The sequence below is a fragment of the Cnephaeus nilssonii genome, assembly GCF_951640355.1.
Source record: "Cnephaeus nilssonii genome assembly, chromosome: 9".
Taxonomy (NCBI): domain Eukaryota; kingdom Metazoa; phylum Chordata; class Mammalia; order Chiroptera; family Vespertilionidae; genus Cnephaeus; species Cnephaeus nilssonii.
Window position 1 is genome coordinate 90,592,059 of NC_137080.1, and position 71,056 is coordinate 90,663,114.

General features: G+C 48.4%; 3 protein-coding genes across 5 annotated transcripts in view; 1 reads left to right on the top strand and 2 right to left on the bottom strand.

Moving 5' to 3' along the window:
- Positions 1-4,928, bottom strand: part of PI16 (peptidase inhibitor 16) — a gene marked incomplete at its 5' end in the record, with an annotated part of 12,276 nt that extends 7,348 nt beyond the window's left edge. For both annotated transcript variants that reach the window (XM_079781209.1, XM_079781208.1), the window contains one exon: positions 4,758-4,928. In XM_079781209.1, coding sequence (XP_079637335.1) covers positions 4,758-4,928 — 171 coding nt within the window. The remainder of the gene's footprint in view (positions 1-4,757) is intronic.
- A 22,199-nt stretch (positions 4,929-27,127) lies between these two features.
- On the bottom strand, positions 27,128-60,663 carry LOC307105465 (bombesin receptor-activated protein C6orf89 homolog). 2 transcript variants are annotated; one of them, XM_079781222.1, is made up of 9 exons: positions 60,518-60,663; positions 47,707-47,914; positions 47,084-47,297; positions 35,263-35,417; positions 34,999-35,138; positions 33,686-33,815; positions 33,464-33,591; positions 30,863-30,986; positions 27,128-28,298 (listed from the first exon to the last, which is right to left on the bottom strand). In XM_079781222.1, coding segments are annotated over exons 1-9 (1,140 nt in total). In that variant the 5' UTR covers positions 60,520-60,663; the 3' UTR covers positions 27,128-28,259. The 2 variants fall into 2 exon arrangements, with proteins under 2 accessions (XP_079637348.1, XP_079637349.1); XM_079781223.1 differs by lacking the exon at positions 33,464-33,591.
- A 7,548-nt stretch (positions 60,664-68,211) lies between these two features.
- Positions 68,212-71,056, top strand: part of PPIL1 (peptidylprolyl isomerase like 1) — a 21,884-nt gene continuing 19,039 nt past the window's right edge. Inside the window, exon 1 of the mRNA XM_079781525.1 lies at positions 68,212-68,506. Coding sequence (XP_079637651.1) covers positions 68,451-68,506 — 56 coding nt within the window. The 5' untranslated portion in view covers positions 68,212-68,450. The remainder of the gene's footprint in view (positions 68,507-71,056) is intronic.

The window sequence follows — 71,056 nt, forward strand, 5'->3', positions numbered from 1 at the left end:
GGCAGAGGCAGGGAGGTGAGGGCAGAGGCAGGGAGGTGAGGGCAGAGGCAGGGAGGTGAGGGGCAGAGGCAGGGAGGTGAGGGGCAGAGGCAGGGTGGTGAGGGCAGAGGCAGGGAGGTGAGGGCAGAGGCAGGGAGGTGAGGGGCAGAGGCAGGGAGGTGAGGGCAGAGGCAGGGAGGTGAGGGCAGAGGCAGGGAGGTGAGGGCAGAGGCAGGGAGGTGAGGGGCAGAGGCAGGGTGGTGAGGGCAGAGGCAGGGAGGTGAGGGCAGAGGCAGGGAGGTGAGGGGCAGAGGCAGGGAGGTGAGGGCAGAGGCAGGGAGGTGAGGGCAGAGGCAGGGAGGTGAGGGCAGAGGCAGGGAGGTGAGGGGCAGAGGCAGGGAGGTGAGGGCAGAGGCAGGGAGGTGAGGGGCAGAGGCAGGGAGGTGAGGGCAGAGGCAGGGAGGTGAGGGCAGAGGCAGGGAGGTGAGGGGCGGAGGCAGGGAGGTGAGGGGCAGAGGCAGGGAGGGGCAGAGGCAGGGAGGTGAGGGGCAGAGGCAGGGAGGTGAGGGGCAGAGGCAGGGAGGTGAGGGCAGAGGCAGGGAGGTGAGGGGCGGAGGCAGGGAGGTGAGGGGCAGAGGCAGGGAGGTGAGGGCAGAGGCAGGGAGGGGCAGAGGCAGGGAGGTGAGGGGCAGAGGCAGGGAGGTGAGGGGCAGAGGCAGGGAGGTGAGGGCAGAGGCAGGGAGGTGAGGGGCGGAGGCAGGGAGGTGAGGGGCAGAGGCAGGGAGGTGAGGGCAGAGGCAGGGAGGGGCAGAGGCAGGGAGGTGAGGGCAGAGGCAGGGAGGTGAGGGGCAGAGGCAGGGAGGGGCAGAGGCAGGGAGGTGAGGGGCAGAGGCAGGGAGGTGAGGGGCAGAGGCAGGGAGGTGAGGGCAGAGGCAGGGAGGTGAGGGGCGGAGGCAGGGAGGTGAGGGGCAGAGGCAGGGAGGTGAGGGCAGAGGCAGGGAGGGGCAGAGGCAGGGAGGTGAGGGGCAGAGGCAGGGAGGTGAGGGCAGAGGCAGGGAGGTGAGGGGCAGAGGCAGGGAGGGGCAGAGGCAGGGAGGGGCAGAGGCAGGGAGGGGCGGAGGCAGGGAGGGGCAGAGGCAGGGAGGTGAGGGCAGAGGCAGGGAGGTGAGAGCAGAGGCAGGGAGGTGAGGGGCAGAGGCAGGGAGGTGAGGGGCGGAGGCAGGGAGGTGAGGGCAGAGGCAGGGAGGTGAGGGGCAGAGGCAGGGAGGTGAGGGCAGAGGCAGGGAGGTGAGGGCAGAGGCAGGGAGGTGAGGGGCGGAGGCAGGGAGGTGAGGGCAGAGGCAGGGAGGTGAGAGCAGAGGCAGGGAGGTGAGGGGCAGAGGCAGGGAGGTGAGGGGCGGAGGCAGGGAGGTGAGGGGCAGAGGCAGGGAGGTGAGGGCAGAGGCAGGGAGGTGAGGGGCAGAGGCAGGGAGGTGAGGGCAGAGGCAGGGAGGGGCAGAGGCAGGGAGGTGAGGGGCAGAGGCAGGGAGGTGAGGGCAGAGGCAGGGAGGGGCAGAGGCAGGGAGGTGAGGGGCGGAGGCAGGGAGGTGAGGGCAGAGGCAGGGAGGTGAGGGGCAGAGGCAGGGAGGTGAGGGCAGAGGCAGGGAGGTGAGGGGCGGAGGCAGGGAGGTGAGGGGCGGAGGCAGGGAGGTGAGGGCAGAGGCAGGGAGGTGAGAGCAGAGGCAGGGAGGTGAGGGGCGGAGGCAGGGAGGGGCAGAGGCAGGGAGGTGAGGACAGAGGCAGGGAGGTGAGAGCAGAGGCAGGGAGGTGAGGGGCGGAGGCAGGGAGGTGAGGGCAGAGGCAGGGAGGTGAGGGCAGAGGCAGGGAGGTGAGGGGCGGAGGCAGGGAGGTGAGGGGCGGAGGCAGGGAGGTGAGGGCAGAGGCAGGGAGGTGAGGGCAGAGGCAGGGAGGTGAGGGGCAGAGGTAAGGAGGTGAGGGGCAGAGGCAGGGAGGTGAGGGGCAGAGGCAGGGAGGTGAGGGGCAGAGGCAGGGAGGGGCAGAGGCAGGGAGGGGCAGAGGCAGGGAGGTGAGGGCAGAGGCAGGGAGGTGAGGGGCAGAGGCAGGGAGGTGAGGGCAGAGGCAGGGAGGTGAGGGGCAGAGGCAGGGAGGGGCAGAGGCAGGGAGGTGAGGGGCAGAGGCAGGGAGGTGAGGGGCAGAGGTAAGGAGGTGAGGGGCAGAGGCAGGGAGGCTGGGGAGAGACAAGCAGTGCGGTTCCGGAAGGAGAACGTGGGCAGGAGCGGAGGCTAGTGGGCAGACAGGGGCAGACACAGAGAGCCTCCTCAGGGCTGGAGCTCTGTCCTGGGCACTAGGAGCCAGTGGGGCTTGGAGCAGCTCAGGCCTGTGTGGGGCCGTTCAGGCTGGCAGTGCAGCCAGGGCCTGGGGGAGCAGGAGCGGCTGTCTAGGAGTCCTGGGAGAAGAAATGGAAGACTGAATCAGGTTGTGCCAAAGAGACTGGGGGAGGAGGTAGGATTCAAGGAAAACGGAACCTTCTGGGTGGTAAAGATGGTGGTGATTAGATGTGGAGGCTGAGGGAGAGAGGAGTCCACAATAACCCCCACCTGCCTCACCCACGGCCATTCCCTTTTGTTCATCAAACACTTACTGAGAACTTACTAATTGTGCTTTCCACATGCTTACTCATTTAGTCCTTACAACCACTCTACAAGGGAATGGTTATATTCTCATCCCCAATTTACAGATGAGGAGGTTTGAGGCACAGAGAGGCTAAGTAACTTGGCTGAGGTCACACAGCTAATAAATGACAAAGTTAAAATTTGAGCCTGGCTGGCGTGGCTCAGTGGCTGAGCATCGACCTGTGAACCAGGAGGACATCATTCAATTCCTGGTCGGGGCTCATGCCTGGGTAGCAGGCTCCATCTTTCATTGTGGGGCATTCAGGAGGCAGCCGATCAATAATTCTCTCTAATCATTGATGTTTCTCTCTCCCTTTCCCTCTCTCTCTCTCTCTCTCTCTCTCTCTCTCTCCTCCCTTCTTCTCTAAAATCAATAAAAATATATTTTAAAAAAAAGATTTGAACGCAGGCCTTCTGGCTCCAGAGTCTGCATTTACTGCTGCAGAGGCTGCGCCTGAGCCTTGTGCCCCGGCAATGCCCAAACTGCTTGCAGGAATGTTGCCCCCCCCCCCCCAGGCCCATCTCTGTAGGCAAAGCAGCTCTCAGCCGGCATAGCCCCAGCCTCAGCCAGCAAGGCTATGGGGCACTAAGGCTCTACAGATGGGGAAACTGAGGCCCAGCGATGGATTCCGGGGCTCAGTCAGAGCTGTTGGCAGAGCGGTACCGGCCCTGGTTTGTGTCTCAGTCCCTGGCTGCCCAGCCGACAGGGCTGGAACGGCGGTGCTGGGTGTGTCTGTAGAGCCCCTCCAGATCCTTCTCCTGTGCCACCCTGTCGGGCCCTCTGGGCAGGGTTGCCAGCCCCTCGTGACCGATCAGGAAACAGGCCTTTGACGGTAAAGGGGCCACCGGAGTCACTTCGCCAGGTTGGACTCGACCGTTAACACTCCGGTCGCGGACCTCCAGGCTGCTGCTGTGGTCCCCGGTGTGACCTTGCTCTCAGGCACCAGTTGTGGCTCCCGGGACACTGCTCATCAGCCCTCCAGGCCGCCTGAGGGTGGCGGGACGGAATGGCCAGGCTAGTCCTCAGGGAGAGCAGGAGGGGGTGAAATTCTCACTTCATCTCTTCTAATCCTGTCGGTGAACACCCGGCCCTAACTCTGCCATCAGATAACCCGCCCGCTGGGACAGTGCAACCACCACCCTGAGTGGCTCTGTCGCCCGCAGGCTGTCCGTGTATGTTTACCAAATCAGCACGTGTTGCCACCTGTGTATAACAGTATTTTTTACATCTTTAAACTTCATGTAAATATATCCTACTATATATGTATTTGAGATTTCTTTCTTTTTTTTGTTAATCCTCACCGGAGGATATTTTTCCATTGATTTTTAAAGAGAGTGGAAGGGAGGGGGAGAGCCAGGGAGAGAGAAACATCGATGTGAGAGAGACATACCAACTGGTTGCCTCCCGCACGTGTCCCGACTGGGGCCGGGGATCAAGCCTGCAACTCAGGTAGGTGCCCTGGACCGGAATCAACCCGAGACCCTTCAGCCTGTGGGCCCACACTCTAACCACTGAGCCAAACTGGCTAGGGCTGAGGTTTCATTTTTACCCCAACTCAAAATTACATCTCCGAGACTCAGCCCATGTTGATACACGTGTGACTCCGGTTATGACCTCGCTTTACAGACGAGAAACTGCGGGTCCTTCCGGGGTTAAGGGACTCACCCAGAGTCACGGGTCTCGCAGGTGCCGGACAGAATGCTCCCTGCCTGCTTCCCCTCCTGCTCAGGCGCCCGGCCCGTCCTGCTGCCGTTTCCTCTCCTCCCCTCCTTGGAAGGCATCTAAAGACCGTTGTCACCAAGGTGTCCCCCTCCCAGCGGCACATGCATTTCAGGAAGTGCTGGGAAAGGGCCACGGGAGGGGAGCTGGGGCACCCAGGCCTGGCCCTGTCAGCCCCTGGAGGCCCCCGTCCCCCTAAGCCTGCTTCCTCGTCGTATAGTGGGGCTGCTATGGGGACCTGGGAGTCACATAATTTCAGAGACTCTGTCCTTGGCTGGAGAGGTGAGCCCCTGAGACAGCGTTGGCTAAGGGATGGGAGGGTTGGTGGGGGGCCCGGCCCAGCACCCCTTCAGTCCTAGCAGGTGAGCGCCTCCGCCCACACTCACCATTCGCAGCATGTTGGCGGCGGCTGGGGACGCCTGGGCCCGGTAGAGGTTGTGCAGGTCCACCATCACACGTCTCTCCTCATCACTGAGGGCTCTGGCGGGACCCGGGGCGGCCCCCAGCAGGAGCAGTGGCGGGAGCAGAAGCGCCAGGAGGCTGCGGGAGCTGTGCATGGTGGCCAGCCCTCTCTGCCTCTGCCGTCCAGGGGTCTGGCAGCTGGATTTAAAGTCCCTCCCACACAAGCACCACCCTGGCTGGGGCGGCGGGAGGGGCTGTCTGGAGGCCCAGCCGGCTCACACAATGTCTCCGGGAGGGCTGGGTGCTTGGGTCCCGACCAGGGCTGGGTTCACTCCCAGTATTGAGCTCCCCTCAGAGTCCTTGGCAAAAGCCTCCTTTCTCTCAGTAACGGGGGCTCAGGCCAAGAGCCCTGTGAGCGAGCGCCCCAGTCCGGTCCCTCCTGGTGGACAGGTCCTCCAGGGCCCAGAGCACAGCGACCTCTGCCGAGGTCACACCCACTGGGCGCTGAGGACAGAGCAGAGGCAGGGAACCGCACAGACCCACCCCCAGGGGACTGGACGAGAAGAGGGAGGTACAGATAGCTTGGGAAGGACGGAGGAAGACGAGGTGCATTTGGTAAAGGTTGAGCCAAACTAAGTCTGAATCTTGGTTCTGCAACTTTGCTGGCTGTGTTTTTGGCCATTTCCTGAACTGAATCAGTGACAGTAACCATACCTGCCTCACAGGGCTGGCAGGAGGGTTAAATGAGACCGAATACACGTAAAGCACCCAGCACAGTACCTGGCACATAGTAGGCCCTCAGTAACAGTAGACAACAACCACCCACACGGCATGAGCTTGGCCGGCGCCCAGCCCCGTGGGGAGGCAGATGCTTGCTTACTGGAGGAGGGACTGGCCGTTTCCCTCGCCAGCTGTGTCCTGTCGCAGGGCTTTCCATGGGTAAAATGTCGGTTCCCACGTGCTCTCTGTGAACACAGGTGCTTGAGGTGCGCATTGGGAAGTGGGGTGCTGGGATCACTCCTGCTCGGAATACGTAGAAAATAGAATATATTCATTTTTCAAATCAAGAGAGCAGAAACGCAGAGGGGTGATGAGCTGATGAGCAGGGGCTCCGAGGGGAGGGGATTGGAGGGAAGAAGGCCCAGGGGGCAAGCACTTGGACTGGAGCGGCCATGCAGGGCGGGACTGAGGTCTTGGCCTTCGTGAGGCCGGCAGCTGGAACCAGGCCTGTCGAGTTCGGCTGGGATCCTCGAAGCCTGCACTCTCAGTGAATGGGGACCTGGAAGAATCTGCTTACTGGCTTTGGAAGATGCAATAAAACCTGTCACTGCTCAGGTCTCTGAGTAAATACAAAAGCAAAAACAAAATAATATGATTCAACCACAAAAAAACTATTAGCACTCATTTAAACATTCAGCAAAGTCTCACAATACAAAACCAACCCACAAAGGAAGCTGTGTTTCTACACACAACAATGAACAATCCAAAAAGAAAACTAAGGAAACAGTCCCAGCCCTGGCCGGACAGCTCAGTGGGTTAGAACGTCGTCCTGATACACCAAGTTTGTGGGTTTGATCCCCGGTCAGGGCACAACTAACGAACGCATAAATAAGTGAAACAACAAATCAATGTTTCTCTCTCTTTTTCCCTCTCTCTAAAAATCAATTAAAAAAGCAATTGGAAGTTTGAAGAAATATATTATTTTTTTAAAAGAAAATAATTCCATTTACAATGGCAATAAAAAGAATAAAATACTTAGGCATAAACTTAACTAAGGAGGCAAAAGACTTATACATTAAAAACTACAAAAACGTGACCGACTGGTGTGGCTCAGCAGTTGAGCATCAGCCCATGAACCAAGAGGTCACTGGTTCGGTTCCCGGTCAGGCACATGCCTGGGTTGCAGCTTTATCCACAGTAGGGGGCGTGTAGGAGGCAGCCGACTGGTGATGGTTCTCTCTCGTTGATGTTTCTATCTCTATCCCTCTCCCTTTCTCTCTCTCTAAAATCAATAAAAACATATATATATATTTTTTTAAAAAAATATATTTTATTGATTTTTTACAGAGAGGAAGGGAGAGAGATAGAGAGTTAGAAACATAGATGAGAGAGACATATCGATCAGCTTCCTCCTGCACACCCCCTACTGGGGATGTGCCCGCAACCAATGTACATGCCCTTGACCGGAATCAAACCTGGGACCTTTCAGTCCGCAGACTGACGCTCTATCCACTGAGCCAAACTAGTTTCGGCTAAATCCCCAGCTTTAGCTCACAATCAGAAATTGTAAAACACATGAGGAACTGAGCTAGCATGAGCAATGGCATACAACACAAACAGGAGGATTTCTGTCTCCAAAACTTGAGATAATATAACAATCTAGAAGATTTTCAAATAACTATATTTAAAACTAGAGGCCTAGTGCACGGATTCATGCACCGGTGGGGTCCCTCGGCCTGGTCTGCACCCTCTCACAATCTGAAACCCCATGGGGGATGTTGGACTGCCGGTTTCGGCCCGATCCCGCAGGCCAGGCTGAGGGACCCCACCGGTGCACGAATTCGTGCACCAGACCTCTAGTATGCATGTAAGATCTTTGGTTAATTTCTTTCCACCCTCCCCTTCCCCACTTCCCTCTGAGATTCATCAGTCTGTTCCATGTTTCCATGCCTGTGCATTGAGCATCTGCCCCCTGGTGGTCAGTGTGCATCATAGCTACCAGTCGAATGGTCGAACGGTCGGCCGGTCGCTTAGGCTTTTATGTATATAGATGATTAAGGAAATACATGGGTAGCTGAAAAAGGGAGAAGAAAGATTTAGGAGGCAGAGTGGAGCACAGTGTGGGGGAGAATTAGAAGAGTGCAGGAAAATGGGCTGGTCTGTGGGGAGAAGAAGATACTGGGGAACATCAGAGTGGAGGAGAGAAGACTAAGAGAAAGCAGGTTAGACCTACAGCCAGCCTGCTGGGCAGCTTCCCAGGGCATTCGGCTGCTGAAGCTGTGAGATGGAGATCTTCCTCCTGTGGACAAGAGAACTTGGTGAGTCCCTGAAGCTTGGTCTCCAGGTTGAAATAGGAAGACTTAGAAGGAAACGTGGATCTCCCAGGGAGTTAAGGTGCTGAAGGCCCGGCCTGGCAGGTGCTGGACTCAGCGGTGGGAGGGACACGGTGCTGAAGCCACCTGGGCAGAGCAGACACTGGCGCTACAGGCTGCCCTGGTGTCACCCCCATGCGTCTGCCTGGCTTCTCTGCAGCAGAGGAAAGTAGCTTTGTAAGCTGAGCACAATGGGCAGCATGCGTTCATTTACTCATTCACTCATTCCTCACTCAGCACAGGGTTACAGAGCCAGGTGCTGAGCCGCTGGATACGACAGACCCAGTTCTTGCTGCCATGAAGCAGGAGTCCCGCACGGTACATAGTGTTGTGGATAAGAGTTTGGGGCTTGCCAGCTGGGTGGCCTTGGGCAAATTATTTCCCTGCTTGCTAGCCTCAGTTTCCTCACCTATAAATTAGGCTTAGAACAGAACCTATCTCATAGGAGGACTGAAAGCATTAAATGAGTTAGTACATGGGTGGGGCGTGGGATAGGGCTCATGGAGTAGCCAATGGGATGTGCTCGCTGTTACTATGATGGAGAAGAGCATACAGGGCCCCAAGTTGTAGCAGAGGCTGAAGCTGGAGGGGAGGACACACCCCTGGGGGGCAGGATGCTGGTGTGGGGGCACATGCTGTGGACTGGGGAGGCAGGGGAGGAGGAGCCTGGTTTGCCTGACAGGGAAGGTGAGTTGGGAACAAAGACTAGTTAAGACCAGGGCCTGCGAAAGTGTTTGGGGGCCACAGGTGTGCAGCCAGAGAGCCCCGCTCGGCCCGGACACCTTCCCTCGCCCCGTGGGCTACGCCTCATGACAGCCTGAGGCGGGCCTTACAATCACCACCCACGAGCGAGGGTGAGGGGAGCAGTGACCGTGGTGGGACCAGAGCCTGGGCCTGCCCCTGCAGAGAGGGTGGTGGAAGGCAAGCCGACAGCGGAGAGAGGAATGGAGGAAAGGCAGTTAGGGGAGGGGAGAGGGAGCAAGACACGACAAAGTCGGGCACATGGGGGCCTGGCTGTGGTTGACATCAGCTGATACGCACATTTTCTGGCTCAAAGGAACGTGTATTTTCTTTTGAATATTGTCTATGCATTTTAGACCAAGTTCCATCTGAGCAGCGGGACTCCACACAAACACTGAAGGCAAAGAGGGGGAGTTCCACCTCTGCTGTTGGCTTCCAGGCTTTGAGCGGGTGCTTCTCTCTTCTGCCAGATGTTCATCACTGCTCTCAGCACACGGGTGCGGGAAATAGCAGGGAGAAACCCCTCAGCAACCTGACATGGTTGTCTGATGTCCGCTGAATCTGTGATTTAAAGGCTGGGCCTTTTTGCCCTAGCCCAGTGGTCGGCAAACTCATTAGTCAGCAGAGCCAAATATCAACAGCACAGCGATTGACATTTCTTTTGAGAGCCAAATTTTTTAAACTTAAACTTCTTCTAACGCCACTTCTTCAAAATAGACTCGCCCAGGCCGTGGTATTTTGTGGAAGAGCCACACTCAAGGGGCCAAAGAGCCGCATGCGGCTCGCGAGCTGCAGTTTGCCGACCACGGCCCTAGCCGGTTTTGCTCAGTGGATAGAGCATCGGCCTGCGACTGAAGGGTCCTGGGTTCGATTCCGGTCAAGGGCACATGCCTGGGTTGCGGGCTTGGTCCCCAGTAGGGGGCGTGCAGGAGACAGCCGGTCAATGATTCTCTCTCATCATTGATGTTTCTATCTCTCTCTCCCTCTCCCTTCCTCTCTGAAATCAATAAAAATACATTTTTTTAAAAACTGGGCCTTTTAAAATCTGCTTTCTATTTCATTTTTCTAAGAATCAATTTATTTTGAAATAACTAGACTCTCGAAAAGTCACAAAAATAATACATAGAGTCCAAGGAACCCTTTACCCAGCTTCCCCGCAGTGGTGACACCTAATGTAACTCTGGCACAATATCAAACAGGAAAACTGACGTTGTTTTCTGTTCACGGATATCAGACCTCATTCAGATTCCACTCACCTGTGTGCACATACACGTACGTGTGTGCATGTATGTGTATGTGTGTGTGTAGTTCTGAGCAACTTGATCTCAGACTTGTGTTGTCATCATGACAACTAAGATCCAGAACTTAGAGAAACTCCCTCCTGCTACCCCTTTATTGTCAGACCCCACCCCTAACCCTGTCCCCACAACCACTGCTCTGTCCTGCGTAGCTGTAGCTTTATCATTTCAGAGACAGTGGGTAAATGACCCCGCCAGGCGGCTCAGCCGGTGGAGTATTGTCCCGTTCACCAAAGGGCACATTCCTAGGTTGTAGGTTTGACCCCCGGCCGGGGAGCATACAGAGGCAACCGATCAATATTTCTCTCTCACACTGATGTCTCTCTCTCTCTCTCTCCCCCCTTCCTCTCTCTCTAAAAGCAATGAAAACGTATTCTCAGGTGAAGATTTACAAGAAAGAAAAGATTGTTACAGTAGATGAATGGAAGCACAGAGCATGCCCCCTTTGGAGACTGGCTTCCTCACTAAGCATGAACGCCCTTGGATCCACCCAGGTCACTGCGTGTATCAATACCTCACTCGCTTATGTGGCCGAATAGCACTCCATGGTATAGACGTGTACCACAGCTTGTTTAACACTCACCTGTTGAAAGACATTTGGTTGTTTCCAGTTTGTGTTGTGATGATAGAGCTGCTGTGAACGTTGTGTATGGATTTTTGTGTGAACACGAGTTTTTCTTCCTCTGAGACAAACGCTGAGAATTTGATGCGGGGCCCCCTGGTAAACTGCAGACAGCTTCCCAGCTGCCATAGAGGAGGATCTAGCTCCTTCACACCCTTGTCAGCACTTGTGCTTAGCCCTAGTTTTTATTTTAGCCATCGCTGTGGGTTGAATTATGTCCCCCGTAAAGATATGTTTAATTCTAACCCTCAGGACCCATGAATGTGATCCTACTTGGAAAAAGGGTCTTTACAGATACGATCAAGTTAAGTCACACAGGGTTTAAGGCGGGCCTTAAATCCAATGACTGGTGTCCGTATAAGAAGGCCCTGTGCATGCATATGAGCCTAACCAATGATTAAGTTCAACAGGGGGTTGGGGCATCCGTGGGGAGGGGTGTGGGATGGGAATGGGGGGATGAGGACAAATATGTGATACCTTAATAAATAAAAAAAAAAAAAAAGAAGGCCCTGTGATGCCCTAACCGGTTTGGCTCAGTGGATAGAGCGTCGGCCTGCGGACTGAAAGGTCCCAGGTTCGATTCCGGTCAAGGGCATGTACCTTGGTTGCGGGCACATCCCCAGTAGGAGGTGTGTAGGAGGCAGCTGATCGATGTTTCTCTCTATTCCTGTCTTTTCCTCTCGGTAAAAAAATCAATAAAATATATTAAAAGAAGAAGAAGAAGAAGAAGAAGAAGAAGAAGAAGAAGAAGAAGAAGAAGAAGAAGAAGAAGAAGAAGAAGGCCCAGACACAGGAAGAAGGCGGGGGACAGCGGAGCAGCTACAAGCCGAGATTCACCGGATCGCAAGCAGCTCCAGGAGCTGGAAGAGGCAGGAAGGATTCTCCCCTGGAGCCTCAGGGGGCGTGGCCTGCCAACACCCGGATTTCAGACTTCGGGCCCAGAACTGGGGAGAATGATGTTGAAGCCACTCAGTTTGTGGGGAGCTGGGAGGCGCCCTCGGAAACTGGCACAGCCATTGCCATAGGTGTGCGTGAGCGCTCCCTGTGGCCTAAGTCACATTCCCCAGGGAATAGGACAAGGAACATCTTTTCATCCGCTTACTTGCCATCCTCTGTGGTGAAGTGTCTGCTCATGACTCATCCATTTCTCACTGGATTGCTTTGTTGTTTTTTAAAAATATGTTGTTATTGATTTTTTTATTTTAGAGACAGAGAGAGGAAGGGAGAGGGATAGAGAGATAGAACCATCAATGGGAGAGGAACATCATCGATTGGCTGCCTCCTGCACGCCCCCCACTGGGGATCGAGCCCACAACCCGGGCATGTGCCCTGACTGGGAATCGAACCCGCGACCTCTTCGTTCCTGGGTCGATGTGCAGACCGAGCTGTTGTGGGTTGTTTTTTTTTTTTTTACTATTGAGTTTTGAGTTTTTAAGATATTTTGCATAATAGTCCTTTGTTGGATATATGCTTGTCTTTTATTTTTACGGTATTTTACAAAACTATTGGTTTGTAATGGACGACTTACAGAAACAAACCGCTCCTTACAAAAATAAAACTGTCCTCGTCTCCTCTCTTTCTGTCCTGAATGGAACAGTAGTGCCTGGAGATGTTGGTTCTGGCTTTTTTCTCTGACCATTTGTCATAAGTAATTTCTCCAACTCGCTCTGTATCTTTATAGCCACCACTTTCCATGGTTCCCGAGTGTTCCCGGGCGTCCCGTGCTGTCATTCTCGCAGCCGGCCCCGGTCAGACAGCGGGTCACGCTTGGTCAGAGACGCGGCGTTGTCCGAGATGAGGCTGTTCTCCTTCGCCCGCGCCCTCCGGGGGCTCAGCTTGTCCTCTGTTAGGACGCGTGTGGGCAGGCCGGTCGCTGGTGGCCACATTCCGTTCTCGTGGGAACCAGAGTCCAAACCCCTGGAAGCTTGGCTTTCGCAGTCCCAGCCCCGGAGGGTGTGACAATGGCGGGGTCTTCAGTTCCACCACAGTGAGCCCCAAACCTGGGCGGCGGCAGTAAGGACCTGCCAGATCCTTTCCCAGGCCGGACCCGGGCCTCCGCGGGCACCGGAACCAGGCCCGGTGCTGAGGACGGCGGTTCTGCCGGGCGATGGAGAAGAACGCGCCAGGCCTCCTGCCCGCGCCCCGCGGCCCATGCCCTGCCGGAGCCCCTTCCGGCCCGGCGCGCCCTCACCGCCCTCACCGGCAGGCGCCCTCCTGGTTTTCAGACCCGGGTTTCGGGCAGGTTCCTCCTGGAGCGCAGGCCTGCCCCTCCCCGGCCGCTACTCCCCCGCTGTTGGGGAGAATGAGAGGGGCGCCACCTGGGACCGGCCCCCTCGGCCAGGCATTGCTGTCAGCAGGCGGCGTGTGCGTGTGCGAGGGGCCGCGGGCACTGGAGGCATCGCTCCTTCCCCACGTGCCTCACACCGTCCTGCGTGGGGAGGTGTCCCCTGCCTTTGCCTCCCTTTACCCTGTCGCCCTACCACCCGGCCCTGCTTCCTCGCTCCTGCCTGGAACTAAAGTGACACCTAGTCCTGGAAAGTCTGGGAGCCCTTCCGAGTTCTTTCTCCCTGGAGCGGTTTCTAGGACGCTCTTCACACAGTCTCCCCGAGGGTGGTGGGGGGGAAGGGAGCCGCTGGACGGGGCACGGGCTCCTGAGCTCGGGCAGCCTGCCTTTCTGGGGGCACAGAACTCACTCAGCCGGAAGCCACAGAGCTGCACCCCAAGCCCACCTTTGTGCTTCTGGGGGTGGGGGGAGAGGGAGCAAGGGGAGAGAACAGAGGTGGGGGCACCCAGATGGAGGTGCAGGGAGAGGCTGGAGGATGAGACAGAGGACAGAGGCCGGAGGAGAGCCAGAGGAAGGGAGAGGAGGCAGGTCAGAGCTCCGAGGAGGCGGCAGGTGCGCCCCAGGCAGACTCTAATCCTGTCACTCGCTCGCTGAACAGAGCCTCGCCCCTCAACCCTCACTGTGTTCATATGTAAAATGGGGTAATACCCTCTGCCTCAGAGAATGGCTGGGCGAGTCTGTAAAACGAACGAAAGCCATTAATGGGTAAAGCGCCGGACACGGGCGGCAGCTGCTCCGCCCAGGAGGAGAGGGGCAGGGTCCGGGCCTCGGCGGCTGACGGGACCCCTCAGCTCCTGGTCTGGGGTCATGGCTCCGCGATTGGCTGAGGGGCTCTGTGGAGAGGGCATCCGCCCCACGGGCAGGGGGACCACAATGCATTGCCCCAGAGAGAAGGGCCTGGCCACTCTGCAAGCCCCAAATTATAACCAGGGCTCCCTCTGCCTCTGAGTGCCAAACTCAGCCACAGCCCAGAGCTGCGGCCAGGAGCCTTGGCCTCGGCGGGCTGGGCGCCAGGCCCAGACCTCCCCGGCCGCTGGCTCCCTGGTGCAGACAGATTCCTGCAGAGCACGGCGGCCCGGTCCGGGCTGGGGTGCCCAGAGACACAGGCCCTCGTCAGGAGTGTGGGGCCAGGCTTGGTTAGGGAGCTGCTGTCGGGGGGCCTGTGGGAAGGGCCGTGGGGGCAGAATGTGGGGGCCGTGGCGGGGCAAGCGAGAGGGACACCCAAGAGGTGTGTGTGCCAGCGGAGACCAGCCTGTGCAGGTTTGGGCCGGCCCCTCCCTAGCTGGTGACGGCCAGGTCGCCATGGCAGTGAGGCCAGCGAAGAGTGTCCGTGAGGATGTAGGATGGTGACGGCGACAAGGGAGCAGCTGAGTGGCGCACGTGGGCTGCGTGGGCACAAGGACGGACGCGTGTCTCCCAGCAGGAGAGCCAAGCCGTCTGGTCTCCTGTCCCCACCTCAGGGTCCCTCATCCCAGCCCGTCTTCTCTGCGCGGGTCCTGACCGACTCTTCCCGCGGAGAACGGCAGCGCCGGTAACAGGACGAGCAGCACGCGGGCGCCATCGGGGATAGAGCATGGCAGCCCCGGGCCCCTCTCTGATCCCGGACTCCTGCGTCCCCGACACACCGCCGTCTGTCTGTCTGTCTGTCTGTCTGTCTGTCTGTCTGTCTGTCTGACATCTGCATGGTGTCCATCTACTCTCGCTACCCTGTATCCATCTGTCATCTCCCGTCTGTCTCAAAACCCCAGCGGCCGGAGGCCCCGGCGATGGTGGCGGTGCTCCTCGGTGCCGCCCAGCGGGCAGCCGCCAGCCGCACCCGTTATCCAGCCTTGAATGTGGCGAGTGCGACTGAGGCATCGCGCTTTCTATTTTAATTAGCGTTTAAATCGCCGCGTGCGGCTAGAGGTTACTGCACTGGACAGCACGAGCTTGATGCCTCTAACACTGGCTTTTCCTTCCCGCCTCCCTCCCTGCGTGCCTTCTTTCTAGGATTTCTTACACGGAGGCCCCTGGATCCCCACCGCTCATTGCCCTGCTGAGCAATATTCGACTGCACAAATACACCGCACAGCCTCCTACTTACTCATCTCCCGCTCAGGACATTTGCTAATGCAAGTGACGCGGGACCGTCCTTTCTGTGCACGTCTCTGCCTGTCTTTCCTAACTTCTCATGCCCAGCGGCCCTGAGCCCGGGTTATCGCACCCTCCCACTGCCCGCCCGGCCCTGGGCGGGAAGGGAAGGAGCCTCAGCTGAGGGAGGCCTCAGGTGTGAGAGAGCAATGGCCTCGGTGGAAGGACGCAGGCCTTTCATCCCGCTGAGCTTCACCAACGCAAGGCAAGACCCTCCACCAACAAAAACATTGCCATTCGCTTTATTGTGTGCGACACTCGCTTCACTTATTTATTTTTTAAATATGTTTTTATTGATTTCAGAGAGGAAGGGAGAGATAAGAGTCATCAATGATGAGAGAGAATCATTGATCGGCCGTCTCCTGCATGCCCCACATTGGGGATCAAGCCGGCAACCTGGGCATGTGCCCTGACCAGGAATTGAACTGTGACCTCCTGGTTCATAGGTCAATGTTCAACCACTGAGCCACGTCGGCCCGGCCAACACTCACTTTATTTCAGAGGTCTGGAACCAGACCCGCAATATCTCCGAGGCATGCCTGTACTAAATGGGTTTCATAAATCAATACTTTGTTAATTTGGAAAAATGTTAACATTTGTTAAATCCTAGTGGTGGGTACAGATACTGTTAGAATTGAGAATATACCCACATTATTCAGAAGCAAACAAAAGGTCTGACCAGAGATGTCACATTAAGCCCGAGACATTGAAATGAAGTGGTGTGAGAGCTACACGAACGTGAGAAAGACAATAAAGAAAGGAGCATGCGTGTGATTAATGAAAACCCAGGTATAAAAGAAAATCTAATCCAAGGAACAGAAAAATTCCCTGTAGCATTTTGAACTACAGAAAAATTTAACGACATGAATTCAAAAAAGTAAGCAAAGATGAAATGACAGAGAGATAAAAAGGGAACAAACTGAGGGATCCTTACACAGCTAACACATCAGAAACAAGAAACAAGAAATATGGCTGAAAAGTAAATGAACAGAGGAAACCTTTCAGATAATCATGGTAAATGAAATAAAAGGCAAGTATTAAAGAGAAGGCAAAAGTCATAAAAGATCAAAACAATAAAAGAAATAAAAAATCTGAAACAGAACTCAACAAAAGGAGAAAAAAGAAAGTATTCAAAAAGCAACACAAGCCCTAACTGGTTTGTCTCAGTGGAAGAGCGTCCGCCTGCAGACTGAAAGGTCCCAGGTTCGATTCCCAGTCAAGGGCACATAGCTGGGTTGCAGGTTCCATTTACGGCCCCAGTTGGGGCCATGCAGGAGGTGAGCAATCAATGTTTTTCTCACATAAATGTTTCTTTCTCTCTCTTCCCCTCTGTCCCTTCCTTCCACTCTCTCTAAATATATATATACATACATATATATATATATATATATATATATATATATATACACATATATATATATATATATATATATATATATATATATCCTTGAGTGAGGATTAAAAAAATAGAAAAAGAATGGAATTGCAACTCAAAAGGGCATAACTTGTGCCCTGGCCAGATGGCTGGGTTGGAGTGTCATCCTGTGCACCAAAAGGTTGTGGGTTTGAATCCCAGTCAGGGCACATACCTAGGTTGCAAGTTCTATCCCTGGTCAGGGCGTGTACAGGAGGCAACCGATGTATGTTTCTCCCTCTTTCTCTCTCCCTTCCTCTCTCTCTTAAAAAACAAACCAACAGCCCTAACTGGTTTTGCTCAGTGGATAGAGCGTCAGCCTGCAGACTGAAGGGTCCCGGGTTCGATTCTGGTCAAGGACACACGCCTGGGTTGCAGGCTCAATCCCCAGGAGAGGGCGTGCAGGAGGCAACTGACATTTCTATCTCCTCCCTTCCTCTCTGAAATCAATAAAAATATATTTAAAACAAACAAACAAACAAACAAACAAACATACTCTTGGTTGAGGGTTTTTTTGTTTTTTGTTTTTTTTTTAAGCCACATCTTGTTCCAGGAGAAACTGATAAAGAACAAGAAAGAAAATTCTTCAGGCATATAGATTATTTTTTTTAAGAAGAAAGAAAAAAAGAGAGCACAAATCACCTTCATTTTAAAGGGGATGTCAGGCTGGCCTGTCTTGTCCCCACCAACAGTCAATGTTGCCAAATGACAATGGAGAAATGTCTCTAAAGTCCCGAGCCAAACCGAGTGTGATGCAAGCAGCGTGTTCTACTCAGCCAAGCTGCACGCACAGGACATCCGCACACGGAGAAGGCAGCATTCACGACCCATCCTGGAAAAACTCAGTGATGCAACTCAGCCACCAAGAGTTCAAAAACAACTCAGGAATGAAGAAGGGATGGTAACATTAGGGGTGGTGAGTCACAAGTCAGTTTAAATATAAAATGAAGGCTAAATAACCATGAGAATTATGGTTTCAGAGAAGAAAAGGCACAGACATTAACAAAATCAATATAGGCATAATTAATACAAATTGGGAAGTAGAGGAAGAGATAAGGTGGGAGAAAGAGCACACGATTTCCTCATCTTCAGAGCCTTGAACCATGGCATCTAAAAAGGAAACCTAGCTCTGGCCAGGGAGCTCAGTTGGTTAGAGCATTGTCCCGATACACCAAGGTTGTGGGTTCTATCCCTGGTCAGAGCACATACAAGAATCAACCAATAAATGCATCGATAAGTGGAACAACAAATCAATGTTTCTCTCTCTCTCCCTTCCCCCCCTCTCAAAACAATCAGTCAATAAATTAAAAAATGAAAAGGAAACCTTATTAAGAAGAAGTCTAGCCAAAACTGGTTTGGCTCAGTGGATAGAGCGTTGGCCTACGAACTGAAAGGTCCCAGGTTCGATTCCGGTCAAGGGCATGTACCTTGGTTGCGGGCACATCCCCAGTAGGAGGTGTGCAGGAGGCAGCTGATCGGTGTTTCTCTCTCATCGATGTTTCTAACTCTCTATCCCTCTCCCTTTCTCTCTGTAAAAAATCAATAAAATATATTTAAAAAAAAAAAAGAAGAAGAAGTCTAGTTTCAATGTTTCTCAAAATCTTAACTTCAGAGAGATCTTTTAGGAACTAATACTATTATTTTTCTTCTGTTAGATTCATGTAAAATTAATTTAGTACTTTTATTCTTTAAAACAGCATGACTAGTCCCATTTTAATAAAATCAGTTCTATCTAGCCTTCTAGTTAGAAAGATCCTAGAGATGCCTAAAATGCTGTTCACCTAATGTTAGTAGTTATTTCTTAGTGGAGGTTTTCATAAGATCACCCAAACTATCCTCAATTCTTATAAGAAGAATGTATCATTTTTACAAAATAAGTCATTATTCTGAAAAAAGAAAGATTAGTGAAGCATCTGTCTTCAACGTGTTATCTAGGGCCTTGTCAGTTTGATTTATTAAGAAAGAGTAGCCCTGGCCCGTGTGGCTCAGTTGGTTGGGTGTCGTCCCATGCACCAAACGTTGCTGGTTCAATTCCCTGTTAAGGGCACATGCCTGAGTGGTGGGCTTGATCCCAGCAGGGGACCGTATAGGAGGCAGCCAATCAATGTTGTGCTCTCACATCAGTGTTTCTCTCCTTCTCTCCCTCTCCTTTCCTTTCTCTCTAAAAACCAGTAAACTATTTCTATATATAACAGGCTAATATGCAAAGTGTCCCCTTGGGAGTTCGACCAGGAGACCGGGAGTTCAATCGCTCACTATGACATGTGCTGACCACCAGGGGACTGTGCAGAACGAAGGAAGGCCCTGGCCAGCAGCTGGCAGCTGGGGAAGGGAAGCCCTGGCTGGCAACCGGAAGGCCCCAATCGGCCCTGATTGCCAGCCAGGCCTACGGACCCTACCCATGCACGAATTTCATGCACTGGGCCTCTAGTTAAAAAAGAAAAAAGAAAGAGTAAAGGACACATGCCATGTGGAGGAATGTGCACTAGTCAACTGGAAATCAAACTGAGCAAAAAGGACATATTAAAGTCCCCAAATATTATCATGGGATAGGAATTATAATTTCTAATTAAAAACAACCTGAATGCAACTTGATCTATAGATTTAGCCAATCCCAATAAAAATCCAGCAAGTTATTTTGTGAATAGAGACAAACATTCTAAAGTTTATATGGAGAGGCAAAGGACCTCGAATAACCAGCAGTTGGTAAAAGTTTAAACTTCTGTATGTACTACAAAGACAAGCCACCAACTGGGAGAAACATTTACCATATACATCCGAGAAAGGACTGGTATCCAAAATATACAAAGAACTCTTAAAACTCAACAATAAGAAAACAAACAACCTAATTACAAAATGGGCCAGAGATCTGACACCTCACTGAGGATACACAGGTGGCAAGTAGGCATAGGAAAGGATGTTCAACATCATATGTCATAGGGAACCCACTGCAGGTGAAAACAACGGGATACACACCTATCAGAGTGGCCCAAACCAAGAACACGGACCATACCAAATGCTGGGGCGGGCATGGAGCGACAGGAGCTCACATTCATTCCTGATGAAATGCCAAGTGGGGCAGCCATTGGGAGGGTTTGATGATTTCTTACGAAACTAAACATATTCTTGCCATACACTCCAGTAATCACACGTATTTGGGTACTTACCCAAAGGAGTGGAAAACAATATCCACACAAGAAACTTCACATGGATGTTTGCAGAAGCTTTATTCATAATTGCCAAAAATTAGAAACACCAAGATGCCTTCAGTAGGTGAATGGATAAACAAACTGTGGTACATCCAGACAATGGACTACCATTCAGTGCTAAAAAGAAATGCGCTATCAAGCCATGAAAAGACACGAAGGAACCTTAAATATGTGCCACTAAGTGAAAAAGCTAACCTGAAAAGCCTACCTAGCAACCATATGACCTTCTGGAAAAGACAAAATCATGGAGAAACTAGGAAAAAAAAAATCAGCGGTGGCCAGGGGTTGGCGGGAGGGAGGGTGGATAGGCAGAGCCCAGAGGACTCTCAGGGCAGTGAAGTTCCCATCTGTTACTCTAGAGGCGGACGCATGCCCATCTACGTTTGTCTGGACCCACAGAATGGGCACCGAGAGTGGACCTAATGCACACTGTGGACTCGGAGGTATCGATCTAGGTTCATCAGTGGTAGCAAGGGTGCCCCTCGGTGCAGGCAGCAATAGGGGGGAGTTGTGTGCATCGGGGAATATGGGAACTTGGTGCTTTCTGCTTAATTTTGTTGTGAACCTAATACTGCTTTAAAAAGTAAGGTTTTCTTTTTAAATATATTTTATTGATTTTTTACAGAGAGGAAGGGAGAGGAATAGAGAGTTAGAAACATCGATGAGAGAGAAACACCGATCAGCTGCCTCCTGCACACCTCCCACTGGGGATGTGCCCGCAACCAAGGTACATGCCCTTGACCGGAATGGAACCTGGGACCCTTCAGTCCACAGGCTGACGCTCTATCCACTGAGCCAAACCAGTCAAGGAAGGTTTTCTTAAAAAGAAAACAAAGGAAGACCAGCCGGGCTGTCCCCAGGAATTCCAGCAGAGGTGGGGCACAGCAGGTGAGGGAGGAAGCAAAGGAAGGGAGTGGAGTGAGGCTGGAGGGCCGCCAGGCTTCTCCTCCTGCGAGCAGGGGCGGGGTGGCTGCTGTAGGAAGGTCACTGGCAGCTACGGGGGCGTGAAGTGGGCTGGTGGGAGGTGCAGCCACTGGCCGTCCAGGAGTGAAGCAGCGAGGTTCCAACTGGGACGGCAGTGGTGGGACTGGAGCGGCAACAGGGATTCTCCAGAGCTCGGTCCAGATCAGAAGCAGAGGCCGAGCCGAGACAGGAGCCCCGAGGCTGTTGGACCGTGAGTTAGAGGTGCTTTAGGAGAGGACGGGGGACACGGGCTCCTGGCACCTGCAGCTGCAGGACGAGGTTTCAGGCGAGGAGTGTGGGCCAGGCACGCAGGCTGGGTGGCTTGCCATGGGTGGGAGGTAAAGCTCAGAGGGAAGACTCCCAGAGAGAGAAGAGGAGGCCCGAGGGCGACCAGGGGTCCTACAAGGGAGGCAGAAGCGGAAAAGGGAGGCTCAGGAAGGAGCAGTGAGTCTCAGAAGCCACGAGAGGAGAGGTTTTCCACAGTCAATGTCAAGTGCTATAGGGGCTGAGGAAGGTGGGGGCTGAAGCAGGTGACTTGGCCGCTTTTACATGGACAAGTATTTTTAAAATTAAGTCCAGATTTCTTGACTTATAATCCAAACAATCATTTAACAGGGTGTGATTTATCAATAACAGTTGAATAAATAATGGTATAGCCACACCATGTAATATCAGTCATTAAGATGAACGGATAAGAGCTATGCCCCCTGGCTTGAAGAGAACTCTGTAAGAAAAGCAGTAAGCGCCCTAGCCGGTTTGCTCAGTGGATTGAGTGTCGGCCCCAGACTGAAGGGGCCCTGGTTTGATTCAGGTCAACCGGCCCAATTGGGGTGCATGGGGGAGGCAACCAATCAATGTGTCTTTCTCACATCCATGTTTCTGTCTCTCCCCCTCCCTTCCACTCTCTCGAAAAATCAATGGAAAAATATCCTCGGGTGAGGATTAACCAAAAAAAAAAAAAAAAAAAAAAAAAGCACGAAACATCAAGTGCCTGTAATATGATCCCATTTTGGTAAAGCCATGACAAATGCCTGATGATGTATGATTACGAGGGCCTGGAAGATACAGGCAGAGCATGGCAGTGCAGACATGACATTTACTGACCAGGGGAGGGGGAGACTTGGGGGAGAAAGGTCCAGCAAGTAAGGGAAGAACATAAAGCAGGACACTAAACACTATATAAGAAGTGGTTATATTCATGCATTTATGTAAAACTATGTAGAAAACTACTAAAGAGCATGCACACACAAAGATGACTTAATCAATCTTCCCTGAGTGTTGAGAGTGGCCCTAATCTGCTGGGAGCTGGGTGAACCATCCAGGGGCCTGGCTGTCCTCCTGCGAGGGCCCAGCACGTCCAGGGAGGCAACACGTGAGGGACCTGGGATGCGTGCAGCCAGCAGGTGAGAAGGAAAAAGGCACCCGGGGCTCCTGTGAGTTCTGGGCAAAGTGCAGGGAGGGACATGGGAAGGTATTGCAGGCCTGAGGATTCCTGGGAACAGCAGATCGCCAGGCCTGGTGGACAAAGGCCTGGAATAGGGATAAAAAAGGGGCCTGTGAATACGAGTGAGTACAAGCTGGGTGAGAACATCAGGGGACCCAGGCCAGGTGGGCCGGGGGCCGGGGCCCACAGAGCAGCCCCGAGGCCTGCCTCAGGAGTAGGCTACGGCTGGAAGTCTCCTGAGTTATGGGAAAAGAGCAAACTGAAAGTTAAAGAATGACAACAAGCACAGGAAAATTATCAACCCACATACACACTTTTAATTGCAAGAAGTGAACACTTTTGTTACATACATTCTCCACATGGTGGAAGTCTTCCGAGCTCGCAGTACATTAAGTTACAGTCGACATTCTGTACTGAGCAGAGGAACAGCTTAGACCGCTCTGAGCACGAGTGGTTGGGGCAGGTGCCCGCGCTCGTCTGCTCCCAGGCCTGCCGTCCTGGCTCTGCCGGCTTCTGTCGGTGATGACGTGTGACATGGTGAGGTGATGGTGTGAGGACGGCAGGAGGAGGCTGAGCGGAGCTCAGGCTTACCTCTGCCCCCCAGTCTCCCCGCCCCAGGCCTGTTACTGGCCTTCCTGCAGGAGGGAGCGTTTTCTGAGGGCGGAACCACAGAAAGAAGTTGGGAGGGAAAGTTGCCTGAGGTGAGACTGGGGGTCCCCCCTGGGAATGCCCTGTGTCAGATCCTGTCCTCCATTCTCATAGCCAAATGGATGGATTGGTTCTGAAGAGGTCGCTGGAGTTTGAGGGCTGGGACACTGCTGAGTGTGAGTTACGGTGGCTTCACAGGGTGGCCTCATCTACCCCGAGTGGTGAGGGGGGATGAGGTAAAATAAGTAGATGATCCCCACTCCCCAATTTCTGTTTGAAATGGAAAACTAAACCGCTTTCCCTCTTCTCGCCGGGCATGCAGTGGGCTCCTCCCGGATGGACGCCTGCAGCACGGGCGCGGGGAGCAGTCCCCGCCAGCCCCACCGTGTCCGGCAGGCCAGGCCTCGGCCCGGACTTGTGTAACGTTTCTTCTCTCCACCCTCCTAAAGGTCTGGACTCCCCGCGTCTCCAGAGAAAGGACGATGACAGATGCATTGAGCTCTAATGCTTAAATTATGCGGCAGGGAAACCAGAGGCTGGGGGCCTGGCAGCGGACAGCGGCTGGAGGCTTCCCACCAAGGCCAGCACTTAAAGTCACGCTGTGCCGGGGGTGGGGTGGGGTGGGGTTGCATATGGGGCGAGGGGGGAGCACCTGTCTTGTCTGAGATGCTTTTGTGGGAGACGCTGCTGATAGGGGGCGGGGGGTGCAGGGGGTGAGGCGGCCAGGAATTCGCATGCCTACGGTGACACAGCACATTCCCAGAGCCTCCCATTTTCCAAGTGCTACGGGGCACCCTCCCTAGCATGTGGCCTTCCCAGCCGCCTGGGCCTGACGCACGTCCACTCTGTACACAGATGCGCTGGGCCCACGCGGAAAGGACCTCACCTCTCACTTCGGCAGAGCCCATCTCCGCCCGCCCTCCGTCATGGATTAGTGGGTGACGGGGCGCCACGAAACTCAGGAGAATTCCTCCTCCGTGGTCAGAACTCAAACGCCCGAAGACCCCTCTGTTCCCTGACGGGTTCACAGAGGTAGACAAGATGGCCTCTGTCCATGCAACCAGGCACGCCGCTTCCCCTCCCCGACGCTTGGCTCTCCTGCTGGCAAGGAACAGAGGAGAGCGAACCTCCGCTCTGGGTGTTCAGCGCTCACCGTGGAAGCCCCCGGTGAGTGAGCCAAGTCATCCAGGCGACAGTGAAAGGACAGGCCAGCACCTGCAGCTAAGGACCGAGGTTTTGTTAAGACAGCTGCTCCTACACTGGCCGATGCTGGATTTGGGGAGAAAGGAATGGGAAACAGAACTGAAAAACAAGTGATGTAAGCTCCAAGGGGACCCACAACTGGAATTGGGCAGAGTCCCTCTTCTGGTCACACATCTGGAAGTGAGGAGTGACGGAAAACGGCTGGACACTCTGAGTTTTTAAATGGGGAGGGAAAGTTAAAGACTTTTTTATAAAAGTCATCTGGTTAGATTCTCTCCTCCATTTCGGTCCGAACAGTTTTAAAAACAAATGCCGAAGAGTCCCCCTCCGGCTGGTGGACCCCGACCCGAGCCCTCCTCCCCCGTGGGGGTTCACAGGGGTCCAGCCTGGCTTCCTCCCGGCACCGCGCTGCGCTGAGGAGGGAGAAGATGCTGTGGAGCCCACTGCCCACCCAGCAGCATGTAACTAAGCCCCGGGTTCTTTACCTGTAAAATGAGGATCTAATACGTACTTTACCGGACTGAGACAAGATTAAGAGAGACCATGGACTACACCAATGTTACTGGCTCCTTTCTTAAAAATGAGCCCAAGTCTGCCTATTTAATAGGCTGTTTGGACAGGTAGATACTGTTTTCATAAACCGTTGTTCGCTGACTCTCTCCCTTCCCCAAGAGGAAAAGGGAGTAGGGGAAGGAGAGGTGCAGTCTGTTCAGTACTTGACCTCAGGCCATCTGGTGTCGGAGCGCCTTCCTCCCGAGTCTGCGCTCCGGGACCTATAAAAAGTGAACCTAACCCATGTGTGGAGGTCACGTCACCTCTGAGTAAGCACCCAACACACTTAACGAGCAAGTCCCTCTTCTGGGAGCCTGTGGCTGCTCTCATTTGGTGGAGGTGGAGCTGGTGAGGTGGCTCCCCTGACCCTGCTTCCTCATTAGATGACCCTTTCCCACACCGGGTCACCTGGGGGGCCTTTGGATGCTTCCTGGGAGGAGCTGAGAGCAAGGTGGAAGGCCCGCAGCACCTCACACAAGCCTCGGAGAACCAGGAAGGGCAGGCTGGCACCCCCGCCCTCCCAGCCATTCCTGTAGGACTGGTCAGTGGTAGGTCTGGCTTAGCAGAGCTACCTTCTCAATTTACCTTGAGAAGAAGGCAAATTATCCTATATAATAAAAGGCTAATATGCAAATAGACTGAACCGTGGAACAGCCTGTTGCTATGATGCACACTGACCACCAGGGGGCAATTGCTCAATGCAGGAGCTGCCCTCTGGTGGTCAGTGCGCTCCCACAGGGGGAGCACCACTCAGCCAGAAGCTGGGCTCACAGCTGGAGAGCACAGCGGTGGTGTCAGGAGCCTCACCCACCTCTGTGACAGCACTAAGGATGTCTGACTGACGGCTTAGGCCCACTCCTGCAGGAAGCGGGCCTAAGCCGTCAGTCGGACACCCCCCAAGGGCTCCTAAACTGCGAGAGGGCGCACGCCGGGCTGAGGGACCGCCCCCGAGTGCACCAGGCCTCTAGTCTATATAATAAAAGCGTAATATGCTAATTAGACCGGACATCCTTCCGTACGTCCTTCCTTCCAGACAAAGCTGCAGTGGTCGGGGGCTGTGGCAGAGGCAGCAGAGGCCCCTGGCCACAGTGGCGGTGGGTGGGGGCCACAGCAGAGGTGGCAGAGGGCCCTGGCGGTGGTGGGTGGGGGCCTGGGCCAAGGCCCTTACACGGATTTCATGCATTAGGCCTCTAGTCTACACTGAGTGGCCAGATTATTATGATCTCTGAACGCATAATAATCTGGCCACTCAGTGTGTGTGTGTGTGTGTATTAGATGCCCGGTGCATGAATTTGTACATGGGTGGGGTCCAGCCAGCCTGGCCAGGGGGAGGGGACATGGGTGGTTGGCCGGCCTGCCTGCTGGTCAAACTCCTGGTCGAGGGGACAATTTGCATATTAGTCTATTATCTCGGATATACACTGAGTGGCCAGATTATTATGCATTCAGAGATCATAATAATCTGGCCACTCAGTGTGTGTGTGTATGTATGTGTATATATATGTATATGTATATGGCTAATATGCAAAGTGTCCCCTTAGGAGTTCGACCAGGAGTTTGATCACTCGCTATGATGTGCTGACCACCAGGGGGCAGCACGGAACACGGTGGGCGACTGGCGGTGGAGCGCTGAGGGAGCGAGGGAAGGAGGAGGTGGGGAGGTGGGGAACCTGATCGCCAGCCAGGCCTAGGGACCCTACCCGTGTACGAATTTTGTGCACTGGGCATCTAGTTTGCATGTATTCAGCAATTAAGAGCAGAAACCGTCTTGAGAATTTCTCCTCTAACTGAAATTTACATTCAATTCTGAACGGGACCGATTTTAATAAAATGAGTAGCATATGCACCCATCCTCACTTAGCAGAGCCATACACTAGGTTGAGCTGTAGCCAGCTCAGGGCTGAGAGACTTCCCAGGGGTGCCGCGGAGCACCGTCACGGGCAAGGGTTTCTTAGCTTTCAGAGTTCTGAGCTGAAGTGAGAATTTTCTGCACATTTAAGGTATGAAGAGCATGAGTAAAATGGGAAGGAACACAGGGTAATTCATAAAAATGAAACAAATCTCAACCATTAAAACAGCTGCTTTGCACTTAGGAAGCCTCCCTCTCCTTAGCCCGAAGGGCCTCATTTAAGGAAACTGAGCAGCTTCTTAAGAGCTTGTTTACGCCAATGCTTCCTTCCCATGTGGGCAGATAAGGACGTGCAAAGGCTCGAAAGGCTGCACAAAGCTGGCTCTAGTGCCCCTCTGATTGCAAACCTCTTCAAACCACTGCTTAGCAAGCGTGACTTTCACATGGACGGAAAGTTTTGTTTTTCCTGCATTAATCAACACAAGGCGCCGACTCCTTCACAGAAAACTCCCTCAGGTACAGCTCATCCCAGTTTCGCTGAAGCCCAAGGAGGAGGCGGTGTCTCCACCCTGAGCTCCGCGAACCCAGCTTGTCCTTGACAAGCCCGCAGACACGTGGTTCTGAGACACAGAGAGAGGGCCTGGGGCGGGTGCGGCGGCACAGGATGCAGAGGACCCGCACCCCGCACCGCTGTCCGCCGGGCCCGTAACTGACAGACACTCCTGTGTCCATTCGCTTCCTGCCTTTCAGGACGAGGGGCCACAGTATGTTTTGTTTTTCTTCGCGGTGGTGTTGACGTGACCAGATACCCAGAGGTGTCAAAGGAAACAAGAAAAGAGCCATCCTAATTTACATCATTTGATTAATACAGCACTTAAGGGAAACAATGAGCATAGTGAATTATCCAATCAAAAGGATACAGCTTTATATTGTTACAAAAAATAAAAACCTCACCTTGTTTCCAGTACAGAGAGACAGATCATTGTAACACAGGACCACAGAGTTGCACACCCAGCTGGCAAACACTGTGGGTCTGGAATTCCTTCCCCAACCACATTACATCAGCTTGACACATCTGTAAAACATCTTCCCTGTAGTCAGACCCTCAAGATCAGGCCCGGGAGGCGCCCTCCACCCGGCCAGCATCTAGCTCACCCCCCTCTGAAGACACTGGTAAGAGCAGCACAGCCCACAGCGATGGTGCTGCCTCAGCAGGAAGGGCTCTGGCCTGTCAAGGGAGGGGGACCAGGAGCCTAAGTGCTGAGAACTCAGCCAGGCAGCCGCGGGAGAGGGAAGGAGCGGGGGGGGGGGGGGGGGGGGGGGGAGCCAAAAGATAAAATGGAGAAAGTATGACTTTAGGAGTAACCGTTTCAATTATAGTCAACTCCAGCCTGGCATCGCCAAGACACCGAGAGCCACGGACGCTGGGAAAGTTCACTTCTTGAGTGCGATTTGAGGTTATTTGATCTTTTCTCAGTGGTTCTCGAGTCGTTCTGCTTGGGAAACGGCAATGACTTCTTTCATCAGCCATGTTTTCCTAAGACAGCACAGGGTGGTGTGGCCGGGAAGACGGACACGCGGGCCCAGCCGCAGAAGGATGGCTCTGAGGTTGGGCCAGCAGAGGGGATCGCTGTGCACGTGGGGGAGGCACCATCCGTTCCTCGCTGGGAGCGTGGCCTTGAGGCTGCGGGGCCAAAAGACCTGGCGGAGCCCAGTCTCTCCCAGACAGGTACCGGCAGAGTGCTGGCCCAGCAGCTGGAGCGCCGGGCGCTGGCCCTCAGCTGGCTCACACAGGCATGCACAGGGCAGGGAACCAAGTAACCAACCCCTGGAAAGTGGTTTCAGTGGTTTTTTTAAAAAAATTATTTCCTCCTTTCAATCTGGTCTTCACCTCAAAACCGTTCCTCCGCACAGCCGTTTCCTATGGTTCTGCGAGGGTGGTTGCATCGCAGAGGACCAACGGCTGGACCCCTCTGGCTACAATGTAGACCTTCCAGTGGGCGGCACCAGCGTAGCCTGCAAGGGAAACAGCAACGGAAGCGTGTGAACGTCAGGGCCTGGGCATGCCTGCAAAGCCAGGCGCATCTCGCTCTGAAGGTCTTTCAGGCCCCCCTGGCATAAATATGCCCGGGTATCACCAGTCTTCTCTGTAACCTGACACCCAGCAGGAGCCACTCTGAACCAGCTCCACTGCTGCCCTCACCTGCGGACTGAACGCCAATCCCACAGGTTCACATCGGCAGGTGCTCTGATGGGCTGGTGCTGGGCACCAATTCCGGCGTACTGACCTCATCATTTTCAGCGAGAAGACAGGATGGGCTGAGGGGGAGGGGTCCCCTACTTGGTTTTCCTGAGATATCTACAACATGGCCTCATTACAGAACATCCAGATTGACCCAACCCAGCATTTCCTAAAGTGTGTCCTCCTGTAAGAAGTCCAAGGAAGATGGGTTCTGTGGCCAAGTTTGAGAAACACTAGATTCCTCCAGGGCTTTTCGGAGCCTTTTGTACATAATGTGCACTATGTATTGGCAAGACAGGCATTTCCCGAAGTCTACTGACCAAAGGACCCCATTTGCCAAGGGCCTTTCCGGGGGGCGCCTGCTCCTGCCGGTCCTGAGTGACCTGAAGAACTCCTTAGGAAACACTCATCAGAATCATCTGAGTGGGCGGAAAGGTGACTTAAACCCTTTACCACGTCAGTACACTCTTGATGGAAATTTCCTAGCGGCTGATGTGCCCTACTCATCTGTAAACGAGAGCCCCGAGCAGACCCGAGCCTCTGCCTGGGGCGTCAGGAAAGCTCCCTGTGCGCCGTGACTGCATAATCGGGTGGGTGCAGGCTCACGGCGCCTGACCCCTACGTCACCCTGGTCCCTCTCACAGGTTTCTGGTGGTCTGTACCCCTGTCCCCTTCCCCTCAACCCTCACAGGACAATGCTTATCATGTCATCATGTCAAAAGCACAGAAGCTGCTTGTCACGCTGCCATTACTAAGGGTCCCTGAGCTGCTCAAGATGCCACCTGTCCTCAACCCTCCACTGTAGGGCCTGCTCTTGGGTCCTCACTTGTAACTGAGGCGGCTGCAGCCAGGCGTCTGTTGCTGCCACTGCTCAGGTGCCCACTGTCCTCCCTGCCTTCTCCCAGGCATGCACGTCCTCTTGTTCTCTTCTGTCTCCTGTCCCTTCTCCACATCCCTGTCACATGGCTGGCCTTTCGTGGGCACTGCCAACCTCAGGGCTCCGTTCCGCCTGGTCTGTGGCCGGCCAGTCACAGCTTGGCAGGCATCAGGCCCTGGATTTCAGGCTAGTCTGGACTATGCCCACTGGACCTGCTGCTCAAAGCTTCTCTGATCTCTGCCAGGCACCCATTCCTTCTTCTCCCTCATTCTATAGCTGGCATTCTAGATGCTAGTGGGAGCTGGAGGCCTGGAATTTGGATAACTAAGGTGTTTCTGCAGTTGTCTGAACTGTCAGGATTTGTAGAGCGTAAGACGACTTTGAATGCACAACTACACACTCCCAGCGCCATGCGTGCGGGTTGTGCAGCCGTCACGCCTTATGGGAGGTCCAGAACACTTTCCACACAAGAATCTTCCTTTCTGCAGAATTCCCAGGGGCCAGGCCAGCTGCGCTCCATCATTAGTCAATGGTTAATTGGTGCATCTTCATTTTTCTATTTCTAAACTGAAATCAAAGCTATGTAACTTGGATTAAAACTTGGCACACTTCACAGTGTGCACCCGTCCTCCAAAGGCGGTGAGGTTTCTAGGGACCCAGGTTTTCTGAAAAGGTAAATTAGAGAAATCAACTGGGAAACCAGGCTGGGCTCTGCCAGGGACTCCAGGCCTCCCCTAGGCTTTGTGAGGCAGGAAAGACAGGAGGGTAACGGGATCCTTGCTGATTTATTTGCTTCTGCCAAGAAAACTCTACAGTCTCACTGATTGCTACTGACAGCAGTTGATTTAAACCTGTTTCCCTGGAACCAACTTCTAGAATATAATGCACAGAACAAGTCACAGTTGGGAAATCATGGAGCCGAGGGTGAGTCATGGCTGTGAGGCTGTGACCGGCCTGTGGGACCCACCCGGGAGGTGAGACGCCTGTGCAGCTGCTGCCCTTACATGCTGCTTGCACTGCATTGTTATATTAGCAAAATGGCACCACAAGGGCTTTCCTCGAATCTGGAATTGAACCTCCCCTGACCTGACTGCTAAACGAGACACTAAGACTAGCGGCTTTCTTTGCTTAACTGACGGTGAGGCCCTGGCGTGTCACCTCTCCTCTCTGGGTCTCACTCCCCTCAGCTGTAAAATAAAGGCCTGCTCTCGATATCTGCATAACCCTTCCTAACTTGGACACGTATATTCCACATGCATATACAAGACCTTCCCTTCTGCCACGTTTTCTCATTAGTTGTTCCATTTAAGCATAAATATTGACCTGTTAGTAAAAAATGCTATTCTTGACTCTACTTAATTGATCTTAGTGAAGGCAATATTTAATTCTTACACTATTTTTTGAGTTAAAAACTAAAAAGATCCTGGGGCCGACCTTGCCCTCCTGGGGCCCCCTGCCTACCGATATCGCCGGGCTCCAGCGGCATGGCCATGGAGTGGCAGTGTCTCCGGCACTGGAAGGGCGGGATGAGCTGCAGCATGGCCTCTCCGCTGCCAAGGGTGAACAGGTCATGCATCCTATGCATCTGGAGGAAACACAGGGCAGAAAAGGAAGGAAAAGAAAACAAAGTAAAACCCAGGGGTGTGCGAGATTAATACACAAACATCCATACACACATGGCTCTGAGTTCCCTAGCAGCCTTAGCTAAAAGGAAAACAGAACCAATAACACAATTCACAATCACGTCCAAAAGACAAAAACAAACTGGTTTCTCCAAAGCATGGCATCTCTCAGTATTGAGACCAGGGTAAAAATCGCTTCTAATAGCTTCTATAGACACACTGAATTAAGTGGGACCTCAACAATCGCCCTATAGTAGAAATGGCACAAGCTTCATAATTTACAACTATTTCTAGTCACAACTTCAAAGCAGGTCAAAGGCAAAACATCTAACTGCAATTTCACGAAAGTCTAGCAAAGGCCAACACATGTTGGTCTAAGAATGCAGTCTTCTGAGGGACTAGTTTGATCCAGACTTTTAAACTGACAGATGTCTATATATCCTTTGGGCAATGGACTATTCCTTCTTACTGCCAATGTTTTGATGAGAATCAAAGAGTGGCAAGTTCAAGTTTACACTTTCTGGCAAGACCCAGGGTGAGCAGATATGTCATGCTACTGACTGAAAGCTAATGACAGTAAGATTGGCCTCTGATTTTGAAAGCCAAGCAGGCCACCAGGTTATGCACCTGCAGAGGCAATGGCTACACTTCTCAGGGAGCACTACTGCCACCCATAGGCATGGCATGCACCCTGCTGGGAGCCAGGCACAGCTGCAAACCCTGGGCCACCTAAGTAGGACAAAGGGAGAGGCTGATCTGGCTCACCCAGGTGAGAGAGAACCCCTCGCCTCCCCTCCCCTCCCAGCCCTGGCCATCTGGGAAACCCTCCAGATGCCCACATAAAGCAGGGACCTGAAGCCTGACTTTCCTCTTCACCACGCAGGGCCTCCAGAGTCTTAGATTTTGGCCCATCTTCTCTTGTCCCCAACCCTGGTCTCCCTGTTGCTCCCACAGGCCCTGGCCATGACTGATTCCATGGCTACACGAGAGCCATTCCAACTGTTGCTGCAGTGACAGGAGGAGGACTAGGGAGGTCTGGTGTCTGGAGATGCCAGCAACTGACTGGTCCCAGCAGAAGCCCTGGCACCTGCACACTTGAAAAATCCCTGAAGACCAACACCAGGTGGATGTACTAGTATTTCTTTTCATATAAGCCGGGGGGGGGGGGGGGGGGGGAGAACCACGATCTTCCACACCCAGGATGGGAAAAAGCGGACACCAGGGTGGAGCAGGCCCGCTGTGGGCAACAATGTGGAAGGGGTGCAGGGACCTGGAGCTCCTCACGTCTCCCCCCAGTGCAATCAAATCTCCACTTCCGTATCCCAAGCCTCCTGCAGACATGGGACATGGGGCTTCCAGGCCCAGGGCCCAGGGACATGGACAACAGGGTGGAGTCGCAAGGCCGTCTCGAGCCTGGGCCAGGGTGGGGAACAGATGCTCCAAGAAACCAGACTCAGGATTTTTGCCTATTTGGGCCACTCCCCTTCCCAAAACATCTTGAGAACCATAACAAGATGACTCTGATAGGCGGCTGAGTAACTCTGTATTTACCACTTTGGCTGGGCTCCTTGGGTTCCTGTTAAGCAGGCTGATGAAATTAACTTTAGATTCAAGTGGGAAAAGCAAGATAAAGATAAAGGCCCTCGCCCAGAATGATATCCTAATTACAAAGATGAAATCATACGAGGGTCCCAAGTCCAGCCAGCGACAGGATAAACTTCTTTAAAATCAAGGAAGAGCCCAGCACCTCCACCCTGCTGCTGGCAGACAGAAGAGCTTACTTCTAGACACAATGATTGTTTTTCTAGGCTTTGAAATTCCTTTAACACGATTCAGCAAATTGGGAGCCAATAGTATCAGGAGGTTGAAGACACAACCCAGAGTTGGTAGGGGTCACAGTTTGGAAAATTTAATTTTTTTACCGAGTAAAAATTCATGATTTTAATTCTTTCAAACCAATCCAGGCTCAAAAACCTTCCTCAGGAATGAGACTCAACAAAAGAGCAATTCAGAGACAAGTAAGTCAACATAGACACAGCACAGCTCTGCCGAGGCCAGTGGGAGGGGAAGTGAGGGGCCGGGTTGGCCCTGGGCTGAGGTGAGAGGCGCGGCCCCTAAGCTGGGCTGCCTGCCTCGGGCACATGCCCGTCCACTATTTAGTCCCCAAACCTCTCCATGCTCCCAAGCTTTTTGCTTCTCCAGTTCTCTACCTGAGGTTCCTCCTCCATTTCTGGGGAAAGCCAACCTGGGAGCGTGGGTGGGGGAGAGCCCTCCTATTAACTTGCTGTGTCCTTGGGCAAATCATTTACTCTCGCTAGGGCTCAGTTTCCTTAACTACAAAATGAGTGACCTGGACTATGAATTTACAAACTGCTCTCTTATAGTTGCCTGCTTTCTACTTTGAGGTAGAGAAGTCAGACTAACTTAGGGTTCTACGTACTTGAACGCAGAAGCGTGGCTTCCGGGAGGTAGACTTGCAGGAGGCAGACTCTCCACAGCATGTCTTCCTAAAGGAGCAGGCTGCCCGGTATCCTGGCTACCAGGGAGGGTGTCCCTGCAATCCGCCCCCTAAGATGATGTGCAGGGAAGGCCTTGATTATGTCATCGGCCCAGGTCCCCAAGGAGGAAAGTTCTGGATCTAAGTGCTCTCAAAATTTCCTACCTTACTCCCCACAATAGGTTCTGGTTGAAGAAAGAAGCACTTTTTCAAGGAGGCATCTTTTGGAAATGGGAGGTGGGTGAAAACAGGAAAGAGCTCACGTAAAATGTGTGATCTGTTCAGAGGTCTTCTCCTATAAAAGTTTGGAAGAGAAAAAAGTTATTAAACTGGGCAAGCCAGCCTCCGACTAACATAGAGCTGAGCAGGGTGGGAAAACTGTGGGTGGTGGGCAAAGAGGAAAAATATCAGGATAATATCTTAATTATTAGGTCCATGAAGAACAGTCATGCCAAATCAATTAACTGTAACATGTACACGCACACACATAAACTCCACAGCCACGATTTGGCCATGTGGGTGGGTGTTTATAAAATCCAGCTAAAACAACATATAGAGGAAGGGAAGAAACAATCCATTCATTCTATCTTGGAAAAGAGACTGGAGTGCTAACAAGCCAAGTGGGAGAAGAGACCAAGGGAGGAGGAAGCAGCAAACATCGAGAGCCTTCTCCGGAGGCGGAGCGCCATGCACTGGGAAGCCTGACTAGCTTGTTAAACTGAGTCACTGATCATGAAAGAAACAGCAAATTTAACGAAAAGCAGAAGCACCGAGACATTATCCAACAGAAAGCCTGAAAGCAATTTTCCTTCCCTGTGGAAGGGTTCTAGATCAGCGGCTGCCAACCTTTCGGACCTCAGGGACCACCGTGGTCCTCAGACCATTGGTTGGCGACCGCTGTTCTAGATGGAAACTGGCTTTCCTTTTCTTTCTAGACAGCACCCCAAGAAATAGACCGTGTCTTCTGTAGGACACAGGGAGGAACAGGGGGCAGATCTGAGTTTCAGTCCCAACTGGGTGACCTTAAGCAAGGTACTTAACCTCTCTGATTGCCACTTTTCTGATCTGAAAGGTGACAATGACAATTCCTACTTCCCAGAGCTATTCTGAGCATCGCCACTGAGCAACAGACACTACGCACCAAGGCACGCTGCCTGGCACAGAGCGTGCCGGGGAATGCAGCCTCCCTTCCATTCTTCGTGCTCTCTCTTCAGCCCTCAACGCTCAGGACCCACGCTGCAGAAACACAATGCTAAACACACGCTTAGAAATAAACTAGGAATCTATTAGGCAGCCCTGGTGTCCACCCAGGCTGTCACTCCTCCTTCCACATCTCTTCACTCGTCCCTTTCTCTCGCATCACTGGTTTGTACACTGTGGGCTCCTGCGTGTTCTTTGACTGGCACGGTATCTGCAGTGTTGACACTTGGGCTGCCCCCTTCCCACACACACAGGCCAAGCGCCCTTTTGACACTCACCACGGATACGGAAATGGGAACCACCGGTGAGGAAAGCAGTGCCACCACTTGGCGAAAAACCCTTCCTCGAAGCCTTCTGTCACCTCAGGGTACTGGCACAGAAAATGCTGAATGTCCTCCGACAACAGGGGCCGTTCCGTCTTGGCAAGGCCAAAAACAAAAGCAAAGCAGAACAGAATTACTTCCCAGGAATGTCACAGAGCTTGATGGTTTCTGGCCATTAAAAGGGTAGTCAGTCAGTGGGAGAATCAGCCTCTTGCTCACCTTGATCACCAGAGGATGGAGTCTCTCAAATTCCTTTGGGGCATCTGCCAGGAGCATTACCTTGAGGGGTAATTTCTGGGCACAACCAGTGCAGTTGGCAGGGATGAGGTCTGACTCATTCTGCTCACGGTCGTTTGTCCACCAGGGGTCAAAATCTGAGTGAGGAAGAGAGATGGAGGAGGCAGATACAGGAAGAACACAGCAGGTAAATCCAATAGGCCAGCAATGAAGTAGGAAGGAAAAATATACTAAGAATTTTTAAAGCTGACAATGGCAACCTCTAAAAAGGAGCAGAGTGCGGGGGGGGGGGGGGAGTTATGGAGACAGCGCGGGAAGGAGAGGTACTTTTCTCTGCAGACTCTTCTACACTTTATGGGAAATTTTTTTTTTAACGTGTACACGTATCTCCTAAGCCAAACCAACAAATGAAGCCGAACAAGAAGACACTCAGTGGCATGGGGTGGAGATGTAGTTCCTCCACCTTTTAAAAAATGTTTTTATTTATTTCAGAGAGAAAGGGAAAGAGAGAAAGATCAATGAAGAGAGAATCATCAATGGGCTGCCTCCTGCATGCCCCACACTGGGGGTCAAGCCTGCAACCCAGGCATGTGCCCTGACCGGGAATCGAACCCGGGACCCTTTAGTCCACAGGCCAAGGCTCTACCCACGGAGCACCACCGGCCAGAGCTCCTCCACCATTTTCTAACCTGGGGCTCACACGTGTGACCCGTCTACAGCACACGGGGGAGGGGCTGGCAGAGAGGGTCCCACCATCAGTGATGAGTGCCGCTGCGTGTCCTCTCCAGCACTCTGGGTGTATGCCTAGATCCTTGGTTCGCAAGCCCAAATGGAGGCCAGGCTGGCTCCAGGAAGGAGGAGTGAGAAAAGGGTGCAGAGAGAAGGGATGGAGGGGAGATCGGACATTCCTGGGCCCATCTCTGGAGTAAAGTGAATTGACTAGCCCGGCTCAGAAGCGGGTAGGGGGGACTAACCATGGTTTCTGCCCCCAGGACTGCAGGGGGGTAAAGGAAGAGAGCCCTCCCGGGCCCTGATGCGGTGCTGGGTGGCCCCTGCCTGAGGGGCTGGCTCTGCTGCTACACAGTGCTTCTCAGTTTCCCTCAGTTCCTTCCCTCCGGCACGCCTCTGTTTACAACCTTACTGTACTACTTGTTTGCTTTTTGTTCCATTCTGGCCTTTACGTGTGTTCTCTGAGATATGTGTTTGTGATAAACTCTAATTTGAATCCAAAATGTTTCACCAGATGGTTTCTGATTAAAACCCAATGGAAACCAACTCAGGAGAGAGCCTAGAACAAAGACAGCAGACAAGCCAACGTGGCTAAACTGTGCCGTCAGCTCTTCACACCGACAAGCACACCTGGAGACTGACTCCTGAGCACACAGTATGTCGCCGCCCAGCAGTGCTTTGTCCTTGTTTCCTTACAGCGGCAGTAGCAGCGTGGAGGACACCCGTCAGGGGAAGCCTGCCTGTGTTCTCAGTGCTCCCGGGCACCCTCCACCTCTGGCAGACAGAACCTGCGTTTCCTCGAGGCAGCTGCCAACCCCCCTCTCTCCCGTCTCACCTGGGGGAGATCACCAACCAGAGGCCTACTGCCCCTTACCCCAGGGGGCCTCTGTCCCTCACTGGTCGCCGGGAGCCTCGGGGCAGCTGAAACCCTTTGGTGGCACCTGAGGCTGCAAAGTTATAGAGTTTTTTTCCTTCAGGAATACTTTTAAATATTCCTTATCAGAGGCCAAATAGGATGGATTCTTTTTTAAAAAACAATTTCACATTATTAATATTTTTATATTTTTTTGTTGATTTCAGAAAGGAAGGGGGAGAGAGCTAGAAACATCAATGATGAGAGAGAATCATTGATTGGCTGCTTCCTGCATGCCCCCTATTGGGGATCACTCCTGCAATCTGGGCATGTGCCCGTGACCGGAATCAAACCTGGGACCCTTCAGTACACAGGCCGACGCTCTATCCACTGAACGAAACCAGCTAGGGCAATATGATGGATTCTTGCCAACATACAAGAACTCTGGGTAATGGACATACGTGAGGCATACATAATCATGACAACAGGTCACAATTATATAGCATTTCAGTTTCCAGAGTACTTGTGAGCGAGGGAGGGAGGGAGGAGAAGGGGAACTAATGTGCGAAGTGCCAGGCCCTATGCCAGTCACTTTCCCGCGCTGTGGGGTTACTTTTACCCTGTGATTACTGAGGAGATGAGCACACCCAGAGTGAGGCAGAGAGTGTGGTGGGGAGAGCACAGAGGATGCGGGTGGTGGTGGGGGGGATAAGAGGACAGTGGCTCTGAGGCGGCTCTAATGAGGGTCCGAGGGCTTGGAGAGCTTGAAGCACTTGTGACTGTACTGAAAGCAAAACAAGGAATCATCACAGGCCTGTGAGGAGCGGCTTCCTGATGCTCCAGGAGGCTATTCTGGCTGTGACTGGGCTGTCCTAGAGAGGGGGCTGGGAAGAGGAAGATGGGGCTGTCCTCTGGTTTTGTCCCTTTAGGCGAGGGGTGTATTGTGATGAGAAGTGAGATATAATGAGTCTAAACGGAGGCAGTAGGCTTGGGAGGAAGAGGGGTCTCCTGGGCAGGGATGACCCACCTGTAGATCTAAGCAGCACTCCAGCATGTGTGTGCGGCTGGCTCTGCCCACGAGCTCCGCTCTGAGGGCGCAGCGACACAGAAGGCAGAGACCTGAAGGTTTCTCTTCACATTGGGGGCATGAGGAGGCAGGAGTGGAGGGAAAGGGCACTATTTTGCTTTATCTGTGGAGATACCATATTAAAACAACAACCGCTTTACTGAGATACAATCCAGTGGTTTTTAGTATATTCATAGAGTGTGTAACCAGCACCATCATCCAACACCCTAAAAAGAAACGCTGCTGCTATTAGTAGTCCCTTCCCATTCCAACCCCTCCTGCTAGCCCTGAGCATGGACTTGCCTGTTCTGGTATTTCATAGAAATGGAATCTACATTTTGTGTCGGACTCCTTCAACTTAGTGTCATGTTTTCAAGGTTCATCCATGTGATAGCCTGTATCAGTTCTTCATTCCTGTCTACTGCCGAGCGGCACTCCTTATATGGATAGACTATATTTCGTTTATTCATCCGTAAGTTGCTGGACATTTCTACTTTGGGGCTATTATGAATAATGCTCTTATAAACATTTGCGTGCAAATTTTTGGGTGGGCAAATGCTTTCAGTTCTCTTGTGTACATACCTAGGAGTGGAATTACTAGGTCATTTGCTTACTCTGTGTTTAACTTTTTGAGCCACTGCCAAACTGTGTTCCAAAGCAGCTGTGCTATTTTACGTTCCCATCAGGAATGGATGAGGGTTCCAATTCCTCCACATCCTTGCCAACACTTCTTATTGTCTATCTTTTTGTTACAGCCATCCTCGTGTGCATGAAGTACCTTCTCACTGGTTTTGGTTTGCATTTCCATGATGGCTACTGATGTTGAGCATCTTTTCAGATGCATATTAGTTATCTGTATATCTTTTTTGGAGAAATGCCTATTCAAATCTTTTGCCCATTTTTAATTGGATTATTTGCCTTTCTATTATTGAATCATAAAAGTTGTAGAGAATAAATTCTTGAAAAGAAATAAAAAATTATGAGGAAATGGCTTTACCAGATGTAAAAACACAGTGGCATTCTATAAAGCTAGTATAAGTAAAGTAGTCAAGTCAACCATCAGTACCCACAGGCTCCTGTCGCCTACTCCCTGCGACGTATGTGTAACCCAATCCAGGGCTTGCGAGTCACCCACACACGTGCAGAGCAGCAATCCCAGCCGAGGGGGGACCAGGACCCACTCTTTCTGTTTCACCTCTCCCACTATAAACAAATGTCCTTTTCACCATTTACTTAGTGCCACATTTTCTGCAGTTTTGTGATTTTACTGTTTAAAATGGCCCCAAGGCTGTGGGGGAGTGGAGGAATAGGGGAACTCTCTGTACTTTCTGCTCAATTTTGCTATGAACCTAATACTGCTCTAAAAAAATAGTTTGTAAGAATAATAAAAAAATGTCCCTGAGCCAAGTGCTAAGTACTGTCTAGTGTCCCTAAGTACAGGCTGTGATGTGCCTTCCAGAGAAAATACATGTGTTAGATCAACTTTGTTCAGGCAAGAGTTATAGCGCTGTTGACCGAGTTCAATGTTAATGAATCAACACTATAAAATGAGGTGTCTTTAAACAGAAACATACAGAAAACAAGGTCTGTATTGATCAGCTGATGATGTGGCGAGAGGCTTCAGGAACCTGCCTCTATTTCCCCTGGGGGTGTGGGTCAGTATTCACTGATTCAGTGTTTGCAGGGATTTTACAGAACATAACTACAGCACACAGTGAGAACCGACTATATGATCCCATAAAGGAACAGACAAAAAACTTAATAAGATAGAATAAAGAATGTGGCAAGAGATCCAGAATATTTAATTCATGATCAAGGTCAATCTTAATTCACTGAATAAAGGATGGATTCAGTAAGTTATACTGGGACAAGCGGCTACCTATTTGGAAGAAAATAAAGTTTAATTCTTACCTTTCATTATACACTGAAATAAATTCTATATAAACTAAATATATAAATGGAGAAAACAAAATTTTAAAAATAATAAAATAATTAGAGGAAAATAGGAGATGATTTTTAAAATTTGGGGAGCCAAAAAGGCTTCTCATGCAAGGCATAAGTCAAGATGCAAGATGCCAGATTTAATCAGTATTTGCATATAAGAAATATAAGAGGTGAAAAATTAATATCTTTAATACATAATGAACTCCTATTTGATAAAAGAAAGTTTAAATGGGCAAAGAATATGAACACATAATCCACAGAAAAATAAATATAAATGACCTATAAAACATATGAAAAGACATCCAACACCATTAATAAAGAAATGCAACTTAAAATGAGATACAATTCTTCAGTTTTCTAACTGGCAAAATAATGGCAATATCCAGTGTTGATGATCAACACATGCAAGTTTATGAAGACAATTTGGTAGTTAGTATTTATTACATGTAAACTGTGCATGCCCTTTGATCCAGCCATTCTACTTCCAAGAATCGCTCTTATAGCAATAACAGTGTATGTGTATAAAGGTAAGTGTATATGAACGTCCCATTTTTTATAATAGCCAAAAAACACACCCACTAGTAACTGTTTAATTATGGAATATTCACAGAATGAAATAATATGAAATCTTGAAAAATGTATATACTGGGTTGAACAGTGCCCCCCAAATTCAGGTCCTCTGGAACCTCAGAATGTAACCATATTTGGGAATAAGGGCTTTGCAGATGTAATTAATTAAGACAAGGTCATAGTGAAGTTGGATGGGCCCTAAATCCAATCTAAATGGTGTCCTTGTAAGAAGAGGGACATGCAGACACACACACAGAGGGAAGAGGCAGAGCTACCACAGCCAAGGAATGCCAAGGACTGCTGGCAATCACCAGATGCTAGAAGAAAGATTCCTCCCCAGAGACTTCAAGAGGGAGCATGGCTCTCCCAATACCTTGATTTTGGACTTCCAGCCTTCAGGACTGTGAGAAAAGGAATTTCTGTTGTTTTAGTCACCAGCCTGTGGCACTGTGTTATGGCAGCCTTAGAAACTAACATAATGTGTCTAGCCAAAAATAGGTACATAAGCCTTTTTCTGTGTGTACGAACCAAAAAAGTATTTTATATTTATGTATGTTAAGTGTATCTATCTGTACAAGCCATGGAAAAACTCAAGATGTATATAAAATTATTACCAGTGGAAAAGAAAGAAATTATTACCAGGGTTGTTTGAGTGGAGGAGTTAGAGCAATAGAGGCAAGGAATTTTACTTTATTAAAAGTATATTTTAAAAAATGAAAACCTTACACCTCTTTATTTGTATGTAAGTGTTTTATGTGTTTTTTAAATAAAAATGTCTTCGGAGACTGAAAACTTAAGCTGAGTGTCAACTTTGAAATGTAGAGTTCAGTCACCTCAGAGGCAAGAACGGAGAACTGTGTGTGGCCAGGCTGGTGGCCAGCAGAGGAGGAGGGGAAAAAGATCACTGAAAGGGGGTAGCTTATGCCACCCATATGAATTAGAGGAGCCCAAACTTCAAGAAGAAGAGCCACTTCCCTGGCCGGGTAGTTCCTTTGGTTAGAGCATCTTCCTCATACACCAAGGTTGCAGGTTCAATCTCTGGTCAGGGCACACACAAGAATCAACTAATGAATGCATAAATAAGTGGAACAACAAATCAATGTTTCTCTCTCTCTCCCTACCTCTCAATCTCTCTAAAGAAGAAGAAGAGCTACTTTTGATTTCTCTGCAACCTTGAGATCACCAAGGTGGATAAAGAATGTGCTTATATTGGGTGGTAAGGGACTGAGGAACAGCCAGGCAGTGAAATGTCTGGATGCTGGGGACAATTGGGGTTCTTCCTCCCATGCCATAGACACCCCCCAATAGGAAAGACAGAAGTGCCCAGACTCCAACTTGGCCTCCATCTATCTGAAAAGGTTTTATCTGATCTCTACACAACTGGCTGGCGCCATCACACCACACCAAAGAGTAAGCAAGGCCCACCCTGGACAGCAGCCAACAGCACACAGCAGACCATCGCACCAGCCCAGCAATGCCATGCCGCCTCTCACTTCTCACCAGCCCGGTTTCCACTCACTCTTCTTGCAACACAGGACACAAAGGCCAGTGGAAGTGGGACAGCAACTTCCTAACTTCCTTTTAATTTCCAAGGCTTCTTTACTGCAGATAGCCTCGTTATACGAGCTATTTTATATTTTATAAAGGTATGACAGACAAGTGAAATGCCCATATAAGAGTTCAATAAAACTCATGACCTGTATTCCAACTTCACATCATGAGTTGGAATCATTTCAGTTTGAGATATCAGAAACAGTCTCTGAGACAAAACATGGCCCCAGAGTTGAGAAAGGCAGAAACAGTAACCTCCCAGCCTTCTCTGCAAGTTGGGCATTGTGTGGAAAAGTGGTGGCCAAGGCCGGCCAGGAGTCCCGGTGCCTGAGAGCTGTTTATACAGAAAACACACTTAGGCTGGCTCGCTGTGGACAACCATAACATGCCCTGGAATTCGGAGTGGAGAGAGTCCTTTTACACGGATTATTAACCTGAGAAAAGTGTGTGTGGGGGGTGAGGGCGGGGAGGGGAGACGTCTTCCCAGGACAAAACCCTCCCTCTGGGTAAAATGGATAGGAAAGAAAGGCACAAAGCCAAGACTAGCTCCACAAGAGCAGGAGGACTGTCTTGTTTTCTTCACTGCTCTGCTGAGAACAGTGCCTGGTATACAGTGAGGTCTCCATACACATTCACTGAATGAATGAATGAATGAATGAATGAAACCTTGACTTTCAGAAGCTTTCACAATTAAGTCCATGGGGAGAAAAATCAAATGAGCAGTCTGAATTTGGAAAAACCCCAAATAAATATTAAATAAATATAACTTCTAGATTTCTTATATTACAAATGCACCCAAGAAAAGCCTGCAAAACCCACAACAAAGTTTCTGTGACTTTCACTGGTGCATGCGCAGTATTTAATCAGGCTACTCTCCAGCAGCTCCTTTTCTTAGCACCTCTTCTGCAACCCTGGGCATGAGGCAGGATGAAGACCTGATGGTGAAGGCGCCCTGGGCCAGGTCCCCTGCATGAGTGGCAGTGAACCCAGAGCCATTTCCATCACAGTAGGGATGGAAGGAACCAAATGAATCATTGTGCCAATAGCCTTGCCTTCAGAAAGCAATGCATTTGAACCATTCCAAACCACAGAGTTCCTGTTTTCATGGGTTCTCCTTGTATAAAAATGGCTCTCAATGTGAGATTTTAGGTAAGTTAGTCAATCCCATTGGCACATCAGTTTCCTCGTCTTTGAAGTACATAGAAACAATAACTACTCTTTGTGACTGTTGTGAAGACTGAGAAAATACATGGCACAGTGCCTGATACACAGTAATGCTTGATGGAGCTGGTAGGATCACCTCAAGGAATGCTTTATTCTTTTATTTGAAAATAAAAGAGTAAGGTGTTGCCTGAGGTCCAGCATTTCATCGTGGGCACTGGCCTGGACTCAGTCTGATCAGGTCCTCAGTCCTGAGTGAATGCATGATCTGCTATTCCCAGCACTCCTGGGTGTTTCAGCCTCCCCTGACAGCTCACGGGCGCATCAAGCTCCAGGGATGCAGTGCAGATACTGAGATGCATTTTCTCCTTGTATGTGAGAAGGATCCCAGGCCTCCTCAGTATAAACAGGTGTTTATAATTAAAGACTGTAAATGCCCAACATAAACAAAATCACTGAGCCTAACATGCTGGCATCTGGCTTGACTGGGCAGATACAACTGGCAGTAAGTGTGGTGTGATGGGAAGAATGCTACACCGGAGTTCAAGTGCTAGTTTGCCACTTTTAGCTGGGTAACAAGTTACTTCACCTCTCCTGGCCTCCATGTCCTCTTTATAAAATGGGGATATGTACTAGATCAGTTCCTTTTTTAAAAGTTCCTTTTTAGCTCTAAGACAATGATTCCATGGGAGGGTTAAAGCCAAGAGAATGGCTGCTGGCAGGGTCAAAGTGGACATAAAGGGGACTAAGAATGGAAGGGAAAACTATGGGTTAGTAAGTGAAAGGATTAAGTCAAACAATAAGTCACACAGTACCTATGATGGTGCAGACAGGGAGGAGGACGAGCTGGGTTGAATGCCCAGGAAAAGCGTGGTTCAGACAAATTCTAAAGGACCAACAACTTGGAGGACTGCTTATCTTTGGACTTGTAGTACCAGTGAGAAAGAGCCTTTTCTTTAGGGACTTGGGAGCTGAAAGAAAGCATCTGGTGACCTGAGGGAGAGAGTGTAGAACTCCCAAATCAAACTCTTATTCTTCGGGTACTGTGTAGCTACAAACTATCATACCAGAAGTTAAGAGCTCAAACTCTGAAGATGGGCTGCCTGCATTCAAATTATGGTTCCATTACTTAACTAGCTTGGGACCTTGGGCAAGTGACCTAATTGCACTGTACCTCAGTGTCTTCATCAGTAAAATAGGCATAAAACCAGAACCTATCTCATAGGTATATTATAAAGATGAACCAATATATAGAAAGCCCTTTGAACAGGGCCTGGCATCTGGCCAGCTTGTTTATTTCCTGCTGAAACAAGGGATGTTTACATGGCTCACTACAGTCACTGCATGCTCCTCAAGAGGATCTAGGGGCAGGCTGTCCTGTCCAAGGCTGAAACCTAGAAAAAGAACCTCGTTTCTGTTGCCTTCTATTTCCTGGGAGGAGTCGAGACAAAAAACTACCAGTGTCAGGAGGAAACTGACCACTGACCACTTCCGTCACAGCTCCTGCTGCCCTCCATCATTCACCAGGAGCATCGGATGACCCTGGGAAAGCTAGACCGGCCAGCCCGTAAGAAAGCAATACTCTCTAGGACTTTCCACAGCACTCTCCCTCCACATTTACTTTAAAGGGACTCCTAAGTAATCCAAACTGAAAGGGAGTGTGTTTTGGTAGCACGACATTACAAATGACAATTTAACTTTTTTACTCTTTGGGCCCTCTCAAATTAATTATCCCCAATATATTTCTATTTGCCCCTTATATAATGTCACATTCTTAAGTTTCCTTCCAAATGCTCAGCCAACGCTGTTAGTTTACATGTCTACAGCTTCCCAGAATCATCACACATGGGAAAATACGGTGCGTCAATATCCACGTTACAAGTGAAAGCAGCCCTTGAACAGAATCAACAACATTTTAAGACCTAGCCACACCCTTCCAATGCTCTCTTTTTATAACGGAGCTCCAAGGACTCATTTTATTTCCATCTGCAAGGCAAAATATTTATTTGGAGTAGACCAAAAAATCAGGCTTGTTGACAAGACTCTAACATTTTTTGAATTTTAAAACTCTGATTTAGAAAATGAGCAATCATTGTCCATTGACTATTATTCTTAACTCAACAGTCTATGGAGATTTACTTTAAGGACAGAGAGAAAAACCTTAACGGCCATCACCCTTGCCCTAAAAACCACCGACTTCGTCTCCTGTGCCAATGAGCAGAAGATGCCTTTCAGGAGCCGGGGAGGGGAAGAAAGAAAGGAGCTGGGCATCTGAGGACCAGCACAGCTCGGCCTGACTGAAGAAATCCTCTGGTCCTTTGCCCCATGTGCTCTGGACTTTCCTGATCAGAGTTAAAAACTTCATATTTTTTGAGCTTTGTTGATGACTTTTCAAAAACAACCTTCCCAATAAATACAGGAAGTTATATTTAAAATTTAAAACTCTAAACATATGAGCTAATTAAAAAAAAACAACAACTCACAAGCCCAAGGTTTTGATTTATGATGTTCCCTTCCTCTGATTTTGATATAATTTTGGAAATCTTTCCGTGATTTCCTCAAGTGTACAACAAAAGATTTCAAAGGAGACCAAGCCAAGGGATGATTTTTATGACTGATTAGGTCTTGCTTAAAGACTGGTATTATGACTATTACCCTGGCCAGTGTGAGTTATTTGGGCGTTGTCCCATGCACTGAAGGGTTGTGGGTTTGATTCCCGATCAGGGCACATGCCCAGGTTGTGGGTTCGATCCCTGGTGGGGGTGTGTGCAGGAGGCAACTGATTGATGTTTCTCTCTCTTTTTCTCTCATCCTCTCTCTCCCTCCTTCCCTTTATCCTTCCCTCCCTTTTTCACCCTCTCCCTTCCTCTCTCTCTGGGCTTGAAAGGTTTCAGAACTCAGTTACATAAAAGATCTATAATCCATTTGTGATATTAATTTATACATTCCTTCATATGGGCAAATAAGATTAACACTACCAAAAAAAGTAAAATCCCCAAATGTTATCCTTCTAGTCTTTCTCAAAAAGCAAATTTCAAGTCTTACCACATGTTTCACTATTCTCAAAGGAAACTCCTCAAATGGTCCATCAGACTAGGAATTCCTATGCTACCACTGATGCACTGTTAAATGTTTCTTAAATTCAATTTATTGGCAAAATTGTACACTAAGTAAGTACACTGTGAGACAGAGAGAAAAGACCAAACTGGAAGAGCGAGAGATACTTAAGATGAAAACCTAGCCAACAGGCTAAGGGGGCCAAAACGATCTGGTTAAAAGCAAGCTGAACTCCCGATGCTTTCAAAAAGTCAACAGCTATTTGTTAAAATATCTATTATGGTTTGGGATCACAGGAGAGAAAAAGGTAGAAAAGATACATTCAAATCCTTCCTATGAATAAAAATACTCATCCCTACCCCACGTGTGTTTTGGAATCAGAGTTTGAATTTGGCTCCATCAGATGTGTTTTTCGGATAAGTTTCTTTCTTTTTTTTTTAATCCTCACCTGAGTATATATTTTCCCATTGACTTTTAGGGAGAATGAAAGGGAGTGAGGGAGGAAGAGAGAGAAACATCAATTGGTTACCTCCCACACACACCCCAACAGGAGCTGGGGATCAAACCTGCAACCGAGGTATGGGCCCTTGACCAGGAATGGAACCCGTGACCCTTCGGTCCATGGGCCAATGCTCTAACCACTGAGCAACCAGCCAGGGCCCAGGCAAATTTCTTAATCTCTCTGAGCCTTAGTTTCTCAATCTGCAAAATGGAGAAAATAAAATCTATCCCACAGAATTTTAGTGGGGATTGAATTAAATGAGACAATACAGGAAAAGTGTCCCTCATGAGATGTCAATAAATGTTATTTCCTTTCCTAACATATATCGTCAAGAAGGCTGTATCTCATACGTAGTAAACGCAGCATCTACCTGGAAAGGATCTGTCTTCATCACCCCCATGCAGAGGAACTCCCTTATTTTCTGGCATGTATTTCTTGGTAATGGGCAAGGACATCAGCCGGATGTGATGGATGAGTGAGCGCCAGGTGTTCGCTCCAGAAAGCACTGGTTCAGGTTGTAATGGGCTGAAAGGTTGACTCACAAAGTAGGCAGTGAGCAAGATTAATCCCAGGGTTGCGAGGACCTACAAGGAAAGACAGGGAAATTATTAGTACTTATCCCAGCAAATAAAATACTTTAATGCCAAGAAAATAACAAGCCTCATCCTAATCCATTTTCATAAATAAGCCATTTATATTCACTTTTGAAAGCACTTAAAGTTTGAGAACCAAGAGGACTGAAAGGCTCACCAAGCTGCTATCATATAACTGGGGGGTATGTCCACCACTAAAAATACACACAAATATAATTTAAATATAAATACACAGCTTTCATTTAAGACAGTTAACAAAATAGTCAAATTTCCTCGTAATACCTGTTAACAAGAGCGAAGGCCAAGGTTCAACAGTGGAATCAGCCATAGTAGTATTTGGGGAGAAAGTTGAAGGCTTTGTGCTCCATCTAAGTTTTGCCAAGTCAGAACCCATTTTTACCTTATACACAGCTATAAGGAGAGGATACTGGGGAGGCCCCCTCTGAGGTTCATTCTTTTCCAGCAGCTGTCTGATAAATTTTTCAATTGCCTTCTCTGACATGCCGCATTGATGGCCCGTCTGTCTCACCAAATCAACAGTCTCTGAAAGTTTGTCATAAATGCTGATCTCGTTGGCAGCAAGATCCATGTCTTCCAATGCAAAATCCCTGAGGGAGAGAAAATAAATGTAAAGAGAAAGATGGTTTCTTTAAAGTTCTTCCTCCTCAAAGCTGCTTGCTTTAGAACTGTTTTTTGACTGTCCGTGGGAAAGAACCGGTTTGGTGCTTTTCCCAGTCCACTTCAGGCCAATACTTTTGTAAAGTACAATGACTATATGAGACAAGGTTAAGTTGCTATGTAAGTTTTTAAGTGTGGCTCAGATGTAGGCTGGTAACAAAACACTTCGAGGAGCACTGGCTTAGAGCACAATAAATCCCAAGGCGGACTCTGAAACACCAGTGCCATCCAAAATGACTTCTGAAACCCTTCACAAAAGATCTGCTGCTGGTAATTTACTAAAATAAAAAGAAATGGAATATGGAGAATGTTGTTGATCAATTATTTCTTTCCATTTATACCAGATAGACCAGTGAAACAAACAAACAAAAAAATTAACTTCCAAGGCTGAAAGTCTTTTTGTAAGTAACTTTTATTAAGACAAAAATACCAGCTAAAAGGAAGACCAGTCTTGGGGCATGGAGTTTAAACCCCCAGCAGCATAACTGGGTAGAAGAGACAGCACACCCCTTGTCCCAGAGTTTTGCAATTGTTTTTATACATCAAGCAGGGGACAGGAAGAAGAAAGAGGGGGTCTGGAAGAAGCTTACATTAACTATGGGCAAAGGAGTGGGAGAGGGGGACGGGGCCCGCTCTGGGACAGTGCAGAGTCCACATACAGAAGCGTGCCCTCCTGCAGACTGGCTGTGGCAGCAATCCGAAAACAACAAGCGAGGCTCCTGGACTGTCAGGGTTGCCTGGCTAAAATAATCTGTGCAAACAGCCACCTGGAAAACAACCCCTCAGGCAATGGAAGGAATGTGAGCAGTCTTTGTTAGCTGGCCCTCAGGCAACAACAATTCTGACTCTTCCACTCTCTGGCTGGCCTGCCCCTGTAATTTAATGTAGGATATCTCAGAATTTTCTCCTTATCAGACCCTTTAGCAACACAAGATGAGGAACTGATCACTGAAGGCAAGATGTGCTGTGAGGAATATGCTGATTTGCTTTGTTCCTGGCAGAGCAAGGATTTCAGGCAACACAAAAACCACGGCATGGGAGCTCTTCAGACGTTGCAGGTACAGTTCTCATGCTTTTCCACAAATACAATGTTAGAAAATAGAGGGCATTTCATTTGTATTTTATGTACTTAAAAGACCTAAGATCTATAACAATTTCAAGATCCAATTTGTTCTCATAGTTAAAGACAAGTCGTTTCACAGTGGCTATAGAATCAAAGGTAAAATGGTGCCCTAACCGGTTTGGCTCAGTGGCTAGAGCATAGGCCTGCGGACTCAAGGGTCCCAGGTTCCATTCTGGTCAAGGGCATGTACCTTGGTTGCGGGCACATACCCAGTAGGGAGTGTGCAGAAGGCAGCTGATAGATGTTTCTCTCTCATCGATGTTTCTAACTCTCTATTCCTCTCCCTTTCTCTCTGTAAAAAATTAATAAAATATATATATTTTTAAAAAGGTAAAATGGCAAGTACAATTCTCTCTGCTATCACTTGTAAAATAAAATTAGTTTAGCTCTAGCCGGTTTGGCTCAGTGGATAGAGCGTTGGCCTGCAGACTGAAAGATCCTGGGTTCGATTCCGGTCAAGGGCACATGCCTGGGTTGTGGGCATGTAGGGAGCGTGCAGGAGGCAGCCAATCAGTGATTCTCATCATTGATGTTTCTATCTCTCTCTCCCTCTCCCTTCCTTTCTGAAATCAATAAAAATATATTTTAAAAAAATCAGTTTAGTTCTCTTAAAAAAGTGCTTTTGTTACAGAACATTAATATTTTTCTTCATTTATAAAGGGGAAAAACAGTGCTAGGGATTTATGCTCTCATCTATTTTTTTTTTTTAATGCAAAAGGTCCTCTTATTTCACATACTTCATCCCCAAGTGTTTCTAATCTCGAAAACCACTGACAGGGTACACTCTAGTTTTTCAGTAAGGAGGTGCCGCCACCGGTAGAGCAGAGGACAATAGTCATGAATGTCCAGCTGAGACAAGGAAGCTGAAATGCCACAGCCAGCACACCTCAGTGTATCTCTCTTCCAGCAGCGCCTCCTAATGACTCCTGTTTGGTTTCTTTGTGACTATAAACCTTTAAGCTCACTAGAGCTGACACATGCCTGCTCATTAGAATCACCCGGAGAGCTCTTAATGAATGCTCGTACCAGGGCTCCAACCCAAATCAATTAAATCAGACTTAGACTTTTCTGATGGCAGGTCATCTAGACTTTGAGGAACTGGGGGAAGGAGGAGTAACCCTACACACTACAGGGGATACATTCTTTCCCCAAACTCTCTGCTCTTTTTTTTGTTAATCCTCACTTGAGGATATTTTCCCCATTGATTTTTAGAGAGAGTGGAAGGGATGGGAAGAGACAGAGAGAGAGAAACATCGATGTGAGAGAGACACATCGATTGGTTACCTCCCACACACGCCCCAACTGGGGTTAGGGATCAAGCCTGCAACTGAGGTACGTGTCCTTGACCAGAATCTAATGCACCACCCTTCAGTCCGAGGGCTGATGCTCTAACCACTGAGCAACTGCCTAGGGCCAAACTCTCTGCTTTTGCTCCAAGTATTCTTTGTTTTTTTTAAGACTTCCATTTCAAGGTTTATATAAAAGCATGGTGTAAACTCAATTTAAAAATGTGTATTTTTGCCCTGGCCATGTGGCTCAGTTGCTTTAGTGTTGTCCGTACACTGAAAGGTCACCAGTTCAATTCCTGGTCAGGGCACATGCCTAGGTTGTGGGTTCAGTTCCTGGTCAGGGTGCATCTGGGAGGCAACTGATAGATGCTTCTCTCTCCTTTCCTCTCTCTCTAAAATCAATAGAAACACACACACACACACACACACACACACACATCTATAATAATAAAAGCATAATATGCTAATTAGACCAGACGTCCTCCCGGATGACCTTCCAGATGAAGCCGGGGCTGCAAGGGAAGCCTGGGTCCCGGGTGCCAGAGGGAAGCCGGTGTCGGCAGCCGGGGGAAGGCCTACTCTTGCACCAATTTCATGCATCGGGCCTCTAGTATACATATACATTCACACACACACACACACACACACACTTAAATGTGTACTTTAAACAAATGGTGCTGGGACAATTGGATATCCACATGCAAAAGAATAAAGTTGGACCCTTCCTTCTAAAATGGATCAAAAGCCTAAACTTGAGCTACAACTATAAAATTCTTAGAGGAAAATACTCTTGACACTGGATTAGACAATAGCTTCTTAGATATGGCATCAAAAGCATGAGCAGCAAAAGAAAAGATAAACTGGACTATGTCACAATTAACAATTTTTGTGCTGCAAATGATACTATCAAGAAAGTGAAACACCCACAGAATGGGAAAAATATTTGCAAATAATATATCTGATAAGGGACTGTATTTAAGTACATAAATAATTCTTATAATAAAAATATAAATAACCTAATTAGACAATAAACAAGGGATGTGAATAGACATTTCTCCAAAGATATCATAAAAGATGTTCAGCATCATTAGCCATCAGTGAAATACAAATCAAAAGCACAATAAGATACCACTCCTCACCTACTGGAATGGCTACATTAAAAAAGTCAGATAACAATAAGTGTTGGCAAAGATGTTGAACAACTGGAACCCTTGTATACTGCTGGGAATGTAAAATGATCCAGTTGCTTTGGAAAAACAGTTTGGCAGTGCCTCAAGCAAGCAGGAATAATGTTCATTTAAATACACTACAATAAATTACCCAACAATACCTAGTCAAAATCCATTAAAGCTCATTAGACCAGAAGGGAGAGCAGAGGGAATTCTAGAAAAAAAAATCCAGTAAAACTTTTTAAAGTGTTGGGAGATGGGGCACATGTAGGTATCCCCCAGGCAGAAGAGAACATCATATTAGTGTACCCTTAGGACAGAGTGCTGGTGAGGCTAAAAGGAGGACCAATTATCATCATTTTTTTATGGCTGTTTTACAGCTTTTGTAAACCTCTGCCCATTTTTGATACACATAAAAATCTATTAAACTCCCAGTTTAAACTGCAAAAGCAAGTTTCTTTTTTGTAATTCAAATATACAATGATGTTACGATATTGAATATATTTCTGCAATCTGCTAATCCTTCCCTGATATTCTTTTATAAAAATATGTTTTCATTGATTTCTGAGAGCAATGGAGAGGGAGAGAAACATCAATGATGAGAAAGAATCATTGATAGGCTGCCTCCTGCATGCCCCCTACTGGGGATGGAGCCTGCAACCCGGGCATGTGCCCTGACCATGAATGGAACCATGACCTCCTGGTTCATGGGTCAATGCTCAACCACTGAGCAACACCAGCCAGGCCTTCTTCCCTGATAGTCTAACACCAGTTCCAAAGTTATCAGAAAAGTAGTTACTTATAATTTAGTGAAATGTCTTCACTAAATTATCTTAATAAGCCCTCCTTTGCCTTCCATTAGGTCAGTGGTTCTCAACTAGGTGCAATTCTGCCCCTGGGGGGCCTTTGGAAAGTCTGGAGACATTTGTAATTGTTACACTTGAGGGATACTACTGGCATCTAGTGGATATGATGTTAAACAACAAAAACCTTGTCTCTAGGCCAGGGTTTCATACTATCAGAGCAGCTCCCTCCCTGTGATCTAGTGAAAGTCAGCCTTCAAACATAAGAGTTTGGCCCTGGCCAGCTCAGTGGATAGAGCGTGGGCCTGAGGACTGAAGGGTTCAATTCCGGTCAAGGGCACGTACCTTGGTTGTAGGTTCAATCCCTAGCCATGGTCAGGGTGTGTGTGGGAGGTAAACAATCAATGTGTCTCTCTCACATTGATGTTTCTCTCTCTGTCTATCCACCTCCCTTCCACTCTCTCTAAAAATCAATGGAAAAGTATCCTTGGATGAGGATAAACAGAGTTTGTATGAAAATAAAATAATATCCCTTAAAAAAAAAATCAAACACAAAGTCTTGGCTATGCATCAAGTATAAGGGGACTGAGTGAAATCAGCTGAAGGCTTGAGGGCAGAAAGAAGGTCCAATTCTGGCAGAAATGAGCTCTGCCAGAGAGGGAAGTTCAGAAGAATGACTCTGACTCTTAACAGTGCCTTACACCTGCAAGGGCACAGGCAGGAACACTAGCAGCGTTACACAAATCCAAGTATCATGCACGCACACTCTGGACATGCTGAGTTGTCAGCACCTCTGGGAGAGGGACCCAGGGGCAGAAGTTTTCAAACCGCTTCCCTGCTGACCAGAGATACACCCCCAACTAGGAGACACTGCTTTGAAGCAGTTCTCAACTACGGGTGATTCTACTCCCCAGGGACATTTGGTGATGTCTGAGGATTTTTTTTTGTCAAAACTGAGGGGGTACTACTGGCATCCAGTGGGTAAAGACTAAACATCCTACAATGCACAGGACAAACTACGCAACAAGGAACTGTCCTGCTCAAAACATTAAGAGTACTGAGGTTGCAAAATCCTGCTTTCAAGAGAGGCCTGGGGGAGGGAAGCCAGGGAGCTGTCCACTTCTGAAGGAGCACTTCAAGAACAGGAGGAAGAAAATGACAGCTCTGACGAAACGTTCCCCACAATTCCCTCTGGGTCTCAGTCTAGGAAAACACGGGGCAGAGGCGTAACAGAATGACTGATGGAGGGTATCAACAAAAATGTTTGTTTAAAGCAGAAAACAGGTTAAAAGGTCAGACTAATGTGAACCTCTCCTTTGCCCTGTTTAATAGTGATATAAATATGTCCTAAATACTGATAGGACATCAGCCTGGAGGTTCTCAGCTTCGTAAACTGAACAGATATGACAGCTAGACAACTCAGAGGCAATTATGATTCATCTAGTTAAAGCACAAAAGGGGAAACACTAGAGTTGAGAAATAAAGTTTCAAAAACCCATCTAAATATGTCCCAATCTTGAGCAATATCCAGAGTAATATTACATTTTGTTTTTCCCCTACTAGGTTTTTTAGTATTATGCTAGCTACATAGTATGCTAATCCATTCTCTAGTATTATGAATATATTCTATTATATTTTGTCCAGTGATTCCCATTAACTTTCCCTCTACTATAGGGGAATAAATGGGGCCTTTGAATTATAATAAAAACCACTAAAAAATATACATCTACATGATGGAATACTATGCTGCTATAAAAAAGAAGGAACTTTTACCATTTGCAACAGCATGGATGAAACTGGAGAGCATTATGCTAAGCGAAACAAGCCAGTTGGAGAAAGATAAATATCACATGATCTCACTCATATGTGGGATATAATGATCAACATAATTTGATAGATACAGAGACAAATGGTAGGGGAGGGGGGGGTTAGAGAGCAACCAAAGGACTTGTATGCATACACATTAGCATATCCAATGGACACAGACACTGAGACGGTGGGGGCTTGCCTGGGGTGGGAATGGCTTGAGGGGGCAGTCAATTGGGGAAAAAGAAGACAAATGTAAAACTTTAGACAATAAAAAAAAAACACTAAAAAATAGCAAACATCTTTAAAGAAAAATAATTATAAAACATAACTTAAAAGAGTAGCAATTTAAAGCTGCAATAAGTACTTAAAATTTATAGTTGAAAGAATTCTACTTTTTCACATTCTTATTATCACTTGCCTCTAACGGTCCCTTTCTGGCCATCTCTTCCCAATGAGATTTGAAGAGTCTAGTACTTTATCATTCTCTGAAAATAAGCCTTTCCATTATTCTCCCAACTTTTTATGTTGAACATTTCAAGCCTCCAGAAAAACTGAAATAGTACGATGAACATCTGTATGTCCTTAGATTCACCATTTGTTAACACTTGGCCATATTTGTTTTCTGTCTGTCTTTGTTTTTACCAGAACCATTTGAAAGTTAGTTGCGACACATCACAAAATCACTTCTAAATGTTTCAGCATGCATCTCCTAAGAATAAGAACATTATTATATAGTACATTAAGCATCATTATCACACCTATTAAAATTGATAATTTTCTAATATTATCTAACTAGAGGCCTGGTGCACGAAATTCGTGCATGGGGGTGTGTGTCCCTCAGCCCATCCTGCACCCTCTCAAATCTGGCATCCCTCTCACAATCCAGGACTGCTGGCTCCCAACTGCTTGCGTGCCTCCCTGCCTGATTGCCCCTAACCGCTTCTGCCTGCCAGCCTGATCACCCCCTAACCACTCCCTGCCAGCCTGATCGACGCCTAACTGCTCCCGTCAGCCCAATTGCCCCTAAATGCCCTCCCCTGCCAGCCTGGTCGCCCCCAACTGTCCTCCCTTGCAGGCTGGTTGCCCCTAACTGCCCTCCCCTGCCGGCCTGGTCCCCCTCAACTGCCCTCCCCTACCGGCCAGGTCCCCCCCCAACTGCCTTCCCCTGCTGGCCTGGTCACCCCTAACTTCCCTCCCTTGCTGGCCCAATTGCCAGGCCTGGTCCTCTCCAACTGCCCTCCCCTGCAGACCTGGTCCCCCCCCCCCAACTGCCCTCCCCTGCAGACCTGGTTCCCCCCCCAACTGCCCTCCCCTGCAGGCCTGGTTGCCCCCAACTGCCCTCCTCTGTTGGCCTGATCTCCCACAACTATCCTCCCCTGCCAGCCATCTTTGATCACATGGGGGCAGCCATCTTGTGCGAGGGCATGAGTGTCAATTTGCATATTACCTCTTTATTATATAGGCTATCCAGTCCATAGTCAAATTTCCCTAACTGTCCCCCCAAAAGGTCATATTGCTTTTTTAGAAAACCTAGGAGCCAACCAACGTGACACGCATCAGTTGTGTCTCTTTGGTCTACTTAAACCTAGAACAGATTCTGGCTTTTTTCTTTCTTTTATGACACTGACATATTTAAAGCAGGACGCCTCCACATTTTCAAATTTATCTCTACCTGTTTCTATCCTCACCTTTTCCAATTTCTACTATCCTATATAATAAAAGCCTGATATGCAAATTGCCTGACAGGTGGAATGAGTGGTTGCTGTGATGCACACTGACCACCAGGGGGCAGACACTCAATGCAGGAGCTGCCCCCAGCCTGCAGGCCCCGACCAACAGCTGCGGTGGGGGGTGGGGCTGGTGAGCAGGCAGCACCAGGCCAGCCAAGGTGGGTGCCAGCAGGGGCCCCCTAATCACCCCACCAGTCACCCCACAGATCAGCCCTGATTGCCCGTCAGGCCTCGGGACCCTACTTGTGCACAATTTTGTGCACCAGGCCTCTAATTTGAGTATAAAGAATCAGCATGAGTTAAGATATGGAGGCTTACACTTTAGGGTATACTCGGAATCATCTTTTTTTTTTTTTTTAGTCATACATCAAGTTATTTAATGAGTTTTTCTTATTTAATCAGTGATTTTCTTTCCCATAATTTCTCTTCCATTCTTAGAGTCATAACCCTAATGCAAGTCCTTGGCATCTTTTGTCTGGTTGACTCCTGAGGCTTTGCAACTGGTCTTTCAAGCTCTTGACCATTTAATTCTTTCTTCAAACTTCCCAGTATAAGTCCCTAAAGACTGTTTAGGGCACTCCACTCATATTACCCTTTTCTTTCTAAGCATTTAATATAAGAAATGAGCATATGATAGTGGTGCCATCTAAATTAGCAGAGGAAAAAAATCATATCTATAATAATAAAAGCATAATATGCTAATTAGACTGGATGTCCTTCTGGACAACCTTCCAGATGAAGCTGGGGCTTTGAGGGAAGCCCGGGGCCTGGGTGCCAGAGGGAAGCTGGTGCTGGCAGCTGGGGGAAGGAAGGCCTACTCTTGCACAAATTTTGTGCATCGGGCCTCTAGTTTAAGAAATAATAATCCTTCCTCTCCAGATTTCCAATGCATGCACTCTCCCTCCCTTTGGAACCAAGCTCCTAAAAAAAAAAAAAAAAAAAGACCGTCACTCCAACTTCCTGTCGCAGGTCTCCATTCACTTATTAGCTGGTTGAAATCATAATTTCTGTCCCACTGCTTTCACTAAGGTCCCCAATAGTTTCTACATGCCAAGTCCAAAGGACGTTTTTTCGATTACCAACGTCCCTGACCTCTCTGCAGTAGCTGCCGTGGCTACCCATTATCTATCCATCAAGTGCTCTCAAACTTTGGCATGATTCTCTGGTTCTCATCCCAGAGTCTATGTCCCTGAATGTTGGTATTCATCACAATTGTCCTTGACCTTCTCATTCCCTCCCTGGCTTTAACAACCAGCTAGCTATTAATGAGTCCCAAATCTCTTCTCCAGTCTAGAACTCTCTCCTGAACTCAAGACCCAATTTCCTACAGTCCCCTATATGTAATGTGTCTATAACTGACTTATTATTTTCCCCTGGTAACTGATTTCTCCTACTACATTCCATTTCTTATCATGGAAACACCAGTTCTCCAAATTTAAAACCTCTCCTCCTCCTTCCTCATCTCCACCAATGAATCAATCACTAAATCCTCAATTCTACATCCTTTATAGTTCTCCCATTCATCACCTCCTCTTTAGCTCTACACTAATGGTAGTTAAGGCCCTAAATGTCTCTCCCATGGACTATCACAAAGATGTATTTAACCTCTACACTTTGAGCTCACCTCCTCTTTACTGATCCATCCCTGATTCTCTCCACAAGTTATTTTTCTGAAACACAAATTGGCTCACATTACTCATCTATTTAAAATTCCTTCCTTGATTCCCCATGCCCTGCTGGGGAACAATTCAGCATGGTGATTAAGAATACAGGTACTGGCCCGGCTGGTGTGGGTCAGTGTTTGAGCGACAACCTATGAACCAGGAAGTCAGAGTTGGATTCCCAGTAAGGCACATGCCCAGGTTTCAGGCTCAATTCCTTGTAGAAAGCATGCAGGAAGCAGCCGATTGATGAAGTTTCTCTCTCATCAATGTTTCTATCTCTCTCTCGCTCCTTTCCTCTCTGAAATCAATAAAAAATATAAAAAAGAATACAGGCACTGGAATTAGAAAAAGCTGAGTGAATAGAGTCTCCATATACTGTGTATAGGCCAGCAGACAGTACTTAACCTCTCTAAGCCCCAGAGTTTTCATTTATAAAAGGGGAATAACTGTGTCTTTCCAACAGTGTTAAGGGATTATAAAATGAGGTATGTAAAACATTTGTCCTCATACTCAAATCAAATACTTAATAATTATCATAAGATAAAGTCCCAATTACTTAGCATGGCTCTTTATGATCTGGTCATTCTACCTATTCAGTCTCATTTCCCATTCCTTCCTCACATTCTTCACTAACACGTTTCATATCTTTTTGCTTTTGTACACATAATTCCCTCTGCCCACAAAGCCTAGCCCCCAGTGCTTTGTCCAATGACTTGAACTCTCTCCCAACCCTGATTTTTAAACCTTTTAAATTCTGAACCTTAAACACAACTACCACTTTGTTTTACATCCATTTTTTTTATCTCCCTCTCACACTGAATTGTTTCTTGAAAGCAGATATAAAGACAATAACAACACATGAAACTAACAACAGATATGCAAATTTACCTAAGAGACAAGAAACCGGATCTGTGTCTATGGAACAAATTTATAGAAAGGACCTAAAAATGATCATTTTGTGCCCAAACTAATTGAATGCAATAATGGTTTATTCATTTTATTTTTTATTCTTCTACTTTAAAAAAAACAACACGTTAGCCCTGGCTGGTGTGGCTCAGTTGGTTGGATGGCGTACAGTGCACCGAAAGGTTGCTGGTTCGATTCCCAGTCAGGACACATGCCCGGGTTTCGCACTGGATCCCAGGTAGGGGGCATGCAGGAGGCAGCCAATCTATGTTTCCTTTTGCTCTCACATCGATGTTTCTCTCTTCTCCCTTCCTCTCTCTCTAAAAATAAATAAACTATTCTTCAAAAAAGAAAAAATACATTAGCCCGATGAAAATTTACATGAGCAGGTCAAGAACCTTCTATTTGAACACTCCCTGTGGTGTTGTAAAGTAGCTGTGGAGGAATAAGGGATTCAAACTGGGTCTTGAAAATTGTTTTGGCCCAAAGCTGAGAGGGCCTCTCTCTGAAATGCAAGTTGGGCGAGGTGAACTTCAGTCAAAACTTCCATGTAGTGAAGGAGACCAAGTTTTGCCACCTTAAGCTGCCTTTTGGGATATTAACTTTAAGTTGGTCATGAAGAAAAGAGCAAAGCATCTTTGACCCTCCCTGGCTTTAGGGCCCTATAAGAGATTGAGATGGAAAAGCTTGCTTCAGGAAGACTCCATTGTTTTCTGGGCTGCCTAGCAAAAATTTACATATGTTGTGTTCTTCCTTAATTACCTGCAAATTGCTCATTCTCACTTTTGAAATCTAAGATTCCACCCCTCCCCCTCGCCTTGTCCAAAATGACAAATATACCACTGTCTCACTGTCTTTGAGAATTTCACGCTTATGTAAATTCCCTGTTCACATGCACTAACATGTTTATTTTCTGCTCAGCCAGTGTTGTTCAGTGGTTGAGCATCGACCCATGAACCAGGAGGTCAGGGTTCAATTCCCAGTCAGGACACATGCCAGGGTTTTGGGCTGGATCCCCAGTAGGGGGGGGGGGGGGGGGGCGGGGCGTGCAGGAGGCAGGGGAATCAATGATTATCTCTATCATTGATGTTTCTCTCTCTCCCTCTCCCTTCCTCTCTCTAAAATCAATTTAAAAAATGTTTATTTTCTCCTGATTCAGGTGGGAAAATTTAGAAGATGGGAGGGAAAATATTATTTTATAGTTTATATTATAGCCCCCACAATTTTAAAGTTGAATTGAGGTTAAGCCATGTTGTTCCTTAGAGAGAAATTGTGATAACTTAAATGCAAGTAAATTTATTAAGGGAGACATGTTCATAGACAATTCCACCATGGGAACAACCACATGAGCAACCAGATAAAGTCTTAATCATATATCTTGGTAGTCTCTATTATAAGGTGATGACAAAGCTATGTGGGCTCTTATTAGACCAGAAAAGGTGTGGCTTGTAGGGTAATTGGCCTCCAGAATACTATGGAACACGAAGAAGGCCAATTCCCCTGGACTGGAAGGCGATTACAAACAGCTCCTTTACTCAGGTCAATGAACCAAGTCATACACATTCCTTTCTGAAATCCAAGATGCCATGTTTATCACATACCAAAAAGTGTCCTCTTTAACAACTAGAAAGATGGTTCTGAAGGGGGCGGAAAATCTAATCTCAATATACAAGAAAAAAAGTTAGAAATCTGTTAAAGGGCAGGGAAACCTCGACTTCGCTAGCACCTCTCCTGTGTTGGACACTCCTGTGAGACAAGCCCAAGCAGGGCGACCTCGCTTTGCTCGCTCCGGCAGAACCAAGGGAAGCGGGCGACGTCTTAAGGGAGTCAGCCCGGGGGTCGTGGAGGGGGGGGGGGGGGGGGCTGCCAGGGGATGATGTCGGTCTGCAAAACTCCAGAGGCTCAAAAAAGAGACCAGCGAAGGGGCAAGAGGGGGCGGTAGCGGCAGGGGAGGGGCTGCGCGAGGATGTCACAGACGGCGCGGCAGCGACAGGTCACGGAGCGACCTTCCCCACCCGGCCTTGGGCCCCAGTCACTCACATGCGTGGCCCGCGCCTGTCGGGCTCCTCCCGCCTCGGGGACAGCAGCCGCCGGGCGAGAAAGGGAAACCGATAACTTCCTGCTTCCGGCGCGCAACCCGGAAGCGACTCCCAAGCTACGGGAGCGGCCGCACGCCTAGAGTAGCTCTTTCTCCACTGCCCGGCTTCGCCAAACACAGAACGCACGACGTCGGATGCTCGCGGTTTCTCTCGCGAGATCTGGAGAGCGGGGTTCTCGCTCCCCCTGGCGTTCAGTTCTTCCTCCTCAATGCTTTCCGGCTCGGGCAGGGTCTTCCTCACCTGCGCTAACCCGGGTTCATTCAACAAGCATTTGTGAGCCCCCTACTGCACGCCAGGCAGTGTGCTAGGCACTAAGGGATAAGTAAATGGAGGGCAGGCCCTTACCTCCGGAGCTTCTTGTCTAAAAAAGAGAAGGACAAACAGGTAACTCAAATTTACACCTGGCCGACTCAATTTTTTAAAAAATTATTTTAGAGAGAGGAAGGGAGAGAGCCAGAGAAACGCCTGATGTGAGAGAGAAACATCAATTGGTTGCCTTCTGCACGCGTCCTGACGGGGCTCGAACCGCCACCGACTGAGCCACACCCGCCAAGGCTCAATACTTTTGAGTCTACTCTGCCAGACATTACTAAGCACTTCATATTCGGGAAACCGCCTCAACAACCCTATGACACAAATAGGCCCACAACAGTTATCCTCATCCCAACCAAGTTCACGTTTATGGAAAGGTTAACCTGCTGAGATTACCTATATAAAAACTGGTGGGGTCGTGATTTGAACCCAGGCTCTTTATCCTGCCCTGTTTTTAGTGCTAAAGAGCTTAACTGCTTTCTACAGGAGATCTGCCAACAAAATGCTACTGTGGCAACTAACGAAGCCACAGATTTGGCCAAGGCTGTGTGATATTGATGCAGGAATAGGCGAACCAATTAAACAGAACAGGGAAACCAAAACCACTCATATATAGACTTACTCTATGACAAAGAGGTGTAAGAGAGGAGTGAGGAAAGGATAATGCTTTCAATGAATACTACTGGGTCAGCTGTATATCCATGTAGGAAAAAGTGAAACTTGACTCCTACTTTACATAATACAGCAAAATAAATCTATGTGCATTGTAGATCTATGTAAGGCAAAACAATAAAACTTTAAAGCTGCTCCGTCCAATACTGTCACTGTGCAAGTGACTACTGAATACCTAAAATGTGGCTAGTCAGAATTGAGATGTTCTATAAGAGATAAAATTGATACATTGGACTGCATTAAGATTAGAAACCTCTGATCATCCAAAGACATAATAAAGAGAATGAAAAACAAGCTGTAGAGTAAAAGAAACAAGCTTGTGTCCAGGATATATAAAGTACTCAAAAAAAAAAAAAAAAAAGAAAGAAAGAAAGAAAGAAAAGAAAAGAAGAGCCAAATAGAAAAATGGACAGAAGATTTGAACACAAAAAGGTATCACAAAAGAGGATATCTAAATGGCAAATACACATATGAAAAAGTGTTCAACTTCCTTAATCATTAATGGTTAGGCAAATGATTACTGAGATATACAAGCTCCAGAACTGCTTAAGTGAAAAAGACTGGCAACATTAAGTGTTGACAAGGAAGCAATGCAACAGCAACTCATACACTGTAGTAGGAATGTAAATTGCTTCAGCCACCTTGGAAAACAAATTGGTGTTAATAAATTACAATATAAACATATCCTATTATCCAGCAATTCTAATTCTAGGTATATCCCTCCAAAATTCATGTACAAGTGTACAAAGTTGTACACAAGAATATTGGCCCTGCCCGGCAGCTTCGTTTTCAGAGCATTGTCCCCATATGCTAAGGTTTCAGGTTCGGAAGGCAGCCAGTAGCAACCAGTCTATGTGTCTCTCTCTCTCTTCCCCTTTCTCCCTCCCTTCCACTCTCTGGAAAAGTAATGGAAAAAATATCCTCAGGTGATGTTTTTTGAACAACAACAAAAAAGTATCAACCAATGAATGCATAAATAAATGGAAGCACAAATCAATGTTTCTCTCTCCCTTTCTCTCTCTAAAATCAATCAATCAACAAAAAAAATTTAAAAGGATATTAACAGCATCATTATTTGTAACAGCCACAATATGGAAACATCCCAAATGCCCATTACCAATAGAATAAATACTTTGTAGGTTGTAGTATATTCCTCCAATAGAACACTACACAGCACTGAAAATGAACCACTATGTACAACAACATGGATAAATCTCACAAACATGTTAAACAAAAGAAGCCAGATATAGAAATACTTTATGACTCCATTTATATAAATTTCAAAAACAGGGAAAACTAATCTATGAATTTAGAAGTCAGAAAGTGGTTAATTACCTTTGGGGAGTGGGGAGGGGCACTGATTGATGGGAGTGCTTCTGTGGAGCTGGAAATAGTTTTTCTTTTCTTGATTTGATGGTGGTTATACAGGTGAGTTTGTTTTGTAATATTTAATTGAACTGTCACACTTAGTATCTGTCCATTTTTCTGGATGTATATTATACTTCAATTTAAATTTTTACTTTAAAAAAAAGTGCTCTGGGGAGTCCAGATGTCCTAAAAATCCCATGTCTTTCTGGCCCTTCCTGTCATTCTCTACACCACAGCCCAAGTGACACTTCCAATGTGCAAACCTGACTCTGTCATTTCACAGGTCCCTATTGCTCTCAGAATCAAGTTCCAAGATCCTACTCAGCTCAAACACAAGCCCCAGAAACAATCTCTGACTTCCCAAGCTCATTATTACCCTCCCGATCTTCAAAGAAACCTCTCCTGGCTGCAACATTTTCCAGATCTCAGCTCAGGTTATCATTCCCAGAGAAATCTCTGCCTACCCAAAGCCAGCTCTGGAACAACCAGAGCTCAGGAAGCACACACGCTTCCTTATTACAGCCTTCCTCCTCCCCGATAGCCATGTGTTTGTCTCTCCTAGAATGTGAGTTCCTTTGGGGCTGGGCACAGTGCATATGACCCAACTCAATCTTTCTCAGTGCCTAGTGACCAGTAGGTGCACCAGGAAAAGATTTAGGGGAAAGTGAGCTTTGGGCTGGCCTGTAAGGATTCAGACACTGGAGCCTGAGAATGAACATTTTAGGCACAAGGTATAGGAGTGAGAAGATTCAGGAGGGAAGACATGAGCACATTCTTAGATCCTGGAATGTCAACCTGGATGAGGCCAAGAGTACTTATAGATGAAAAACCAATCTTTAAATATCACTTTGGCATAGCCAGGAAAGCCTTGAATGCTAGGACTCTGGTCTGTGGGCAATGGGAAGCCACTGAAGGTTTTTGAGGAAGGGTGTGACATGATCAGAACTCTGCTATGGACATATACGTACATCCAGTGGAGGATGAAGGCTACATTGGAAAAGGAAAAATTAACTTTGGAAAGTTCAAGGGAGCCCGGCTGGTGTGGCTCAGTGGTTGAGCATAGACCTCTGAACCAGGAGGTCACGGTTTGATTCCTGGTCAGGTCACATGCTCAGGTTGTGGGCTTGATCCCAGTGTGGGGCATAGGAGGCAGCCAATCAATAATTCTCTCTCATCATCGATGTTTCTGTCTCTCTCTCCCTCTCCCTTCCTCTCTGAAATCAATAAAAATATATTTGAAAGTTCAAGGGAAAAACAACTTTGACAGTCTAGGACAGTGATGGCGAACCTATGACACACGTGTCAGCACTGACACGCGTAGCCATTTCTGATGACACGCGGCCGCTGAGGTGGCCGCATGCCGAGGATGAAACATTTGCTGCTCCTGAGGATGAAACATTTGTGAAATAATGTTTTTTCCTCAAAGTGACACACTACCTGAGTTATGCTTAGTTTTTTGGCGAAGTTTGACACACCAAGCTCAAAAGGTTGCCCATCACTGGTCTAGGAAAAAGGAATGAGTAAATGAGAACCCACTTAAGAAACATTTCCCAGGTAAAACAGATCAGAAAGGCTACCAGGTTGTAGAAAAGGCTCAGAAGACAGCAGGGGAGAAGCTTGGGTTCCAGGAAACAGTAAACCCTGGTGGGCCCTAAGCTGATTGCTTCCTCCTTAGTCACTCAGAGCCTTCCACTCTAAAGCCTGGTCCCTGTAGCCTGAGAAAAGGTCATGAGCGTGGAAGTGGTTGGAAATCTGTAATGTGTGTGGGGATGCAGCTGAGGGAGTGTGAGGAGTCGAAGATATGTCTGCTGACTAGGACAATAGCGATTGGAGCGATGGGAGGAGGAACTGGTTTGGGGGCAGAGGGTAAGGAGGGAAATGATGGGTAAATCCCATTTCTTTAGTGTTGGATTCTCTCTGTTGAGATCCAGCAAAACCCTTGACAAGGTTGCCAGGTAATAGCACCCAATGAGACAGAATTGCTTATTTGTGGGTTGGTGCCTTAGCTCTCTGCTTAGCAATTGGAGACTCCCCCTGTTCAGGTTCTGGTCTGAAACAGGCCCTGTGTGAGAGTTCAACTGAAGTGAACTAGGACATGGGCCCTAACATGGGCTCTTCACAGTCTACTTGGAGAGGAGAGAATCTGACACAAGCAGTTAGACAACGATGGAAGGCACCAGAGAATTAAAGACCAAGAAGGGAGAGGGGAGAGAGCATACTGTAGACAGAAAGAGTAGAGAGGTTTCCTGAAGGAGCTGGGACAATGGCATGGGCGAGGTTTGGGAAGCATTGCAAGGAAAGAGAACAGCCTGGGCAAAGGCCTGAGAGTGAGAATGTTGGTGGCACATTTAAGTCAGGGATAAAATAGCAGGAAATCAGGCTGGAGAAGTCAGTGAGGAGGTCAATGGTGAAGGGCCTTCAAGCCCAGGCCAAGTGGTATGGGACGTTAATAGGCAAAGGGAAACTACTTAACATTTGGTGCCAAAGTGGCAAACTACAAGACATTTCAGAGGAAGGCTTCGGTTGTGGTATGTGTGTAGGATGGATTAGTGGGGGAAATCCAGAGGCAGGGAACCCAGCCAGGGGGCTTCTGAAACAATCCTGGTATTAAAGGTCTGAAACGGAAGTGAGAGTGGGAAGGAAGGGACACAATTTGGGGATCTTTGGAAAAAGAATTGACAGGTCTTGATGATGTGTCCCTTAGAGAAATCAGAAAGAAAGGATGATCTTAAGGTTTCCAGCCTGAAAAATGATGCTTCTGTAAAAATGTATAATTTTTAAAATAAAGGACATTTATTCAAAAGATGCAGTAAACATTAGATACAGAATAAATGAAGTAAATACAAGCTACTCGGACTAATTTAACGTGAACTATTAGTTATAACTCAGAAAAGGAATCTAGGCCTCTTTGTCGACTCCTTCCTGAAGTCACTGGCACCCAATCTTCTCTTGGGGACAAAAAGATCAACAAATATTGAGGCTCTTAAAGAAGGATTTTGGAATGAGACAGCAAGACACTGTCTTATTCTTATGTAAAACTCCAAAGCATCTTCACCGTGACCTAAGCCTCCCAAAATATATAGGAAGAAACTACAAAAGGTCCAGGAAAAAGCAACTCCGATAACAACAGACAGAATGGACAATAATAAAGCCTCTTCCTTCCAGCTCAAGGGTCACAAAGAACGCAGGAACACAAGACCACAGGAGGTGCAAAACTAATTATACCTTACATTAGCATTGTTTTTGGTTTTGATATTTTGTTTTTAGTATTTTTATTGATTTTTAAAGAAAGAGGAAGGGGGAAAAAAACACATCTATTCATACTTGGTTGCCTTCTGCATGTCCCCTACTAGGGATTGAGCCCAAAACCCGGGAATGGGCCCTGATGGGAATGGTGCACGGGGGACACCCAACCAACTGAGCTACACCGGCCGGCCGGGGCTAAAACAGTGGTTTCTGGCCATTATTCATTCAGTGAAACCTGAGCACCTTATGCTCAGTAGTCTGTGAGGAGGGCATAGAGATGCAGGAGGGCCAGTTCCTCTCTCACAGAACTCAATTTCTAGTTTGATCTTTACAACCTGTATAACCTTATTCCTACTTGACAATTACAGAAACTAGGATTGAACTGTGGTTAGGAGCACAGGCTCACAGCTGTGGTACTTTGAGCAAGTTATTAATGTGTTTTCTTAAAGTAAAAAGGGAATGGTAATATCTACCTCATAAGGTTTAAAAAAATATTTTTATTGATTTCAGAGAGGAAGGGAGAGGGAGAGAGAGAGAGAAATATCAATAATGAAAGAGAATCATTGATCAACTGCCCCCTACACACCCCACACCGATGATCAAGCCCGCAACCTGGGCATGTGACTGATGCTCAACCACTGAGCCATGCCAGCTGGGCATACCTCAGAGGGTTTTCAATATTAAATATTGTCAAAAGTTCAGAAATAGTGGAAATAAAACCACCGGATCAATGAAATAATAATTAGCAAAAATTTATTGTGCACACACAAAAAACCAGTTGGCAAACTGGGAGCACTCAAATCAAACACAGAATGAGGCTCAGAAATATGTTGTTACAAAGCAGCTTACAAATAGATCCAGAGACATGGAAGCATGGCACAGACTGTCGAATCTCAAAGGGAAGGCAGGGGTGGGTGGGGAGAGAGCAATCAAAGAACTTGTATGCATATATGCACAACCTATGGACACAGACTGTAGTGTGGTGAAGGCCTGGAGGGTAGGGGCGGGCTAGAAGGGGTCAATGGGGAAAAATAGGAGACGTACCTAATACTTTCAACAATAAAGATTAAAAAAGTAATAAAGCAGCTTACATATTGAGGAGGCAATGGCTGTTTATTCTTCACAGTGATTGGTTATAAAATTAGAGTTTTCCTAGTGATACAGAATGGGTTAAAAGTGGGTAGCTTACGTCAATTTCGGGGAACAGTTTAAGTTCTGTTTATGATTTTCAGAGGCATTAACAAGAACTGGCCTAAGTTTTGCTTGTGTGACTGAACTGGTTTGTCTGCTCAGGGAATTTTCAAGTCTGGTCTCCATCTGTGTTGGATTTTAACAATGTTAAAGCACCCAAAAGTGCTTAGCCCCAGGCTGGCACAAAGTAAGCATGCATTTAGCCATGATTATTAAGGGCTGTGCATAGCATTTACCGTATGTTTATTTACCCCATTTATTTCTTGTCCTCTATCCAAACTTCCTCCAAGTGCCTCTGCTTTGCTTCTCCAACCTTTGACCCTGAGCAAACCCTCCTAACAACTTTGGGGCACCATCTATCCCAGCAGGCCACTCTAGGCCTTGCTCTAGCCCAGATCTCTTTGATCTTCATTGGGCTCTCTCCCTTTCCTCATCTCTCATTTTCTTCCAGGCCCTTCCCTCTCTCTCCAGACTCTCCGCCTTTGTAGTTTGGAGGCTCGGATTTGCTCTCTGTCTTTGGACAAGTAAGAAAGTCATCTAACTGCTGAATCTCAGTTTTCACATCTGAAAAATGAGAATAACAGTACCTACTTCACAGCAGATAGGATGATAAAGTGTGAGTGCTATGTAAATTGTACAGAGCCTTATCAAAGCTAGTTCTGGCATCTCCCACCTCTACTCCCTTTCATTCTCTTCCTCTTCTTTCGGTCCCTGCCTTACTGTGGGACCAGGAAATTCTTGGAATGGAAAGTTAGGACAGAACTCCAATCAGAGTGAATATTTGCTGGTTGTTCCCGCCTTCCACGCCTACACGAACCAATCAGAGCGTCCGGAGAGTGGCGCGAGGCCACCTCCGCGGGAGCGCTCCCTTTCCTCCGGGCTGCGGCCGCAGGCCTGCTTTCGCCTCGCACCCCAGACTCCGGGCTTCGCAAGTGGGGTCCTTCCTCTTCCTTTTCTCAACTCTTCACATCTTGGCCTCGCAGGGTTGAACCGCGGGCACCGGAAGTGTGCCCTGCACCGGCGGGTCCCCCGCGAATCGACGCCGGAAGTGGCCATTGCTGGGGAAAGATTCCGCCGGCTCCGCCATGGCGGCCATCCCCCCCGACTCCTGGCAGCCGCCCAACGTCTACTTGGAGACCAGGTGAGGGGGTCGCCTCGGGGCGGGGCTGGCGGAGGCGACTCGGAGCCCGGGCTTGTCCGCGGGGCTCGCTTCCCGGCGGGCTCTCCCTCCTCGTGGAGCGGCGAGGGCAGGTGTGCACCGTCGCTGTCCTCCTCGTGGAGCGGCGGCCGTGCGGGCGCCTGATTCCCTCCTCCCAGCCCTCCGTTCATTCATCCCTTCATTCAGGCCCGGGACGTAGGATCTGGCACCTGAGGACACAGAGGTGGATAAAACACACAGCCGTGCCTTTCGGGGTGACAGTGTAGTGAAGGAGACAGCTCCTGGCATATAAATGTGAAGGGGATGAGCAGCGCAGTGGTAACGCCATGAGTCTACGGTGGTATAAGCGAGTGGTAAACACGGGAAGAAGCACAGTTGCCCCACCATCAGATGTGGTACAACTGAGCCCCAGCCAGCTCGTGCGCTGCCCCAGGTGCAGATAGAGCATCCCAGTTAGTTTAATCCTCCTAAGCAGCCCATGCCCTGTAGGTTTTACTCCACCTTCTCTCCTCCAGTTTCAGCAGGGAAATGCCAAAGCTTACAGACTAAATGGCTTGGCCAAAGCCACACGGCTAGGAAGCCGGGAACCTCATTTGGAGCCTGGTATGTCCGCCTCACATGCTAGGTTCCTTGGCCTCATTCATTCCATTGCCTCTTTGGAAAAAGCCCAGAGCGATCTTTCCAAAGTAGCACAAATTACCTGACGTGACTTCTTATGCTACAACACCGTAATAGTAAAACGTTGTGGTCTGACATTCAAGGTGATTTTTTTCATCTGGCCTTTTCCTACCTCTGGCTACACTTACCATTCCCCCGTCAGTAGCCAGGGTCCTGCCATCATCCCTCTGCCTGCCTTCTCTTCTTGTCTATGCTGCTCTCCACCAGAGCACAGCTCCGTCAGATGCTGCTTTTGCTCCCAGGACATTTCCCCCACCTTCTTATCTGGCAAAATTCTACTTCAGATACCAACTTGAAAGTAATTTTTGAACTGACCTGTTAACATTTTTTTAAACTATAAGGTAAATCTAAATTTAAATCCAAGCAGTGTAGAAGTGTATAGAAAAAGCAGTGAAAGCCACCTCATGTAAAAACACTTTAAAAAATATTTTTATTGATTTTTAGAGAAGAAGGGAGAGGGATAGAGAGAAACATTAATCAAAGAGAAACATCATCAATCCGCTGCCTTCTGCACACCCCCTACTGGGCTCGAAACCCGGGCATGTGCCCTGACCAGGAATCAAACCGGTGACTTCTTGGTTCATGGGTTGACACTCAACCATTGGGCCACACTGGCCAGGCTAAAAACATTTTTAATAGTTTGTTGAATGATCTTCCAGACCTTTTCACATAAACATCTCTCTTTTATGTTCTATTTTTTTTAACAAAAATAAGATCATATGATCATACTGTGTGTATGTTTCTTTTCCTGCAATTTGCTTTTCTTTCACTCACTAATATATGCAGTCTTCCATGGTATGAATGTCTCATATTTTAGTCATTCCCTCTTTTTGAAGGTCATCCAACTTTGCTTCTTGTTTTTTGTTATGACAAATAGTGGAATGAACATCCTTGCACAATTGTATCCTTAAGCACTTTAGTAATTTTTTTCTATAGAGTAGATACTTAGTTGAAATTGCTGTCAAGAAGCATGCACATTTTAGTATTGTATAGCTACTTCCTGATTGCCATTCTAAAGTCATTATCTGTATTTTAAAAAATACCCACCAGAATGTAAGCTCCACGAAGGGGAAAGCACCTAGATCCGTGCCTGCCCAGAGTAATTGCTAATCTGTGTTGAATATTAGCAATGTGAAGAATGAATTGCCAGCGAAAGCTATGTTCTGGCACTTACCACATACACAGCAGGTCCTCGAATAAAGGTTCCTTTCAGGGTCCTTCCGTTATAACGATGAGGGGAAAAGAAAGATTGCTATCCAAGGCCACTGTCTCTGGAGTTTGCATGTGCTCCCCATGTCTGTGTGGGCTTTTTTCCAGGTGCTCACACCCCAAAGATGTGCACATTAGGTGAATTAGCATGTCTCAGTGGTCCTAGTCTGAATGAGTGTATGTGTGTGTGCACAAGTGTGTCCTGGATGGAAGGGTGTCTGTCCAGGTTGGTTCCCACCTTGTGCCCTGAGCTTCTGGGATAAGGCTCCAGCCACCCTAGACCCTGAACTGGAATAAGCAGGTTGGAAAGCAATTATTTTAACTTGTTTTTATTAATCTTTCTTATGTGAATGTATAGCTCACATTTATTTCAATGTAAAGTATAAGAAGTGTTTGGGTCTTTTTTTTAGAAATTTGGTGATGTTCTTATGATCAGAAGTATGCCACAGGGACTTACCTCTTATTTGTATCAGCTAGCCTCTGGTAAAATGGATTTCATTATACATTCTTTCCCTAAAAGTCAGTTTCGAAGAACCTTCCTACAGTATAGAGTGTTTACTTGCAGTGTGCTTGCAGTTTACTTGCAGACTGGGTATTCAGTCTATACAGAGTTGACCCCGTTCTCACATTCCTGGAGTTTAAAGC

Bases quoted from the DNA above. Each gene is read 5' to 3' on its own strand.
- LOC307105465 (XM_079781222.1), bottom strand. The intron at 33,816-34,998 runs GTGAGTGTCAAA...AAACTTTTATAG, and splicing joins TTCCCATTTCCGTATCCGTG to GAGAAGACCTCTGAACAGAT. The intron at 30,987-33,463 runs GTACGTAGAACC...TGTTTCCTCCAG, and splicing joins AGCCACGCTTCTGCGTTCAA to ATGCATAGGATGCATGACCT.